We start from the raw sequence: 72089 nt of genomic DNA on the forward strand, positions 1-72089 counted from the left end.
CACGATTTTGAATGTTCTTTTTATAGATCTGTATTTTCTTTCTCTTAGTATAGTTTGTATCTAAAATCTATACTTTATACTAATGTATTTACTATTCTAGTAGAAAATTTTTATCAAACATGCATTGTTAAAAATCATTATTGTTCTGATTAAGATGAATAAGCTGTCGCTATAGTTAGGAATCAGTATTGTCAGTTGTTGACATCATGTCCAAACAATACCGACTGTCATGGGGATAACTGAAAACGTGATGCCACCACATTTACTAAATGCAATTTCAAAATTAGAAAATAAAGTACTGACTTTTCCAGATATAACAAATTGGAAACAGACATGCGGATTTATAGCCTTAACTGAACCTTATATAATAAAGCCAGATTTTGATTGGTTGATAGCCAGTGTATTTTTCGCATATTTTGATGTGTTTTCCGCATTTCAAACGAATTTGCCTGTTTTTCACCACTGCCGGTGAGTTTGCCTCAAATATCATGGCATTTGCCATTTTGGATATTCCTTGTTTACCATCTCGAGCATCTTCCCGCTAAAGATTTCGGATATGACGTTACATGAAAAAGCGAGCCATATTACTACATGTAGAATTCCTGCGGTTCTATGATAATATCCTCTTATCCTCAAAATTATGCATAAACATGTTAATGAATTAAAGTTTCAAGCAGCTTAGCGGGTCGGCAAATTTTACAGGCTCTTGACTGGTATTTTTCGCAAATAACCATCCATAACATAATATATATGTTAAAAAAGCAGTGTATACTCAGTGACCAAAGGTCAATGATATTAATAACTATATGTCCCTGGTATAACCTTGAATAATGAGCTTAGAATTGTTTTTGTTGCTTAAAGCCGCATCTATATAATAATGAAATACTATGTCACCTATGGTTATCATTATTGATGTGAGATGGAATGAATTATTGATTGAAATAATCCAGTTGTGAATGCAGAGCAGATATATTTTCTTTTTACAAAACTGGTCCATCGAGTTATGAAGAAGAAAGACTTAAATCGACATTTGTAATGTCACTTTCACAAATTGGCTGACTGAAAGAATATTTCTGTGTCTCAACTCTACTTGTTTCAGTCTTAGATACTAGTATCTAAAAGCTAGAAAGGTAATACCATCTTTATAATTTAACGTGTAGTCCCATTCAATATATTTTTATAGTTTTTTTTCTTGTGAGACAGGTCTATCTCATTGGAAATCTTACCACACAAGGAGTGAAAAAGAACATTTTGAAATTAATTAAGTTATTAATGACATTTGGATGAAGTAGCATGTGTTTCTATGTCTGTAAATATATGTATTGTTATGTTATCTTTCAGCATAAGTTTTTTGGAGGTCGTTTTCGTTGTTTTTTTCACTCAACGATTGTGATGTAATATGTGACTGTGCGTTTATTTCAAGTCGAGTTTTATACAGTGTTGATAATTTCAAGTAATGAAATTTAAATATTTTCAGATCAAGTGAGCTCTATAACAGATGAAATATCAAGTGCAATAGAATGCTTCCCGTTTACATTTCAACAATGCAGTAATCTGTCGTCGGACGACAAAGACGATGGGATACATGATACATCTTTAAAAGTGTGAATAACTGCTGGGACGAACAGTGGTGAAACTCTAATTCACAATGTTGACCTACGAATGAATAGAAAAATATAGTTTTATCGAGTGAATCTATATATTTTGTATTTTGTTTTATGTAGAAAACTCAAATTATAGTTTTTGAAATATCAGTTGACTGTGCATTTGTTTTTTACCATTGTGATCGAAGTAAAGGATGTTGAAGTATTTAAATTGTAGCGTACGAACTACGTTAGAACTTAAAACATATAGAAATGGTATTTGTATTTTTCTAGAAAATTCAAATTTTGACATTTTTGACCACGAGTACAACAATGTAACAGCTCCAATATCGTAATTAAACATGAATTGTCAGAATTAAGATCAGTCGGGCAGTAAGTAAAAATACCAAGAAGTTTGAATGCTTAAATCACTGTTTGTATTTTATTATTATCACATTATCTATATAGTCACTTTTTGTATCACATTACTGTCACATGAACTACAGATGGGTGCACTCCTAACCTGTACAGCAAGTTAACTTGATAACCAGTCATTTGGACTGGTCAAAGTTAACCTGTGACCGAATATAGGACTGCTCTGACCAGTCCTAGGACCAAAATCTAGTTAACTTGAAAAGCGGACTTGGACCTAGGACTGTTTTTATGTCTGCCAAAAAGTTAACTTAGAAACAGGTCCGCTATTGATATAAGTTAACTTCGAACCAGTCCTGTCATAAGTTAACATAAGTTAACTTCGGAACCAGTCCTGTCATAAAGTTAACATAAGTTAACTTGGAAACCGGTCCTGCCACAAAGTTAACTTCTGCTTGAACAAATCCGATCAAAACCAGACCTGTTCCCAAGTTAACTTTTGACTGGTCTGGTCAACACTAAGTTAACTTGTAACCAGGACCGCTCTTCGTTGATTTAAAAAAAAAAAATTTTAATATCTTTGTTTCGTAGTATAAACATCGAAAATAAAGTAATTTGAAAATTAATACTTCCGTTTTATGAACAGGATTAAACACAAATAATTGAAAATAAGTACGCACAGAACGTAACACAAATTTATCTGTGATCTGACAATCTATCTATTATAAAAACGATCTCGGTTACAATGATAACAGGCACTGAATATATATATATATTCCGAGATCAAATTCAATCATATTATGTATATTTTTGAAAAGAAGTATATTTGATGTTAGGTGTATACGTCCTTGTTAGTTATACATCCTTGAACTATGCAGCCACAATCAGCAATAGTTTAATTCATTTAAATAATGACTACAAATTTTTGTTCGCCTAAATTAAGGGTGCCAGCCTGTCTTCTTTTTACTCAAAATACTGATACGTAACAAAATTTCAGTAGTTTTGATGCCTCCAGTTGACTTGTACAACAAAATTATTTGACCGCATCCACCAAAACTGACCATATATGCACTTTAATTTGTAAATCTATATACCCGCATAGTAAATCAGCAATATTTTTTATGTCAGGATTCAATGTATAATACAATCCTGACAATGGACAGCAAAATTGCAATATAATAACAAAAAAATTTGGTTCGCATAAATTTAGGATACCAGCATGTCCTCATTTTATTCAAAATATTGATACGTAACAAAATTTCAGTAGTTTTGATACCTCCAGCTGACTTGTACAACAAAATCATTTGACCGCATTACCAAAACTGACCATATGTGAACTTTAAATTGTAAATCTATATACCAGCATAGTAAATCAGCCTTATTTTTAATGTCAGGATTCAATGTATAATACAATCATGACAATGTACATGATGTACAGCAATATTGCAATATAATAACAACAAATTTCTGTTCGCCTAAATTAAAGGTGCCAGCATGTCCTCTTTTTACTTAAAATACTGATACGTAACAAAATTTCAGTAGTTTTGATGCCTCCAGTTGACTTGTACAACAAAATTATTTGACCGCATCCACCAAAACTGACCATATATGCACTTTAATTTGTAAATCTATATACCCGCATAGTAAATCAGCCATATTTTTTATGTCAGAATTCAATGTATAATACAATCATGACAATGGACAGCAATATTGCAATATAATAACAACAAATTTTTGTTCGCATAAATTTAGGATACCAGCATGTCCTCAATTTATTCAAAATATTGATACGTAACAAACTTTCAGTAGTTTTGATACCTCCAGTTGACTTGTACAACAAAATTATTTGACCGCATCCACCAAAACTGACCATATGTGCACTTTAATTTGTAAATCTATATACCCGCATAGTTAATCAGCCATATTTTTTATGTCAGGATTCAATGTATAATACAATCATGACAATGGACAGCAAAATTGCAATATAATAACAAAAAATTTTGGTTCGCATAAATTTAGGATACCAGCATGTCCTCATTTTATTCAAAATATTGATACGTAACAAAATTTCAGTAGTTTTGATACCTCCAGCTGACTTGTACGACAAAATTATTTGACCACATTACCAAAACTGACCATATGTGAACTTTAAATTGTAAATCTATATACCAGCATAGAAAATCAGCCTTATTTTTAATGTCAGGATTCAATGTATAATACAATCATGACAATGGACAGCAATATTGCAATATAATAACAACAAATTTTTGTTCGCCTAAATTAAGGGTACCAGCATGTCCTCTTTTTACTTAAAATACTGATACGTAACAAAATTCCAGTAGTTTTGATACCTCCAGTTGACTTGTACAACAAAATTATTTGACCGCATCCACCAAAACTGACCATATGTGCACTTTAATTTGTAAATCTATATACCCGCATAGTAAATCAGCCACATTTTTGATGTCAGGATTCAATGTATAATACAATCATGACAATGGATAGCAAAATTGCAATATAATAACAAAAAATTTTGGTTCGAATAAATTAAGGATACCAGCATGTCCTCATTTTATTCAAAATATTGATACGTAACAAAATTTCAGTAGTTTTGATACCTCCAGCTGACTTGTACAACAAAATTATTTGACCACATTACCAAAACTGACCATATGTGAACTTTAAATTGTAAATCTATATACCAGCATAGTAAATCAGCCTTATTTTTAATGTCAGGATTCAATGTATAATACAATCATGACAATGGACAGCAATATTGCAATATAATAACAACAAATTTTTGTTCACCTAAATTAAGGGTGCCAGCATGTCCTCTTTTTACTTAAAATACTGATACGTAACAAAATTTCAGTAGTTTTAATGCCTCCAGTTGACTTTTACAACAAATTTATTTGACCGCATCCACCAAAACTTACCATATATGCACTTTAATTTGTAAATCTATATACCCGCATAGTAAATCAGCCATATTTTTTATGTCAGGATTCAATGTATAATACAATCATGACAATGGACAGCAATATTGCAATATAATAACAAAAAAATTTTGTTCGCATAAATTTAGGATACCAGCATGTCCTCATTTTATTCAAAATATTGATACGTAACAAAATTTCAGTAGTTTTGATACCTCCAGCTGACTTGTACAACAAAATTATTTGACCGCATTACCAAAACTGACCATATGTGCACTTTAATTTGTAAATCTATATACACCATGATGTACCCGCATAGTATTAATCAGCCATATTTTTTATGTCAGGAATCATTGTATAATATAATCATGACAATGGACAGCAATATTGCAATTTAATAACAACAAATTTTTGTTCGCATAAATTTAGGATACCAGCGTGTCCTCCTTTTATTCAAAATATTGATACGTAACAAAATTTCAGTAGTTTTAATACCTCATGCTGACTTGGAAAACAAAACTATTTGACCAAAACTGATCATATGTGCACTTTTATTTGCAAATCTATATACCCGCATACCTTAATGTCTTCTCCTGGCGCTCCTGTTCACATTTTAGTAGGACCGTAAATGTACACGTAATCAATAATATTGGAAAACCATAAATGCAAAAAATATTCTGAATAAATTGAGAATGTCAGAATTTCATCTCTTTATTTATAATAACAGTCACATCATATATAGGAGTTCATGATGGTGTACTTGTAAAACAAAACTATTATGCCACATCATCAAAGTACCAACACTGACATGTCTGAATTCATTTGTACTGTTTACAATGATTTAATAAAAAAAAGTATCCGAGGTTCTCTTCTTGGAATCTATTATGTCGGTTGATTGATTTTGTTTATAGTTAAACGTCAAGTGGCAACTATTTCATTAAAGTGCGCATTGAGTATAATTTTAGGACGTCCCATATAAATATCGGCAATGACAAATCTCTCGATAAATCTGACGAATTTGACGAGATTGTTGATAGTCTTACCACATCGTATGCTTACGGACACTGTACAATTTCTGTTAGAATATTCTGCGGGAAATAGAATAGTAAATCCAATGCAAACAAGTTGAATATCAATGAAATATCCATGCAAGTATAAATTTATGCATAAAGTAAAATTTAGGAAGGGACAGGTAAACAACGGGGAACGAAGTAACGTAGACAATGTTGCCGATATCCCGTGATATAAGAATATTGTGCCGATGCGTTGGATAACCTTTCTATCCGCCTTCTAATAAAAAAAACTCTGTGTGATCGTATAGCCATTTTTTATCTATATAAAAATACATGTATATCAAATAAAAGAGAGCATTTGTATAATATCTAGTAGAGTCTAGCGAGTAAATAATAAATGATATCTGTGGAAAAACAATGCGAATGTTGTTTACATATTTTAATGAAAGCTCAAGTCTGATATGAAAACTCTTATAACGATAATCTGTCATAAGCAGACCTGTCCTCAGGTCTGGTCAATAGCAGACTTGTCCACAGGTCTGGTCAAAAGCAGACCTGTCCTCAGGTCTGGTCAGGAGCAGACCTGTCCTTAGGACTGGTCAAAAGCAGACTTGTCCACAGGTCTGGTCTGTGGCAGACCTGTCCTCAGGACTGGTCAAAAGCAGACTTGTCCACAGGTCTGGTCTGGAGCAGACTTGTCGATAGGTCTGGTCTGTGGCAGACCTGTCCTCAGGACTGGTCAAAAGCAGACTTGTCCACAGGTCTGGTCTGTGGCAGACCTGTCCTCAGGACTGGTAAAAAGCAGACTTGTCCACAGGTCTGGTCTGGAGCAGACTTGTCGATAGGTCTGCAGCAGTCCTAAAAAAGCAGACCGTAGGTCTGGTCCACCAACGACGAAGTTAACTTGCTTGACTGCTTAAAAATTCTCAAGTTAACTTAGAAAGCAGTCAACAAGTTAACTCTAAGTTAACTTTTGTCAAGGTTAGGACCGCACCCATCTGTATATAGTAAACAGCAGTGTACCTAAGTCAGTTGTTACTCTGTGTGTTTTTAGTTTCTAGATAAGGTAGACATATTAATGAGAACCAACTACTGTGGATTCATTATAATTCGTTGGATACCAATTTTCGTGGCTTTCGTGGGTACAGGTGAACCACGAAATTAAATGTTCAACGAATTACAAAATTTCTATAGGATTATATGCAGACTTCGGCGAAACCACGAAATTAGATATCCACGAACATGCAAGTTTTCCGTAATCCAAAAAAAATTGGTATCCACGAAAATAAATGAATCCACAGTAAATCGTTTATTTCCTCTTCATGTGTAGTGTTGTGTTTGTCATTTTGATATGATCAATAACACCGCTCTAGTTCAATATAATCCAGAAGCTGGCTCCTGCTGGCAAGTAATAAGCCTTTTATACTGAAGTGACCCTTTCCCTTATCATAATACAAAGCAAATGACATGCGAGCTAGCCATCAGCATCTCATTAAATCAGATAATTTAAACACACAACTTATTCATTGTTATTAACTAAACATAAAACTAAATGAAGAACATTGGTCAATTTTTCATCATTCGTCAAAATAAATAGATAGTTACTGTATATGAAGTAGCTTGATGCTGCTTGTATATGAAAAGATATCGTCCTGCACATGTTAAGACAATTATACTATAGCATGTATAGCAGAGTGTATTAAAATCATATCACATCAAAAGGTATATGACCAAACAAAATATGAGATGAAGAAGAAAAACACAACAAAAATAGTTACGTAATAAAAAAGATACACTACTTCAGCATAACAATCTGAAACTAAAAGAACTTGTATTATTTCTAAAGTAGACAAATGGAAAGGTATTTATTAGTAATTGGTAGTTTCCAAAGAACATTTTAAGAAGGTGCTTCCTTTTACAAAAGCCGTGCTCATATATTTTTTGCTCAAACACCGATGACGTATTACAACGTACGAATAGCAGCTGAAAGCGTTCGAATGTCTTGACCTGGAATCTTACATTCAAGATATTTACTGCCATTTGTGTTAGGACCATTCCGAATACAAATTTGTTAAAAGTCTGATCGAGATCTTGTCAATCTTGGCATGAAAATTAAACCTTTGTCAAAATTTGTAAAACTATTGTTAATCACGACAACAATCAGCTATTGTTCACAAAGAATGACCAGACAGCGAGGAAACGCTGATGAAAGATATCATTTAGAAAACTGTCGCTCTATTTTGGGATGATCAGTACTGTCGGAACTCAGACAAAGTTATTTTTGTCGAATTTAGTATCCGGGGCAGTTTCAACAAAGACAAACGCATTTGGGATGCAATCTAGACTCAATCGGCAAAAAGTAGCAATGAAAATACCCAAAGATCATACCTGAACATGCCAAGAAAACACACAACAACGTGACGATTTTGATTAGATACAGCAGAATCTATAACGACATAATCACGATTGTAATGAGACTAAACCAAACAGGATGAATTTCCCCGAATGTTACTTGACGTAACTATCTGTCAGGGGTGCTTGACCGACCCCTCCCATCCGTAGGAATCTTCAAAAAACGCATACTTCTGCGTTCAAGCAATAGAATGACATTCCATATCAATGAATATGGTAATCCGACTTTTAGATTTTTCTTAGCACTTTCGTATCTCAAACAGGAGCTACAATCGGCACTGTTAGAATGCCGCATTATAGGTTGAGGATTGTATAATCCAAACGACGGGGGTTGAAAGGTTGCCGCTACAGTAAAGACATGTACATTTTTAAAATTGAACTTATCTCATTTGTCCTAGAGTCTGTGCGGTCGAATTCGAAGTAACTGTATACAAATGAGGCCCAATCAGAAAAGTTTTAAATATTACAAAAAAGATAATCATCAAAACCCCTATCAAGAAATAAAACACTTCAGGTACTTTGATATTCTTGTTTAACTAGGGTACCAAAATGTAAGGATGAAAATGAAAAAACTTCGGACAGAATCAAATGCAATTTAACTACGTAACTGGCTCCTTCTGTTAGTTTGTAAGTTTTTCAACATTTACATTTGTTGTTAAGCTTTATCCACGATTTACATCAAACAAAGGACTAAACAGTATAGGTCAAAATTTAGAAAAGTTACGTTCATGTTTGTATGATAACATCCTAGTGTTTAAGGGATTAAACGATTATTAACATATTTTAAAATATTTTTTTTAACACAGATAACATCAGGGAAATTTAAAAAATAAATAAAAATAAATCATGAGTAATGCGACATACCATAAGACGTCTACACGGAAAACAATGATTGTAGACAAATAATAATGTAAGTGGAACTGAAATAGAGCATTTCGCTATTAAAAATTAGTAATGTTCAATTTTGTCAAAAATAAAGTCATAAAAATTAATGATTTGATTTTAGCTTTACGACTTTTCAATACAAATCATCGTAATAATCATCTTCGCTAGCCAAGGGTTGCGGCCTATTCCCTCCTCTCAATTCTGGCTGATTGAGATAGAATTTCGGAGACACAATGTAATGATTTTGATTGGTTGCAGTCGAAACTCGCTACATCCAATCAAAAAGCGTCTATAACATGATCACGTGTAAATGTACAAAGTGTATGTAATCAATTGCCACATGCTTATTGTGCAACAACTCTTTACATTCCTACACATACGACTATATTCAGTGACAATTTGAATGCTTTTAATCAACTAATAGAAGTTCATGTGTATGTTTCTTGCACAAATACATGAATGTCAACGTATATTTTCGTTTCCTGCTTTACCAAAGAGGGACGAAAGATACCAAAGGGACAGTCAAACTCATAAATCTAAAACAAACTGACAACGCCATGGCTAAAAATGAAAAAGACAAACAACAGCACACATGACACAACATAGGAAACTAAAGAATAAACAACACAAACCCCACCAAAAAACTAAGGGTGATCTCAGGTGCTCCGGAAGGGTAAGCAGAGTGTGTAGAGTCTAGACATGTTTTTACCTCCAAATTGAAAAGTTCAAGTGCTAGCATTGGTCAAGAATAATGTATTCGGATTGGTCGTGACTTTAATCTACCGATAGATGGCACAACAAACAAATTGTTATTACATGATTGCACATTCTCATCTACCTGTGTATACGTATTTTAACTGATGTTTACATCTGGTCATTTGATTTTCACATGGCTTTGAAATTATCTCGATGGTATAATATATGGCGTATACAAAATGTTAATAGGCTTTTTGTATTTTAGATAAATGTTTGAGTACAAAAGTCTGTGTTAGGAATAAAATCAGAGTTTTTATATCATTAGGTCAAAACATGATGTGGACAGCTAGTGCCAATTTCATGTAACTTTTTTATTCCCTACAAAATATTATCTTTTATTGCTAAATGCTACTCACAACATTGATAAGAAATAGTGTTTACATGATTGCTCACCGAGGAGAGTCAATGTTTCCCTATTTCAAGACGATACAAAAAGAGGGACGAAAGATACCAAAGGGACAGTCAAACTCATAAATCTAAAACAAACTGACAACGCCATGGCTAAAAATGAAAAATACAAACAGAAAAACAATAGTACACATGACACAACATAGAAAACTAAAGAATAAACAACACGAACCCCACCAAAAACTTGGGGTGATCTCAGGTGCTCCGGAAGGGTAAGCAGATCCTGCTCCACATGCGGCACCCGTCGTGTTGCTTATGTGATAACAAATCATGTAAATAGTCTAATTCGGTAGGTCACATTCAGGAAAGGGAAGGGGATTGTAGTTACGACGTAAGGAACATATCCGATATCATTTGTGATACGGGTATTCCATAAAGGTCAACCAACTCGTGATGGCGTCCGTAAAATTTACGAAGGGATGATTTCAACTTCACCATTTGGAACTCTTGGTTTAATAGCTTCCTTGTGAGCAGCAATCCTCTATCAAGAAAATCATGATAGGAAATGCAAGCACGGGAATATCGTATCAATTGGGAGATATATACCCCGTATGCATGTGCTGCTGGAATGTTGCTACTTAGAAATGAAAAGTTCACAATTGGAAAGCTGAAATCATCTCTTTTGTCGTAAAGTTTTGTTTTCAACCGACCCTCATTGTCAATTTCTAGATGTAAGTCAAGATATGAGGCCGACTTAACTGTATCTGTAGTATCCTTTATCTCTAGCTCGATTGGATAGATGCGTTCCACCTTGCACCAAATTTTGAATTATTTAGTGAAAGAACATCATCTATATAGCGAAACGTAGAGTTAAAGGATAGTGCTAACTTCTTATCTTTCTTCCTAAGAAGTTCCTGCATGAAGTCAGCCTCATAATAATAAAGAAACAAGTCGGCAAGTAGAGGGGCACAGTTTGTTCCCATTGCAATGCCGACAGTCTGTTGAAAAACACGTCCTCCGAACGATTAATGACCTGGACGATAGATTTGTTTACACGACCCTTTTATAAACATCAACAATAGATAGAATGTTAAATGCAATAAGTTATACAAAAATAATATGTTATCTTCACCTGTTGAATTACCTTGATACGACTGAGATAAAAACACACAAAGGTAACTTCCTTCAATATCAACAATAATATTTATTGGGAATTCCCAAATACTATTTCCGGGTACAAAGCATTCATTTGAAACTGTAAGTAGAACTGTATTTTCACATATAATTTTTCTAAAATATAAATTTATACATTTGATGATATAATTATTTTGGTTTACTAAAAATGCATGAACAATGCAGTTATTTTCAATCATGTTTAATTAAGTTAATTTAGTGCAGAATTCTATTATCATTGATGTGTTGTATCCCGATCAACAGATTCTTAGCATTTTAAAATAAGTAATGTATAACATGATAATAAGGTAATCATGTTTCATGTTTTGAGAAATATGAGATTTTGTCATGATCGGACAATATTGCAAACAACCTGACAGAAGTCATCGTTGGCCATACCCGATTCAATAATCATTTGTTTACTGAGATTTACTGACAAAATGATAACAATTAAATCTATATTTACGTAGGTTAAGTCGTGGATATAATATTATGAAAGAAAATACATTTATCAACCATATTAAGGTAGCACAATACAAAGATTTCATAACTCCAACTCCCAAGTTTTAAAATGTTGTAACTTTCTTAATAATGTTTGAAAATTTATAAAAGTGGTAGTTTTAGATAGCTGACAGATTACTCTTTCAAATTAATGCAATGTTAGTATTATGCAACAATTATGTAACCAATTATAATGTTAACTTTGTCTAAAATATTTTTCACCAAATTTCCACTTTCAAATGAAATTATCTTCTGCATAGGAATTCCTAGAGGGTTGATTTTATTATATGTTGTTCCTATGGCCATTATCTACAAAAGGATGTCTCAGATTTCAGATAGAATGTATAGAACAAATTTGACACCTAATTAAACATTATCTTCTTTTATGTGGTAAGGATGATTACACTAATTACAGATTTATGAGAGAATGGAATCATTTAAATTTGAGACACCCTTTAGAAAGCCCAAGATGTGTTGATTAAGATTTCGTTTAAATTTTCTGTTTAGTTAAAGAGATGATAGAGCTAAATTCATTCAAGTGAACTGATCGAGATTTTGTCACTAATACCATAATAATTGATTAATTAATGATTGCATAATAAAAGTATTGCATTCATATAAAAGATTTATCCTTTATCTATCTATATATACCTCTTTTATTATTGTTTATGCATTCATAAGAACGTTACAGCATTTTAAAGGTTAGTTATTGGAAGTAAACAAATCTTTGTATTGTGCTACCTTAAATCAATTTTTACTGTTTAAAATCTTATATAGATAATTTTTTAGTATTACAAATGTTTTTTTTTTATGAAATGAAATATCCAGTGTCATGCAGATCAAGAGCTTCATGTCTATACTGTGACTTCGATGAAAACATATGTGTTCGCGTGGAAGCATTTTTATATTATCAATCAACACAATTGATCAATTAAGATCTGCATATAAATGATACAAAACCGCATGACACAAAAAGTAGGAAACATATATATATATATATATGATAAAACGAATACTATTAATTGATGAATAATGAGATTCATTTGTCATTTAGTCGGGTATTTTAGCTCGTTGATCCGGCGATGTTAAACCAAAATATATATTTTTCAGTACGTTCTTTCAATTTGATATAATACCTCTGTCCCAGGTTAGTGAAGGATTGGACACGAATAAATATGTTCACTCTGCCACATAATGTTTGCCTGGAGTGTGTCATGAGTATGTTTATCAGTGCCTGACGTTATTTATCATATGCAATATTTGTATTTCGTTCATTATTTTATAAATCATTGCGTTCATTATTATGTTTTAACTCTTGTTTGTCACATTCTCCGATTCTTTCCTTAGCAGTTAAGGCTATGGTCATTGTTGAAAGTCGCACAATGACCTAAAGGTACTCAATTTTAATTTCAGCATTATCGCATTGCCAATCATAATATATTTCCTTATTAAAGTAGATTACCTGTATCTCCAATCTTAGGTTGTAAAATTGCAGTGCATAATATGTGTTTTTTCTAAGCTTCCAATATTTAGAAATATTGACAATTAATGTGTCAGACTGTTCGACTAAATAAAGTAAAATAAGTGATTTATTGCATATTATGACTGTATTAACAGTTAACAAATAGCTATTTTGTTTTAACTTAAACATATAAGAGGAGCCTACTATTATAGGATTTTTTTTTTATACTGGATATAAAATAAAATTTTAATCTTGATGATAATAAGATCGGTGACATCTTTTTTTGTTTGGGTTAAAAAAAACATATTACAAAACCTATCTTCTCATATTTCATTTCACAAAATTCTATTTCACCGATTTCTGCTAATTTACATAAAATATATTTTTACGAATTACTTGATAACTATTAACACCACTGGGTCGATGCCACTGCTGGTGGACGTTTCGTTCACGAGGGTGTCATCAGCCTAGTAGTCAACATTTCGATGTTGACTTGGATATCAATACTGTGGTCATTTTTATAAATTTCCTGTTTACAAAACTAAGGATTTCCTTATCCCAGGCACAGATTACCTTAACCGTATTTGGCACAACCTTTTGGAATTTTGGATCCTCAATTATTATAAGTTTTTGAATAAAAAAGTTTATCGATGATATGAGCGTCACTGATGAGTCTTGTGTAGACGAAACGCGCATAATTATAATCCTGGTACCTTTGATAACTATTTTGCATAAATGGGTATTTTTGGAGTACTTATAGCTTTAAACATAGCACTGTAACCCATTTTTTTCTGAGATTATAATGGATAAAAAAACATGGCAAAAAAGGAGACAATATTTAATAATGATTAACCTTTAACACAAACAAACAATAAAGTTGACAGAGACGAGAATGTGTTAACTTATTAAATTATTACAAATTAATGAATAAAAAAAGTTTATCGACGGTTAAAATCTGGTGTAGCATATCATCTTAATTGAATAAATTGTATTGATTAAATTTATCTGATAAAACTTGATATTCTTTAATTATAGAAAATGATATAAAGATGACCATTTTGGTTAAAGAGACCATGCGTGCAACGATTGTCCTTTTCATAATACCTATGGTACGTATTATCTGTTTGATCAAGTAAGGAAGTCATTGACATTGGATTACTGGTAATTCACCAAACGTGTCTTTTATTTAGGTTAATTTAAGTAGGCGTCTAATCCTATAGAAAGTTGAAGTGCAATACGCTAGTTCTACGATGGGTTTCTACGTAAACTTATTTCCTTATTCCTACATTTGTTTGTTATGTGTTTAATACATTTAACTTATGTTGAGTTGATAGTGTTTACTATTTATGTCATCCATCCCTTAACTTTGTTATTAAAGTTTCCGTCATAAGAAAGTTAACTTAAGAAAGACATTTATCTAATAATCCATCAATTTTGATTTAGGGGAAAATAAGTAAGCATAACACATGTCTTTCGGAAAACATAAATTGGCATAGTACATATAAAACTAACAACACAATTCATAGTTTTATAACCACATATTAGAACAATACCATTATATTTTGTCATATCCTTTATTTTAAGTATATATGTACTCGTACTTGCTTGTGAAATTTGTCTGTAAAAATCACATCTTATTTTCGAATATAAATTTATTTTTTAAGGTTCACAAAACCCTGTTTTTTTTTTTTTTTTTGTTTTTTTTTTTATCTGAAATGACTTTGTGGTATACATATTATGTTGGTTTGAAAAATATGTTATGAATTGTTATGGATTCTGAAATGTTATATCTAACGCTCAAGTGATACCTATTATAATATTTAACCAGACTTTTATCAACAGGAATAACACATTTTTATTTTGCGTAATACTTGATGAAAAACATAGGAGATATTTTATTTTTTTTCCTTTTAAACAAAGGTTTATCTATAAAATGACATCTTTTCAAAGTCATTCATGTCTGTTTGTTTGATAAAACGTCTTTAAATATCTTGTGAAGTTAAGTCGACGTATAAATCAATTCAATCGGTACAATCTAGTATTTGAGTATAAATGATTTTAGATAGTTTTGAAAAGGAAGAATTAATAACGACAAAACCGTACAGCTCAAATGATAAACTCATACTTTAAAATACACAATCAGACAATAATGCTATTCACCTTATCAAATTCTTTAAGGTATATATTGTAAAGTCAACGGAAAAATATCTTGCTGATATTTATAGCGCACACAAGAATCAAGTAACTTTGCAAGTAACAATGAAAGAATAAGATATGTCATAAATAAACGAAACATATAATAAAGGAACACAATTGTTTGACCAGATTTATTTGATGGGGTATTTAATGAAGACTTAAATTATTCTCTCGACGGTTGCAACTCAAGTTTCATGATATGATCATGAATGTGTTAAAATAAGATGATATCGCTCACATATTCCTTTGCTATCCCTTTCTTTATATTTATATATCAATAATGCAGATTAAATGAGAAATAGTACATTTATCGAAAAGCTTTGTATTTTATATTAACAATTCATTATTCTTGCAAGGTTAAAACATCAATTATTCCCTGGCATAATATTTCAAACATCTTAGAAATGTTCGCTTAATATACGTTTCATGGTTATATATAAGATACCCATATTTTTTTTCAATTCGGGAGTCCTCACTTTTTTATGCTTAAAACATTTGCTCATGATTTGCAAACGAGATTTTTTCTCAAACAATATTTATACACATGTAAATTGGAAGGTTATCATTGAAAAAAAACTTTGATGAACCCAAAATATAAAGAAATTAAGTTTTATAACTCTTTTTTTCTGTTTTGTCTTCAATACAAAGTAGAAATGCTAGTTAATAAACAGAAAACCAACTTGAATTTTACATCAAGCAATACGGTCTTTACCGAATGATCCACAAGAAATACGTGGACGGGTGTTTATTCCTTGTATATGCATGCATACGAGGGTCTGTAGAAACTGTTTAACTGTTCTTCAATTCAGTTAAAAAATTAGTAAGAAACATGAAAATGAAACAAAAACTTTTAGAATTCGTAATGAAGTGCAAACGGTGTGGTGGAATAGTGTCACAGCTTTAAAGTTTTCAAACTTGGTTATAATCCCGGTTTAATAATGTAGACACTTATTATTTAACACGACAAGAGCTACATTTGAATAGGTAACATAGCAGGAGGTAAGCATACCAGGACTGATAAATCTATTTTAAGTGCTACTTGTACGTTTTTATCTAATAAATTAGAATCAGGTACGATAAACTGACATAAATGAACTGCTTATTATCGCCTTAGTACTTGAAAATACTCTCTAAAAACAGCAAGGTATGAGGAGTCGCGCGATCCATCTTCTGTTGGATAGCATAATACAAAAGCTATTTACGGAAAAATGCAAAAAAAACTTTCACAAAGTTCTCCAAAGTATGTGTATGACTATCTATGTATGTGAGTAGTATTTTCATGAACAGTAAATCTACCGAAAAAAGACCATATCATGCAATGATAAGTGTCAGCATTGAATATTCTATTGGCGTTTTTTTTTTATTTATTTACAGTTCAATGTTTCTGTTTTTCACAAAAATATAAAACCGAGCCACCTTATATGTGTGCCTGTTACGATTCTATAGTTGAAATTAAGAGGTTTTCATATGCTTTGGTATGTCTTTTAGTTTTTTTTTGTATATGTCCACGTAAATCTTGCCATTCGTTTTAATTTTGTTCTGTATTATTTCATTATGTCATGCTGAATCTTTTATAACTTTACTTAACATTGTTGCTGTCCGTCATTGTTTTTTTTGTTTTTTTTAACGATAACAAATATTTTTATTCAATAATTTCCTGCTATATAAATACCTAAGTAGCCCAGGTCGCATACTTAGGGACCCCTGTTTTTTAACAGCCTCACTTGACCAGGGAAAATATCAAATGAGTTTAAACTTCCCATAGTTTACATAAGTATACATTTAAAAATAACCAATACAATTGAGTTTACCTGCTACGCATCACTGGCGCTGTAATTCATAATAATTAACGTATATCCGGTTCACTGACTTACATTATACATGTGTTGATTTAAACGTGAAAACTATATATTTGAAAAAATAATAATAGTTATAGTTAGAATTGGAAATTATTGAATTAATGTGAATGAACAAAATTTGAAATGATTCTGTGACTGATGTATGGATTATAAAAGTATAAAGCACATGTGGTGAGTACTGATGTATAAGAAACGTGATGTGTGTAATTTACTAATAAACATATTAATATGCACAGACATAGATTCAAATATCAATTACAGTACAAATCTTTCTTTCTGTAAAATAAAACAATACCAAACAAATATAGTGTTTCCTACGTTCTTCCTAAGATATAGTATTATTATTACATATGGAATCAAACACACCTTTAGTTTAGAGCAGTTGAACTAAAATTATTTACCTACATATTTCCGATAAAGAGTTCAATTTTTAATCTACATATATATTTTATATCTGACCGTAGTAATAGTAGTTTTAATTCGTTTTTCATATGCAATTTCAACAAAGCCTGTATAGACTGCATACTCAGTTTATTTTTTTCGAATTTGCATTTATTACGTATTTTCCAAATAGCCCATTTAAAATAAAGTATTATTGCGTTAATAATTATATTATTCGAATTATCTAAACAGATTCCTAATAGAATATCTTTTCAACGAGTGCATCGTTATTTATTCTGTCCGTCATTGTTAAAGACAATACAATATTAATGATCTCTAGCTACTTAAATTCACGTCATAGAAGTTTTCCCGTTCGTTTTAATGGTTTATAAAAGAGGGACGAAAGATACCAAAGGGACAGTCAAACTCATAAATCTAAAACAAACTGACAACGCCATGGCTAAAAATAAAAAAGACAAACAGAAAAACAATAGTACACACGACACAACATATAAAATATTATCTTAATAAAATAGAGGCATAAATAGGATAGCCTTAGTCGTATTTGGCACAACGTTTTCAATTTTAGGTCCTCAATGCTCTACAACTTTGTACTTGTTTGGCTTTACAACTATTCTAATTTTGTTGTGAGCGTCACTGATGAGTTTTATGTAGCCCTAAAAATCCAATTTTCCATTTGGTAATACATGCATGTTCCAAGTCAGGAATATGACAGTGGTTATCCATTCCATTGGTGTGTTTGGGCTGGTGATTTTTTGTTTGATAAGGAATTTGAGTTAAATACTTAGCCTTGATTAACAAATGCACCCACTCTGCTTGCATTTTAAGTCGACCCTATGTCCATGAATTGATATGAGTTCGTATGGACTAGTGATGAGTTAAACAGTCTTTTTAAACGCAATCACAACAGAAACAGAATACCTATTGTGGTGTTATGCAATATATATGCAAATAAAATAATAATTTCACCTAGTAATATACCTAAACACAACCTTGATTGAGATAGACCATCGGTTACTTCCTTTACAGTCAAAAATATAAATACCATTTCCGGGTACCCGCGCGCTGTACACTTTAAACTGTAAGTACAACTTTTTCTTTTAAAATTTTAATGGACATATATTAAAAATATAATTGATTTAATTTAGACACATTTATCCTATCGAACTTGAGATGAAGGCTACAAGAGATACAGTTATATAAGAAATATTGTTTATCATAAAAACATCAGTGACAATAAAGATATTATACAGTTAATTAGATTTCATTGGGTTTTAATAAATGACGGCTTATACTTTAAGTGAATAGTTATACCACGCTTAATTCGTAATAATTGTAAAAACAGAATACATTATAAAATTTAAAATAATCATGTTTTAATCTATTTATGATATTATACTGGTCCAATGGTCGGACAACTTTGTATATTTACCTGACAGAAGTCCTTATGGGTCAAATCATAGTTTATCAGCTACTTCTATTTGTTGACATATAGTGATATCAAGTATAACATTAAACATTGTATGATAGTCTTGTGAAAATGATTTAATGAAAGAAAATAACTTTATTAAATTGTTACTTTATTAACTACTTAGTGTTTAAGTATCGATAATGATAATTAAATATTTGTATAGTTGAAATGTCCTTAAACGTATATTGATCGAAAATGTAATATGTGTAAACATGTTAAGATAATTAAGGGTAAAGTTGTAAAATAAAATGTCATATAGCATGCTGATGAAGAGCTATTATTATATCACTAACAAACCATCAGCGCAAACAAATTCATTGGATCTATTTGAATTAGATTGAAGAGAGCTTGCGTATATTTTCAGATGTGACTTCAACAGGACAGGATGCCCATTTCATTGTTAGTTTCTCCTGTGTAGACTTTCCCAGTTGCTAATCACAATTAAGAAATATTATAATGATACAATATACACATGCCATAACAAAATGCAAACACGCATATATAGGAAATGCGAATATTCTAAGAGCGATATTCCGAATTATTTGTGTGTGTGTGTTTGTTTTTGTTATTCATTTATTGTGCTACGTACAGCCAAACAAAAACCTACTTGCTTATGCTATAGTATAATTACTCGGTAATTCACATTTGTCCATTCTTATCGGAGGTTTGAGTGCGAATAAACATATTTACCCCTGGGTTAGTTTTCTTGTTTCAGTTCTTTTGTTATGTATGAGCTTTACAAATTTTCAACACGGTTAGGATTTAAATCATTGTTGAAAGTTATACGATGACATAAATTGCATATATCTATTAGGTCTTTGGACGATAATTTCCGCATGGCCAATCATAAAAAGAAAGTGTTTTCATTTTTCATTTTTTATTCACACAAGAAAAAAACAGCAAACAATAAGATTTAACGTAGACGTGAATGTGTTAAGGTTATATGACCTTTGTGACTTTTTCGCGTCAAGAAAAGTTTTCGATTGTTATGATCTGATTCAAGGTAATATTTTAAAATAAATAAATTGTATTCAATTATCTAATCAAACCATACATTCTCTGATTACAGAAAATGATTTAAAGATGACAAGCCAGGTTAAAAGGACCTTGCGTGCTACATTTGTTCTTTGCATAATAGCCAAGGTACGTATTACCTGTTTTCTGTTAACAAGTAAAGATGTCATTTTTGAAAATATGATTATTGGTAATCTGTCAAACATGTCTAAAAAATAAATCAGCTTAACAAAGCTATATTGCATTAAATGTTAATACAAAGGCTGGTCTCTGCATTTATCAACATCCTTGTTCCTACACACATATTAATTTAGTTGTATCTTGTTGGTTGCATTTTTGTTTGTAATCCCCCAGATTTATGTACATTTTTTCAAAACGTTGAATGTGTCATATATCAACTTCTTTAAGGCATACACTAGTAAATATGATATACCATGTATTTCGGACAACAACAATTGTCACTATACGTTAATATAATAAAGGTGAGGCGAACGAAACCAAATGTACCCAATAGTACACTCCAACTATTTTAACACCGCCTATTTCTTTATATGCCGATTCCAAGCAAGGAACCTATAATTCTATGGTTGTCGTGTGTTGCTTTAAACCATACGTGTTTTTTTCTTCTTCATTATTTTGAACACAAATGAGGCCGTTTGTTTTCTCGTTTGAATAATTTTACATTTGTCATGTTGTGGTATTTTATAGTTTTGCAAATTATGCCATAATTCGTAAATAAACTGACAACGTTATTACAAAAATAAACACAAAGAAACAGTACACAAACACAACGTCAAAGACCCAGCAAAACGAACCAAAAATCAACAAAAAATGGGTTGATCACAAATGATCTGGAAGTGCATGCAGGTTTTACTTCACATGTGGCACCCATCGGGGATAAGTCTAATTCGGTAGATCAAATTTGGAAAAAAGATGGACTGGATTTTGTTACGACTATAGGAACATACGTCATCTGTGAAACAGTCATTCAATACTGTCGACCAACTCTTGACCAGCTACCTTCTATCAAGGAAATCATGAAAAGAAATTCAGGCCCCGGAATATTGTTTCAACTAGGAAACATGTACTCCATATAAAATCGCTGCTTATATGCTGCTACATATAAATAGAAAGATCACAACTGTGAAACTGAGCTCATCTCTTAAATAGCAACTACTATTAGTGAGAAAGTTAGGCATTTCTGCATACGAAAACATGTCTCGTCACAAAGCAGGTGATAATGTCGTTTCGTAAATGTAGACAAATATCATTTATCACGACCAACAATATATTCGTAAACAGCTTATATCACATAACGAGGGCTGACGAGTCGTTTTCAAGTGCTACCAGTAAGTCTCAAACTAATAAACTGTTATCAGGAAGGATAAGATGACATATAATCGTTATAACACTTAAATTATTCATCGAAGACAGCATGGCTATAATCAAGTATGCTTGTTACGTGCTCCATCAACTGTTGGGTAGCGTGACCACATATTTATGTACATTGCAATGACATAAACAAAGTAGCAGGCCTAGTAAGACCCCCTTTTGGTCTCAAAATATAGTGTTTTTACAAAGTTATTAAATTCTTAACTTTTTTCTTATTCATTGGAATGTAACATGCTTTTGTTTTATAAATATGCGCTGTTTTTGATAATAGGCATGCACCAGGGACTAGCTTCATTATTTCATGCAAAAATAATGATATTTTAACGATTTTAACATTTGTGCTGCTTTTAAGACAATTTGTGTCTAAAATAAAAGTGGCTGCACTTGTGTTCATATTTAATATTTAAATATATGTTGTATTTAAAGATCATAAATAATATACATAAATATTGAGAGTAAACACGAAAGTGGCTACTACCATTTTAAACTAAAATCATCTGAAAGGTGACGTTAAATGGTATATTTCATATAATTTTCGTATTAAAGCTTAAAATTGAGCGTTGTTTGTGACCAAGTCAATCAAAATGTTTTACCATAACCAAATGAATCGAATGAAATAGATACTTTAGTGCTTAAAAAAATGTACAAAATCTTTTATCAGATTTACTACGAATTTTAGGCCGAAATAAGCCCTTACCGGACTATCTCCTTTCACGTAGTTTCGTATTAATGTTCTATAGATACACGCGTACAGATAAGTACATGCATTGAATTTCCCACATCTGTTTATGACAAACTCAAAAAAGATCCGTCTACTATCTATGTATTTGATACATTAAACAACGTTTACCGACTGATGATATTTATGCTCAGAATTATCAATTGTTTTGTAATTGAACTGGTAAAAATTGCAGAAAATAAAATAATTCCAATCAATGTAATTTAAACTGCCCTGTCCATTTTGATATTTCGATATAAACTATCCACAATTATTGCGTTCGTTTGTGTTTATTTTGCATATCATCGAACGGTGTTCCTTTGTTCACTTATCTTGTTCATGTTCATAAACTTTGTGGGTGCTTGTGGATGTAATCAAGTTGTCAACTCCGATAAAGTTGATACGTTTGTAGCTGGTTAACTTTAAATTGGTCGTACCCCTAAACCAATTTTAAATTTTACATAATACTATTATCGACACAATGATTTGTAATATTGGCTTATCTCTTAGAAAATTCATTTAAAAACACCCTGTCAAATGGAATCTTCAATATTGATGTGTAAAGAACACGTATCTTCATTTGAAATGAAACATGTTAACTTATTAAATTTTTAGCATCAGATTATTCTTGACAGGTATCATTTGAACACTGTAAAATATCACTGACTTCGTCAGTTTATTTTTGATTCATTAGTTTGAATTTCCGTTTGCTATTATTTGCGTCCTTTTCAAATACTTTAATGAGTCAGTCATTAAGATGGTTTTTTTAAACGACATATAATCTATCATTACCTATATGCATGATATTTTGTCTCTTCCAGAAAGTTGTTTCAATGGCAATAATATAATCTCTACTTTTTGTATTTAATTATCACAACCAACATCTCTATTTATTCTATCAGATTTTTACTACTGAAGAACACTATGTCTATTATACAATTGATGGTGATAGAAGATCATGTCGAGCGTATTTGAATTGTGAACCAGGTAAGCTCTTTAGTTATATTATGAAAAACATGACAAACCTTCTGATCTTCAAGGAATATTAAAATAGAATGACAAAATCAAACGCTCTTAACGGAATGAACAACAAACTGCCATATTCCTGACTTGGTATAGGCATTTTCCAAAGACTGATTTTAACCTTTTTTAATAGTAAGCACGATATCCAACGTGTATATCCGTGGTTCATCCAAAAGTCGAACTGTGTTAACAAACATCACACTTGCCACATGTAAAGACGGATCTGCTTATCTATCCATAGCACTTGATATCAATCCCTGTTTTATTGAGGGGTTTGTGTTACTCAGAATTCATAATTCTTTACTGTTTTTATAAATACTGATAATTGTCTTTTGCCATATCATTGTCATTTTATTTTCAACTTGTTAATGTGTATGTCCCTTGGTATCTTGACCTTTCTTTCAAAGACACACAACACAAATAAATAAACATTCAAACAATCATAAAAATCGATATAAAATAGACACCAACAAAGCAAGTGTAGTATATAGCATATTTGACAATGACTTTAAGAAGTGAAAATAAATTAACATGAATACGAAGGTAAACAAAATAGCAACCTAATAGCCATGTAAAACCCTTCGTATCAGAATTGCACTTCAGGACCGACCTACATCCCATATTAAGAAGGCAAAAACAAAAATAATTGCGGGATGTATTAAAACCGAGTCACGTCAATAACGCTAAAGATTCACAACTTCTAAACGTGAAATTTATAACTCAAATCCATGTTCTAATATTGGTAAAGTTGCAACCAAAACTTTTTTTTACACGCTGGCTCTATTTTTTTCCTCAGACGCCTTTTAAACAAATTTTGAAAAGCATATACAAGCTCTTGAATCATAAATGGAAAGAATAAAATGAAATAACTGTCTTTGAAATAAAGACCTAGCTGCTTTAGTATTCTTTTTTTTTTTACAAATGTCTAAAAAAGAGGGGCGAACGATACCAAACGATCATTCAAAATCATCAGTCGAAAAAAAATCTGTCAACGCCTTTCCTAAAAAGGAAAAAGACAAACAGAAAACCAATGGTACAAAAACACAATAAAGAAAACTAAAGACTGAACAACTGGAACCCAACTGAAAAATGGGTTGATCGCAGGTGCTCCGGAAGGGTAATCAGATCCAGCTCTACTTGTGACATGTGAGAAAGAACTACGACTCCAAATAAATGGAGAACACCAGCCAGAAGAGGTATACATTTGATTCCGTATGGGAATGTCAACATCCTGGCGAGAAGAGAACGTGGCTTAAATATACTTTGCAACATAATATTGCAACAATAGTGTTTTCACATTCGAACATAATAAACAAACTTTTATCGTAAAAGTATATTGCATCGTATCTGTTATGCTGATGTTGTGAAAACTAGAAAGGACGTACGCTTTTGACCGCTAATAATTCATAAACAATGAAAAAAAAAATTAAAGTACTTCTTATGATTTAAATATCGACTACAGACATTTATTGAATGTCATTTAATCATTTAAGCGCATTAAAATGTAAAAAATGTGCAATACATTTCGGACTGTGAAAGGAATATGACATAATCCAGGTGGTTTATTCACTGTGCATGGATTTGGATATTGTCATTCCAAATTTAGAATAAGGAGATAATATATGACGGCTAATAAGACAACTGTCTATCAAAGTTCAAATAAAGTGTTTATGAACAATTATAGACAATATGTGGCCTTCAATAATGAGAAATACCAATACCGTATAGTCGGCTATAGAAGGCCCGATATGACTCGTGTGACACAATTGAGAAAATAACGACCGAATATATTACAAAACAATTTACAAATTAGAAATCTAAACTGTTTATTTATTTTATCTGGCAATAAAACGTGAAGAATTGCAATACTATAACCATCTTCGACTTTAATTCATATTTATTATTTACTATTTTTGAGGCCATGAAATACTACCCTGTGCTATACAATTTACAAAAGATGTATGTACTTCATGTACAGATGGTAAGGTTCAACCTGATTTGATATCTTCATCACCAACAGGAAACGACAATGATACAAAATGCTTTACAGCAGTTAATAAATGTGATGCAAATGGCAAGTATAGTGTGTTATAGTTAGAATAAATACTAGTTGTACCAATAAAACCACTTGATTTGAGAATCTACAGTTGTTCAAAAAAATTAAATGCAAACGACAATTCAATACAATTAAATGAATGTACTCTACTTGGGAATCTGCAGTTGATCCATATTTCTTTTGCTGAAATATCACATATGGTGTTTTATAATTTTACTATCGATCCAAGTACGAATCAGTACTTGCATTTTATTCAAACTTCAGAATCAATGAATTGATGCGATAGTACTTTGATGGCTTTTTTCAAATCTCACTGTTTCATTATCGGAAGAAGTAAATCAAGATAATGCTAGATATTTAAAAGAATACTGTGATGTAAACTCTAAAGGAAACATCTTAAATCTGAACTTAAAAAAACTGTCCATTATTGAAGTATTCATTTATTTTTTATTATTCAAAGGAGTATGATTTATGCAAATCAGTGGAAATTTTCCAGTCATAAAATTGGAGGATGAAGCTTTGTTTCATGTATTGAAAAGTACTGTGTCCACTGTATGTCAGAAATAAACAGACAACGCCATGGCTTAAATAAATACATACAAACAGACAGAAAGACAAACAATAGTAAACAGAAAACTAAAGACAGAGCAACACGAAATCCAACAAAAACTAGTATTAATCTCAGGTTCTCCGGATAGTTAAAACGTAAAATCACAAAAATACTGATCGCCGAGAAAAATTCAAAACGGAAAGTTACTAATCAAATGGACACATTAAAAACTGAAACACATCAAACGAAAGAGTAACAACGGTCATATTGGTGACTTGGCACAGGCATTTTTTAATGTAGGAAATGGTAGTTTAAACCTGGATGTATAGCTAGTTAAATATCAAACCTATATGACAGTCGCATAAATTTCCTTTAGACAACGATCTGTGAACAAAACAAACAGACATAATAGAAAAATGTCAAAATAGGGATATAGCAGTCAACAGTGTTAAAGTATGTATCACTATAAAAACAAAGAAGTATGTAACAAAGAAATACAAAACATATAGACAAAGCTCATTAGTAAAAAGGAAAGACAAAAATACAAGAATTTACCATCATCATAGCACATAACATAATGACAGAATTTATAAGTACAGAGCCACGACGTCATATGTAACAAAAAACTCAAAAAAGGCATATACCTAAAGCTCATTATCAAAATGAAATACAAGAATACAAAATTTTTGAAATATCGCAATATTACATTTGATATGAATAAATACAGAGCTATGTCAACTGGAGCAGAACCACCTCCAAATGTGGTGTCCGTTGTGTAGCTTTGTTTTTGTTCAAACCCGATAAATAAATTTGGTACATGTATGTCACATTCGGGAAAGGGGACTTTACGGTCAACCAACTCGTAATGTCATCAGTCAAATTAACGAAGGGATGATTTCAACTTCACCACTTGGAACTCATGGTTTAAATGCTTCCTTATGAACATCAACCCTATATCTGGGAATCGTGATTGAAAATACAAGCCATTGAATATCGTTTCAACTTTGGAATATATACTGCTGGAATGTTGTTACACAAAAGTGGAAAGTTCACAATTGGGAAGCTAAAAATACTTTACACAATCTACTTACAGAGATAAAGTATAGTAAAAGCAAAAAGATTCCATTTTGCGATCAGCTGATAGGCTGTGAATGTGATACAACTAAGTGTTACTATGGTGATCCCTGTCTCTGTGAAGACAAACAAACAGAGTGTGAAGAAGGAAAATACTTGAACAAAACTGGAGGTAACATTGTCACCTGCAAACATTCAAGTAAAGTTTATAAATATAAAAACTCAAACTGGCAAAAACGAACAGAGGATTCGATAAAGTATATAAAGACATCATGCATAAAAAGGATAGTGAAGATACAAATACACTGGTGTTGATATTCAAAAATTCTTTGCAAAACACGAACTCTGAGAGGAAAATAAAAATACCACCGGATTGAAAGTGATGAGACATAGCAAAAATATACCGTACTTAACAAGCAGTCTTAGAGAACAAATAAAAAATTACAGGTATAGCACCAGTAATTAAGACCCGGTCGGAAAGAACATTCAAGAAAGTAGTGCATAATAGTTCCTATCCATAGCTGTATCTGTGTTAATAGTGGGAATATTTGGGTAGTTTTAGTATCAATTGAAAGCTTAGGGACTTGGAAAAACGGTAGAACCATTGTTTGAATATTAAAGAAATACATAAATTTTAATAGGAGGGCACATTTGGCCTGTTGTTCAAATTAGAAGTTCCTGTTTTTGTACTATCAAACTTCGTTGAACCAGTATGCTTTAATATGCAACTAAAGGTATGTTGATTTTTCAACACAAGTCAGCATAAGGTTTAGTTTTAACACGACATAACTGCAACTTTATTCGAACAAAGTAGCCATTAACATGATTAATGCTTGAAATTGCAATATTTAACATAGAATGCAATGGGGCTATGAATTAGTGGTTTTATAACTACACGAAAAAATATCAAACGTATAAATTAAAAGGCAACACGAAACAAAAACTTTACGATTTAAGTAAAACATGAAATACAATGACAACAAATTACCCGATACCAGATAAAGGCATCAAAACTACAAAAACAGGGCAGGCTTCATACCAACATCAATATAAGGACGTTGTCTAGTAGAAAATCTTGAGTCCGATAATATGTTTAAACAAAACCATTGATATTACATCTTCTGTAATTGCACATCAGTTAACTGCTTTAATATGTTGTACTTTTTGAATGTAGGATGTGAGGATTGTCCAGAGGGAACGGAAAAGGCCGGAAAAGGTTGTGGACCATGCCGAAGAACCAAGTATATAAATGAACGAATTCATTCGAGGTACATATAACTCTATTTTATTTTAGTTTCTAAAGTAGACGTAATAGGATTTATTGTGTTACCTAAAAATGTTTTTATGCTTTGTAAGTAAGCAAATAATCTTCTTGGTACAAGGTGTTAGGTTAGATTTTCCGTTTTCCAATTGCCACAGCAACTGTTTCGATTAAACACATTTTCATTTCCATTTGATTCAAAAAGCTAAAATATGTATATCTATAACTTCGTGTTGAAGGCCGTACATTGACCTATAATGGTTTACCTTTTCAAATTGTTATTTGGATGGAGAGTTGTCTCATTGGCACAAACACCACATCTTCCTATATCTACAAATACTAAGCTTGTTTTTTGTAAAGTATAATTGGTTTGAGTGTATCACTAAATCTCTTTTCAAACTACTGATGACAACCGTATCTGATGACAGTACACAAAGCAGATTTTAATATTAAAATTACATAAGTTAATCAATACTCGTTAAATTCTTGTCTGCAAAGACTATTTCGGGTGACAAAGAGGTGCGAAAGATATAAGAGGGAGCACTTACGGCACGCTTGACCAATGGTTACAAGATAGTTAGGACTTAAAAGTTAGTTTTGTTCACCTTTTCCCTTGCACCCATCACTAATAGTCTTCTATTTTACCATTATCGTAGTTCGCATGGACTTGTGTATTTAGAATGTGTATGTATGTATGTATGTATGTTTGCTTGTATATATGTTACACATTTTATATCAAATGCGACATATTATCAAGTGCACAGCCCTATGCCGTATTCCTTTTTTTTTTTTTAACAATATATGGTTTAGAAAACAAATTTTTTTGGAGGAGAGAAACGATTGAGAAGATAACAGTAATAATCAGTGCATTTGATGCGTCTATTTGCTATTGCAGCTTCATTAATATCAATTAGGAAGTTTGCCAATATCAATTAGGAAGTTTGACGGAAATCGTCAATCTACATTTTTTTAATAGTTTACATGCATACATGTATGTATTTGTATTTAAGTCATTGCACGTCAATGAGATTGCATAAAAACACATAAGCATTATATGGTTATTCATTGTTAGTACTAAATGTATAGATTAAGAATTATAAAAGCATTGCATAAATATAGAAATTAAAAAAAATATCTTTTTTCCGGTGAACTACAAATAACTTAAGAACTCAATGCTGATTATTAGGTCATGCTATGATAATTAATAACCAATATTAGAATAAGAAGATCTTGAATAAATGTCTATTCACCAATGTTTTGCCTATGAGAGGTATATGATTATTACTTTATATAAAAAATAAACTCACAAAAATACTTAACGTCGAGGAAAATTTAAAAAGGAAAGTCTCAAATCAAATGGCCAAATCAAAAGCTCAAACATATCAAATGAATGGACAACAAATTTTGTATTCCTGACGTGCATTTTACCTACTTGTTAGCAGTATAAATCATTCATATGGTATAACATATGTGCATTTGTAAGATAACTCAATGTTGTCGTATCAAATATGCAAGTTGAAATTCTAATAAAAATTAAAATCACAAAAAAACGGAAATCCGAGGACAATTCGAAACGGAAAGACTTTAATCAAATGGCAACCTCAAAAGCTCAAACCATCCAACGAATGGAAAACAACTGTCATTTTCCTAACTTGGTTCAGGCATTTTTTCATGTAGAAAGCTTCTATCTCACAACTTACTATAACAAACTGCTAGACATAATTTTGTTTTTTGCTGCAGAGATTCCAATAGTGTACCGGAAGTAAAGATGTCGTCAAAAAGAACTGAAACACAGTCGACAAAACTTAGTGTAGTTTTGTCTACCTCATCACAATTACCCATAGGTATGATTTTCTCAAATTGAATATGTTGTGTCGTCGATCAACTTCATACGTCATAAGAACCGTATGATTAGTGATGCATGCACCTTATAATAATCAAGTCAATGCACCTATTGCTCTCCAGTCTGTTATTGTAATATATGATAGCACTATGATTTTTATTGAATTTAAGTCTACTTTGTATCCACATATACATCCCCGCATGTTACACCACATAGATATTGAAATTAAATGTATTACCTTTTAATATCTATCTTTTTCCTTGAACTGCCTCAGAAAAAAATTGCATCGAGGATGCCTCGAATGCAGTTGTTCTTGCGAATAATTTAAGAACATTTCACACGAACAAATTGATTCATAATAAGGTTGCAGTGTAGGGTACATGTCTTCATTCGAGTAGTATTTTAAAATATTGCAAAATATATGTATTTCTAAGCCGCAACTGATTGTTGTGCAGTTCAGTTATTTTATTTGGTCTTTTTATCAATACTCTGGCATAATTGCAAATATATATTTAATTTTCAATTTGCATATTTATATTTGTTATAGCCTAGTAGCCGTTTGCCTATGCCTATTTTGCAAAACATTACGTTCTTTTCTAGTACAAAAGTGAGTTCATCTTTGCCACTAGACGAAAAATACTATTTCATCTGTTCATCGTTGTTATTATCATTATTGTCTTCTTTCAGTCACCATCAGGGTTACTAGTTTTAAAATGTGTTCTATGACCCCACCGGCAAACCAATATGACCGACATGGCTAGATATAGAACAAAGGGGTAAAATGCAGTTTTTCATCTCTGAAACTTGAGCTAATTTTACAAAATAGAAATGTTTACCAGGTTAAGATGTATCTGTTCAGCAATTTTCAGAAATATCAGACAACCTTTTGTTGGGATGCTGCCCCTAATATGTCAATTGACCCCTATAGGAGTTATTACCCTTTATAGGATTTGTTTTTACAATTTTTCACAAAAGACTTCTCTACTTAATCTACTGGTCTTAATAGGCTTAACATTAGCCACGAAAATGAATAGGGTACCTTGATTTAAAAACAGAGCAAAAGGATTTGCTATAGAAATCTATTGGGAAAATGTAAAAACAATTTCAATTGGCAACAATTTGAAAATTTATTTGAATAATGATTAAGGATCTTCATTAATTATTGTCAGACTTCAATCGGATAACGTTCTTTAATAACACTACAAATTAAACCAATCTTAGCCTCAATCATTTGTAGGTTATCTAATACTTTTCCTTATGATGTTTACCTTACTTAACATGATTTCCAAATCCACAGTAAATACAGGTGAGCGACACAGGCTATTGTGAGCCACTAGTTTTGTTAAATTAATAAATATTATCTTAATTTCAGTTAAACATCAACAAGAAAATATTGAAGACTCGGACAATACAACAATGATAATAATGTAAGTAAACTTTACTGGACAACAGCAGAAACTGTATACCACCTAACAACTACTTTCACATTTTACAAAAAGGCTGAGAACAAAGTTGTCGCGTTATGAGTGTAGAAACAATATTAAATAGATTCAACAAAAGAAAAACATTATGTTATTGATACTACGTATTGCTACATTTGTAATATTGTTCATTCCTCATAGTTATAATAGATTTAACCCAAAAAATACTGAAAATGAGAATATTTTTTCCAATATGATGTTATAATAAGTATGTAGAAATTATAATCTTATTTTTAAAACAAATTTACATTGAAAACATCAATATAAATTATGACAGCCCTTAACTAAATCTGACATAAGAATAACATTGCAATGTATTAACTTTCAAAATATAAAAAGAAAATAAACAATTATGATAAAATGACAGATTATATTGGATCGCTATTTGGGAACATTAAACTTTGAATTTTGACATTAAATGACTAAAATGAGTCAGATTATCACTTTTAAAAAATAATATGTTTAGCTCTAAGATTGAACAGGTATGTAAAACAAACGTGCATCTCTATTTTACTAGAATAAAAGCAGGTAAGAACGTGCATGTTACTGTGTATTGTTATCTCTGGTTAAGGTTAGATGGATGTTTATCTAAGTATGGATACGTTCGGAGGCTTTTATTCACTTGCATGTCATGTCATATTAAACAGTGTGCTCGTCTCTTCATGTGCTAACATAAGTAGTTTTCATCCGAACTAAAATGTATATCTTTTTTAATACTTCATCAACGACAAGTAAGAGGGAAACTCTGATTGAGGAATATTCAACTGAAATGATAATTTTATCATACCTTTCACTTTGAAAACAAATCAAGATGTTTTAAAGTTCAAAATGTGTTAGAATACAGTTGTTACCGTTTGTTTCTGTATATCATATTGTGTCTTTCGTTATCGTTTTGTACGTTCATCATGCTTTTATTTTGATTTTGATATATTTTGTCAGGTCTTATTAAGCTTGATATATATGTTATGATTTTGATAATTGGTGAAAGTCATTCGGTGAAATATAATTTCTTAAACTACGTCATTTTGGACTCGAGTGAATAGTTGTGTCTCAAATAATCTTACCACATCTTACTGTAGAAATCTGATCGTTCACCGCTTTCTGCAAACACTAGAAACTAATGCGATAAATTTCCTGTGGTAAATTTTTTGTAATTCTTTTTCACTCATTCGACTGACTTTTTTTTTAATTCTATTTTGTGTGTTTTTTTTTTTTTTATATATATCATCATATTGTTTACGACAACGCCTTTCATCAATATCATGCTAGTCTCGTTCAGTTACAGTGATCTCCACTTCTAACTTCTCATCAAATCTGTCAGAAGGACTGTTCCAGGACAGAATGTAGAACTGTCATCCTAACACATTTAAGACATTTTTAGCTAGAACAGTTCTAACCTAGAAATTATCCTGACAGTTTTAGACAGTTCTACGATTAGAACAGTTCTACGATAAGAGCTGATTTCGTCAGTTCTACAACTAGAATTAATTTAATCAGTTCTATCAATAGAACAGTTATAAGAACTCTTTGTCTAAAACATAAATAAGTCACAAGATTATGGTATATATATTTAAAAAAAAAAACTCTCTTCATCAACGATAATAATAACACTGAATGGTCAGTGAGATGCCCTAACTGCAGTGACGTCATTTAGAACTGTTTAACAGTCAGTTATACGGCTCGAACAGCATTTTTCAATTCTGCTCACATTTATACGTTTGGAACTGATTTGTTCAGTTCTACCTAGAACAGTTATAGACAGTTCTACCCTAAAACTGATCCTGACAGTTCTACTTAGAAAAATTTCTAGAGTAGAATTGAGAATGGAAATGGGGAATGTGCCAAAGAGACAACAACCCGACCATAGAAAAAAAACACAACAGCAGAAGGTCACCAACAGTTCTTCAATGTAGCGAGAAATTCCCGCACCTGGAGTCGTCCTTCAACTGGCTCCTAAACAAATATATACTAGTTCAGTGATAATGAAGAACTGTTCTATGTAAAATTGTTCTGTGACAGTTTAGAACAGTTCTATGACAGTTTATTCTGACAGTTCTAATGAGAGGTTAAAAGTTATATTCACTGTAGCCGTATAAAGGTTACTATAATATTATGCCTGAATTGTTTCCTGTCATGAGTTTTCTTGTCCGCATCGTATTAGTTATGTAACTACCATTATTTTTGCCAGCATAAAAAGACACGTTGTGAGCATGCACAATAACCAACTACGAGTACTTGTATGTGTTTCAAATTACCAATTATTACTGAAAGTCGTAAATTGTAGCAGTAGTCATAATACGTCTTGTGCTCGGCTTTTTCCACGAATTTATAGGATAACTATTTTTTATTGTGTCAAATGATCTTCTGAATCGGTATCTTACATGTCTTATTATCTGCTAAAAGCTATTTCTTTATTGTATAACTTGCATTGTACGTTGCTGCTTTCCATACACATTTCTGGATTGTCTTTCAATATAGCAAATCATTGAGAAATTTTATGTCAAAGACGCGTTTATACACGGTCAATTAGATATCCTGATAGGCAATAAAACATGTAAATGCTGCAACGGCAATGTTAATTGAGATAAAAAATGTGCATAATTGTATATTTTAATTATAACTGTGAGTTAAACTTTTCGTATTCTTATGATATTAATTTAAGATATGCAATACAAGTCTTGTTGGTAAAATGATCAAAATATGTTCAATTATTTCATGACAGAGTGGTTGTTCTCGGTGTAGCTGTGGTGGTTCTATTCATAGTTGTTGTGTATATATGGAGAACACACGAACAGTGCATATGCAGGTTTAATATGTGTTTCAATCATGGCAAGTATTTTCCTTTTTGTTCTCTCTCTCTCTTATGAATGTACGTCAATTACTTACTACTAGAGGTCATTCTAAGAAAGCGGTTTCTTGTCAAACATTCTGACCATTTAAAAGCGGATATAAAAAAAGTAATTTAACAAAAATACCGATCTGCTAACAAAATTCAAAATTCGAAAAGTATTTTATTGTTACAAAATGAACAAGTGAAAATAAGTGTCATAGAAGTTTACAACTATATGTCACTGTACGTTTGTATGTTCTCAATTTTGTTTGGAAGAAAAGTATGTTCCTAATAACTGCTTTGTACAAAAGATATTCGGTTATAACAGAACACGGCTATCACCTTAACAAATATAGAGATTTTGTATAGCGTATTCATTATATTATATATTAGAATGAGGAATGATTGTCTGAACAGTTATTGAATTAAACTCATACAAGCAACAAATGCAGATATATAATAAAACTGTGTCTTAGAGTTTTATCATTATTTCTTAAATGTGAAGCGGATGAATCTCCGGCAACACATCCATTGTGTGAACGTTTTTAAGAAAAATTTGAAAACTCATTTATTCAGACATGCTTTTAATAGTTCTTAAAATATTTTTACATCATTGTAATTTTAGAATTTTTAAGCTTCTACTTTTTTTTCCGAATTTTTAACTTAGTATACTTTTATTGGTTATTTTAGATTTTTTTTAGCAAATAATTTGAAGTTTTAACTTACTTTTGTTGGTACCGATTCAATATCTCCTTAATTTATCATGCCCATTTTATATAAATTTTATTGTTTTATCAATGCTAGTTTTTCAAATGTTTTTGTTTTAAAAGTTTTAAACATGGGCTTTTATATTTTATTGTTAATACTTATATATGTATATGGAAATATATTGTAAAGCGCTTAGGGTAATTTTAATATTATATAATGCGCTGTTATAAATACTGTATAATAATAATATTAATAATAACCTATAGTTCGTTTTATGATTAGTTTTTAAGAGTAACAATTATTTCTTCAGGTCCTCGTGACCCTATAATCCCACCACCGGATCGAATTCCTTTAAATCAAGTCGTAAATGGAGATATTCAAGAAGTTGCAGATAATAGAACAACAGAGGGTGGTAGGCCAACAGCAACTCCAACTGACAATAGAAATTCAGAAATATATCGGGATCAGGCAACATCCAACCAGTGCGAATTTCAAAATGACAATTGTAATACAAGTTCACGTGAACAATGTCAAAACAATAATTCGGTATCTAGATCATCAAATTCACCACATGTGGAAATTGTGACTCGTAAATGTAAATGTGAGTATAATGCAATGATCTATAATAATTCTGAAGAGAAAATATTGGAGAATTGTGTTCTTATTTGAAAAGAATTAACTTTATATGTTTAAATCTATTCTGTTTAGTGCTTATCTAAGTTATTTGGAAATTAAACAAAAAACTAATTTATTTGTTGAACCAATTCTGTGGAAATCGTGACTCGTAAATGTAAGTATAATGCAATGATCTATTATAATTCTAAAGAGAAAATATTGGAGAATTGTGTTCTTATTTGAAAAGAATTAACTTTATATGTTTAAATCTATTTTGTTTAGTGCTTATCTAAAATATTTGGAATTTAAACAAAAAACTAATTTATTTGTTTAACCAATTCTTCTTTACAGAAACGTACATTCCACCGGTTAAGATATTCAAAACATGTTTTATAACGTTACATTAAATAAAAGCAGCAATAGTCGACCGCTGTTCGAAACTCATAAATCGATAGAAAAATACAAATCCGGGTTACAAACTAAAACTGAGGGAAATGCATTAAAGAAAAGGTACTACCAATTTATATTTTTTTTTTACTACGGTCAACAACTTTCGGTAGTTAGTTTCATATTTGAAAATGCTTGATTACTTTCATACTTTATCGTATATAAAAAAAAATCATACTAGGAGGTGATTGTGGTATAATTTCCGTTCAAATTTGATTATTTCAATGTTCCCTGATACAAGGTACTATATTTGATAATTCTCAATATAATAGTGGATACTTCTTATTTTTTATTGTTTCGCACATACTTTAACCATTTTCAATTTATGAGTTTGCCTGCCCTCTGGTATCTTTCGTCCCTCTCTTAAACAACACGGCCACCGAGTCCCAAATATTTGCATTTGCAGATTAAAGTACTTATTTGGCTTCCAAATGAAGTAGCGTATATTTGATAAAGTCAAGTTTTAAATGATACGATTTTTTAAAGGTTTTAGCTCTTATGGTTCTTTTTATAATTTTTCGTGGTTGTGTATACCGTATAATTATCTATAAATAAAGGCACAGAAGGCAGAATTGCACAAAAGGATAAGTAAATATCAGATGCCAAAAGACAACTCAACATAGACGCAAAACCAAACGAAAAACGGCTGTCTCCAAAACACTACTTAAAAACAAAAGACTGAACAATGAGAACCATATAAAAACCGGGTTTGATTGCTTCACGTAGAATATCAAATCCTAATAAAGATGAATATCATATCACTACAGTAGCATATGACATGTGCATTGAATCGTTAGACGAAACAATCAAACATGCATATTAACTACATAATTCTTCATTTGTTTTCAGATACGACTGATCAAAGTTTTGCCTCAGGCAGATACATGACTATGAATGCCTAGTTTAGGTAAATGTCTGACATAATTTGTTTTTATCGAAACTAAGAAGCCATTTGTTATTTATTTGCTAAACCTTTTTAACATTAAAATACGTTCGAAATTGGATGATATTTATCATTTTGAGGCTACGTTTTCTTTTAAATAATTTTATACACTTAAAGAGCACACAGAACATAAATATGTTATTGACCGTTTAGTTTATAGTGTTACATTTCCTTGCAGTGAAGTTGTGGTCAAGTGTTTACACTATTTGTTAAAATCAAATTCTAACTCTTGTTTTTAAAACAAGTTATGCAATACTTTTCAAAAAGCAGAAAGTGACAGAAACCTTTAATATAGAAATGTATACCTGTTCAATACTCTTGCTATCGACAATTGTACTAAACACATACGATACCATTATAGTTCTTTGAAAAATTGATTCAACCAACCATCTATATTGTTCGATTATGTCTCAAGTATTGAGGTAGTTTTGTATGTTTGTGGATATTCCATGGTACATTTTTTTGATTAAATATGTTACTGTTGGTAGTACATATAGTAGATATTGTCTCCTCATATTAAAGGGTTGATATATCTAATATATAGAAATAATGAATAAATAATAAATTAACTGTCTCGTGTTCTAAAAAGAGCAATAAGTTTTAACAGAACTGGTATAGTGTCATTATCGTAAATTTTCCAGATTCAGTAACACTTTCAGCAAGTGTTTTGTAATTATGGATTTTGAATAAAATTCTATATGCGACCATTGTTGTAACACCAAATTGATACCTTACTAACGATTTGTATAACAATATGAATCGCTGTGCTATCTTGTCTTTCTCAGGTTTAAAATTACAAAATCCGTTAAATTTACAAATAATAACTCTTCTACGTAAATATCTTTGATTTATTTTGAATACCTGAATAAGCATTTTGACAGGTGTTTTATGATTATATTTCAGTTCAAGTGAGTTTTATGACACTGGATTTACCAAGCGCAATATAAACTAACACCTTTGAAATTTAACAATATAGTCCAGGTTAGACGACTGATATGATGGGATACTTGATACTCATTTATGTGTCGACAATTGAGTTTCGAAGACAAATGTACAAATTAACTGCCATACTACACGTTGATCACCGAAAAAAAGATGAACATTTGACTGACGCTACGCATTTACAAAAATAACTGCTTGAAACTTAAGCTTTGCTAGTGAATGTATTGTATATATATTTAACTACCAAAAGTATTACAATTGAGTAATAAATACTTTCCTCGTGGGTTCCGTTCTCAATTCTATAATGTAAAGTTATCGAATCTAACCATGAATAACTTGTCGCATCCTACAACTTCAAGCAAGACTTTTAATAAACAATTGAACTGAATATATATTATGTCGTCGTTCATTTTTTTATTGTTTAGTAGTAGACTTCATGCGATTTTAATTGGATAGATACGATATGGTTTTTTTTCAATTACTGCCTTGGTAGAATTGAGTTCGAATGTCTGTTAATTAAACAAAAGATCTGTCGCTTGATACGACTTGTGTTCACAAATATTGTGTTTTAAAAAGAGAGGCCTAGGGAATATAAGAATCATCAGGCGAATAAAAACTGCCAATTATATGGCAAAATAAATATTGAACTAACAGCAGTACACAATACACTAAATAGAGAACTATTGACTAAAACGAACAGGGCGATATATATATATATATATATATATGCGCCAAAAATTAATACATTTGTGCCAATACTACTTCTGCACCACTTCATTGGAAAAACTATTTGTATCCTTACGCCAATTAAAAATCATCCAATTGTGCCAATTTTATGAACTGTGATTAACATTTACCCTACATATCAACTAAATGATTGCCTTCATCCAGTCTTGAACATGGCTGTTTTTGCTATATATACAGTTTAAACTATGAACACAAAAATAGAGAGTGACGTATTTGATATCTTTTCAAAACTGTAGTTGGTGCAATTTAATTCTGCCCTACGAACAACACTAATAACAGTGGTTGATCTCAGGTTCTACGGAGAGGTAAATATATCTTGCTCCATATGTAACACCCCTCGTGTTATGTCTATAAAGTACGTCGATAAAAGAGGGACGAAAGATACCAAAGGGACAGTCAAACTAATAAATCTAAAACAAACTGACAACGCCATGGCTAAAAATGAAAAAGACAAACAGAAACACAATAGTACATGACACAACATAGAAAACTAAAGAATAAACAACACGAACCCCACCAAAAACTAGGGGTGATCTCAGGTGCTCCGGAAGGGTAAGCAGATCCTGCTCCACATATGGCACCCGTCGTGTTGCTTATGTGATTACAAATCCGGTAAATAGTCTAATTGGGTAGGTCACATTCATGAAAGGGAAGGGGATTGTAGTTACGACGTAAGGAACATATCCGATATCATTTGTGAAACGGTTATTCCATAACGGTCAACCAACTCGTGATGGCGTCCGTAAAATTTACGAAGGGATGATTTCAACTTCACCATTTGGAACTCTTGGTTTAATAGCTTCCTTGTGAGCAGTAACCCTCTATCAAGAAAATCATGATAGGAAATGCAAGCACGGGAATATCGTATCAATTGGGAAATATATACCCCGTATATATGCAGGTGCTGCTGGAATGTTGCTACTTAGAAATGGAAAGTTCACAATTGGAAAGCTGAAATCATCTCTTTTGTCGGAAAGATTTGTTTTCAACCGACCCTCAATATCAATTTCTAGATGTAAGTCAAGATATGAAGCCGACTTAACTGTATCTGTAGTATCCTTTATCTCCAATTCGATGGGATAGATGCGTTCCACATAGTCACCAAATTTTGAATTGTTTAGTGAAAGAACGTCATCTATATAGCGGAAAGGAGAGTTAAAGGATATTGCTTACTTCTTATCTTTCTTCCTAAGAAGTTCCTGCATGACGTCAGCCTCATAATAATAAAGAAACAAGTCGGCAAGTAGAGGGACACAGTTTGTTCCCATTGGGATGCCGACAGTCTGTTGAAAAACACGTCCTCCGAACGTTACAAATATGTTGTCAATCAAGAAATCAAGCATCTTGATAATATCGGTTTCAGAGAATTATGAAGCAAAGTAATACCAACTCTTTCAATTTGTCTTTTAGTTTGGAATGTGGAATACTTGTGAAAAGAGTAGAAAAGTCAAATGTTTTATTACTGTTACAAGATGAAAGAGAGTTAGATTGTATGTACTCTAAAAATCTTTGGAATTTTTTTATGTATCCACATCTGATTCACGCCACCTCTAGAATAGGCAGTTTCACAATAACTTTGAAGCCCGTCTTTGATTGCTGATAAAATAGATGTTAATAATTTAGAAAGAGGTTTCGTGGAGCACTTGGAAGACCCAGCAATATACCGTTGTTTGTAAGGACACTTATGTAGTTTAGGTATCCAATACAGTGATGGAAGATTCAGTTCTTCATCTTTGGTTGAAATACCAAAGGAACAAAGAACAGACCTATGACTATCCAGGATTTCCTCTTTGGTAAGTGTCGTGAGGGTATATGTTGAGTTTCCAAGTGAATTGTCTATACAGAACCTAATTCGTTTATCAAGCAATTAATGTAGTGACTTTTACAGACAAAAACGATGTTATTTGGGGCTTTGTCTGCGGGGACAACAACATATTTATCATGGAGGTCGGATAAGTGTTTAGTAACATTTGGGTCTTTAAAGATTGACGTAGCATGGGCATTGATGGACCCATTCAGTGTCTTAATTCTGATTTGTATTAACGACCTCACTGCCTTAATCCATTCGGATAGAGTGTCTACGTCTTCCTTTTCACGTTTAGTCCATTGCTTGGCATAATCCTCGACTGAATCCATCAAAATTTTAAAGTTGTATTTCCAATTGATGGATTTAGGCTCGCGATATTTCGGACCTTTTGTTAACACATTTCGTAGAGAAGTGTTATTAACAATGTTAAGGTCACCGGTAATAACGTGGCCAGCAGGATTATATGTGAATTGGGAACTAGCACAAGTGCAGTCAGGAGGTTTAGACTTGAAGTCGTCAATATCGAGATTCTGCAAAACGCGTTTGTAATTGAAGATTTTATTTGCAATAGGTTTGGTATAGGTATAAGAAATTATTGGTACAGACTGGTCTTTGAAATAAGGAGGTATTTTCGATTGAACTAATTTATGATGAAGGATATTGCCTAGGTTGACGCCATCGAGACCTTTGTTGGCAAAGGAAAGATTTAGAAAAGCTATACGAAAGTATGCTGCTTTTTCATTGATTTCCAAGCCTTTTGAAAATAGATTTGTTTGATTTAGGCATTCATCATTACCCCAAAACAAGCTATAGACAGTTAGAGTAAGAAAAATACATCAAAATATATTGTGTTGTATCATTTGAAACTCAATCGTCAAGCGTTTAACGAAAAAAATTAAGTGAGCATAAAATCAAATATTTTATACAAAAATGATTAGGCTAATATGATATACGTTTTTAGATATACGAAGATGTGGTATGAGTGCCAATGAGACAAATCGCCATCCAAGTCATAACTTGTAAAGGTAAACCATTATAGATCAAAGTACGGTCTGCAGCACGGAGCTGTGGCTCTAACTGAACCGCAAGCTATAAAGGGTCTTACAAATGTCTAGTGTAACGCCTCCAACAGTCTAATTTATATATATAATCGAGAAACAAGAAAAACTTATGAACCTCATCAACAAACATCAACCGCTGAACATCAGGTTTCTGACTTATAAGGACAGATGCTAACAAATGCAGCGAGTTTAAACGTTATAATATGTACCAACCTTCACCATCACCTGAAACATTAGTGTTACATCATAGAAAAACACATTGTAAAAAATATCAATTGGAACGGTTTTACTGAATCAAAAGACATATTAATACATACAATTGAGACTACACTGAAGGTATACATTTGATCAATGATAGAATTTAATCTAAAATCCATAAAATGAGGAGTTATATGTTGAAGTATGAATTATTCGGAATACTGAGGATTGTCTTATCCAACACATAGAATACATTAGCCGTGTTTGACATATTTTTTGTAATTTTGGGTCCTCAATGTTCTTCGATTTTGTACTTGTTTTGGCTTTCGAACTATATTGATCTTAGCGTCACTGACGACTTTTATGTAGACGAAACGCGCGTCCGGCGTATCAAATTTTAAACCTGGAACCTTTGATAACTATAAACAATATCAGAAAGACAACCATAACTTTTAACAAACTTTGTTTAATCTATGTGACGTATAAAATTTTCTGACGTCAGACACACAAATCAATGAATGTTTTTGTAGATAGATGTTTTTGTGTTCTGTTAAATTGTTCCTTTTAAAATTGTTATACGAAGATGACTGATGTACCCATATTCTGACTATTTTATTTATTATGTCTGTTTAGTTAACGCATCAATGTAAATATAACGGAAATTGATGAGACTGTCATCGAAGTGAAAGGGTAAGCGCTATAAAACCCGGTTAAATCCACCATTTTCTACATTTGAAAATGCCTGTACCAGGTCAGGAATATGACAGTTCTTGTCCATTCGTTTTTTATGCGTTTTTATTTGATTTTGCCATGTGATTATGGACTTTCCGAATTGATTTTCCTCTAAGTTCAGTAATTTTGTGATTTTACTTTTTATGAAGTAAATTTATCCTTCTAATTTGTTTATGTCACATATAAATGTGTGTCACTTTGAAAGAGAGGCGAATGATGACTAAAAGAGAATCAGACAAACAATAGTACATAAAACACTACATAGAAAACTAGGATCCTGTGCCATAAGTGGTATCTAACACATTTAATGTATCATCCTATAAGACATTTTGTAAAGATCTTATTTTGCAAAACCAGATGTAATTTGCAATACATTCATAGTTTCTACTAATGCAATCAAATCTATAGATAATGGGAATTTGTAATGTTTTGTAGAACATAATTTCAAGACGAAGTCTGTTTTGTTTAGGACACACAGTTATATACATTGACAGACTTCAGAAAGTTAATATGAAAAATCTAATTATGACATTAATTAATTAAATTATTTTATTTATTTGGAGATAAGGTAATTATAAAGTGTACTTAATTACGTTTGTTTATAATGTTCAGTGATTTAGCAATTATATTATAAATTCAAGATACATTCATCCCATGAATATTAAGATATATAATACTGATGAGTGACAATAATATACCGATTTAATGATTTGAAAAGTGCGAAGCGAATTTTCAATATGGCGGATTTAATTACCCTTATCAATATGTTAAAGGTCATTACGTACAATAATTGACAAGTTTAAACACGCTTTCAATATTTATTTAGTAATCATGTCATCACACCACTTAATCGTCTTTAGTCGTCGTAGGTGAATAAATAGTTTGTAATATCAGAGATATAAGACAATAATGATCTGTTAATACACACTAATTTAATGTGGGGTTTTCCTGTATATCTATTAATAAACTGGCGATTTTCATCAAATTCAAAGAAATAAAAAATGTATATACTGATCCGTAATTATAAACAAACGTAATTAAGTACACTTTATAATTACCTTATCTCCAAATAAATTAATTAATTTAATTAATTAATGTCATAATTCCTAAAAATGACGTCATAGAAATTAGCCTGACGTCGGGAGGCTACCTCTCAGGAGGCCACCTTTTCCCCATAGGGTTAACATTAGACAAAATGGTCCAGAACCCCCACTTCCCCCACTACTAACACCAACAACAGCCCGTGTTTTCTTTTGATATATTTATCATTTTACATTTATAAGAACATCAAACCGCTGACTGGATTCAATCTGCTCGGAATTGAAACAACAAACTAACAGTAAAATGGACACATGGGATGATAGCGAAAAGAGAGAGGTCGACTCTACCACCTAAAAGAATTCATCAAAGTCCCGTTCTGAAAGGATTAACCGTAGACGGAGGGCATGTGTGGCCAAATAGTCCGACTTAACTGCAAAGATTGAAACCCAAGCTCAAAACTTAGACAACGACTCTTCAAAACCTGATGAGCTAGGCATAACTGCTCAATCCATAGAACCAGATTCGGCAACGGACGCACCAGCTGGGCAAGTTTCTATAATAGATGAAGCACCTCCACCATAAACAGAAATTGCTTCGCCAAAAGGTCAGACTTTCTCTGTAGGTGCCTAGGCTCAATCGACAACTGGTAGAGAAGGAAAGGAACGCCGCAAACGCATAAAGGGGGAGGGGGGAATACGAAAATTCACACCATACTTTCCACAAAATACTTACTTCCTTGAAGTGGAAGGACAAAAAGCGATACTACTAGCCAATTGTGACAACTTACAACAAAAAGGGCTGATAATGAAACAAGAGAACTCTTGCAATGCATGGTCCTCTGTGTCCGCTTTGGTGAAAAATTACGTATACAATTATAATGAAGTCCAGTTATAAAAAAAGATCAGCTTCAATTTTAACACAATCTAACTAGATTAACGTACCTCTTGTAAAGTATCATTTGACAATTTAATCTTTAGCTTATTCAAGAATAGGGCGAATAAATGCTCAATAAATTGTGATAAGTGCATTTCTACCAAAATTATATTAAACTTTTTATATATACAAATGTATTCTAAAGCAGTTAGTTGTTGTTTTATAAATTGTAGTTATATTATATGTAATTTCCACATTAGCATTTCTTATATCTGGTATACATTCATTTACTTTTCTTCCGTGAGTATTTTTAATTAATATTGACTGCGTCATCCTTAAAATCTGTTTAATTTGCTCATTCATACTGTCCAATTGAACGTCGTTAATTTGTTCTTATTACATCGAGATGACCGTGAGGGTATTCTGATGTATAAATATATATAGCTATCGCCTAGATTTGCATACGTAACTTTCGTTTTGGGTTTGTAACCGATCTATAAACATAAAAAATAGGCAGATATTAACTAGTGCAAACTACAATTCCTTATCATTTGTTATAAATACATCTCTTCAATGAATACTGATGAAAATAGTTTTGTTTAAAGAGGCATTAGCTGTCAAATTCATGACCACCGATTTTAATCAAATTCTCATATTTGATTTATAACAATGTAAAACATTTATCCAAACTATTTAAAGTCTAAAATAATCAATTAACAGGTCGCCGGCATGAACACACGTAGCTTCGTTGCGTGTGTATTCTAATTTAGACGCTATCTAATTAACTATCGAGTTGACCTCTAAAGTCATCCAATGACCATATTTAAAGCGATGTAAATATAAATAAAGATATAAATAGATTACGCCAGCTCCTGCTGTTGGGTTTTTTCTATGTCTATTTAATTTCATATTATAGATGACAAATAAATGTTTATCATCGTTTTTACCTGTATAAGAATGATGAGTTGTGAATCAAGTCAGTTAATAAAATGATTTACCTTTGTTTTACTTTCAATGTTGACATTCTTTTCCTTTGAATGACTTTATACATACAATTCACGAGTTATCAATCACGGGCTAGGGGGTTCAATTGAAGTTCATATGAATACGGATTCAATGAGGTCGAATTTTTCACTTGCAAGTGAATAATTCATAATCTTTGTTTTTTAGCTGATTTTGACAAAATTGAACCATACTGGCTGCTAAAATCAAATTACTGTTTCTTTATTTGCATTTTATTAATGATTAAGCCAAAATAATAAAAATTAGATTTTTTATATATATCTCGTAGCTAGTGCACCTTTAAACCATAAATTAATATTATGAACATGTTTCGTCGTAAAGTAAAAGCATCATTGATAAAAATCTATGCAAACATACCGAAAAATTATGTTAAAATATGCGGAGGAATATCTTAAGAACATTTTGCGACAATCCCAGCAAGGACCGGTACCTCTGTAATTGTTTTTCCGGGGAAATATGAATGCTTCCCTATATCCAATCTTTTAGAAAATTACGAATTTTTACAGAAAAGTGTTAACCATGCACTTGATAGTAAAATAGAATGATATACACATGGATGAAAATTATATATACATGTAACTGTTGAATTAATATAATATATAACAACAAACCAGTGTATACTGATTTGTATCACTACAATATAATAGTTATTACGCTGATGTTGAATTTCCTGACAGCTATTAATCATCCACGCACGAACTTGTCTCAGAATTTAAATTTTATCTCTGTACATTTATTAAACCTAAGTTTTAGTATAGAGATGTGATTGTTTTCTGTGACAAGTGCTTTTGACTATCGACAAGAACTTGCGGTCATCAGATGTTCAGTACTTCAGTACTTTGATTCACTTTGATTGATAGTTGGTTGGTTGCTTAACGTCCAGTGGCAAATATTTCATGCATATTCAGGACGAGAACAAGTTCACAATAAATACAATAGGTAGGTTGATACAATAGAGGCCATCTGGGATGATGGTCGGGGAAATTTGGACTGCCACTGGAAAATGAGGGTATATTGGATAGGGACAGAAATTTTGCCTTGCAACAGGCCACCTACCGACCCCTCAAAGAGTTGTTGCAAGGGTTCTTAACGTGCAAAGAGCGTGGCACTCTCTTTACACGAGACATCGGTTTTAACGTCCCCCTTCTGACCGGACGTGACTGCGAACTTGATACATCCCGCACAGCCAAACGGACGCCCCACTTCGGCAAGCGTTTTACTGCCGGTCGGGAGAAGACCAAGTGACCATATTTCTATACCCCAGTCACCTTTGGGAGATTCACTTTGAAGTTAACATCCTAGTACAAGGGTCCATGGGTACATTAAAATGCAACTCTATATTTACGGAAGTTTTTGTTGTTTGTTCAAAATTAATCAATACTTATACACGTGTAGGTGTTGTGATAAAGTTACTGGATTATAAATATTGAGGCGTCGTAAAATATTCATGAGATTGTTATTGTTCACAGTTAAATTGTTTATAATGTTTGTAAGCATATCTTCATTTAAAACTGTATTTATTGTGCAATACGTTATGCCAAAACAAAGAAATTCGTAGAACGTTTGTTGACTTGTATACGGCCATTCAATTTTACATGTTATTTTATTTCAATACGACCAAGGTGTAAGTTAACATTCTAAGAATATCTTTGTTTTGAATGAATAGATACAAATATAAATATGCTTATACAGTTAGGACGTGAAGTTTAGTCAAAAGGCATTTATTATTTATCAGTAAATGGGTTTTTTTTGTAGGGGGATGGAAGAGATTATCATACAACTGACGAAAGAATAAACAAGATAATTCGCTAGACTAAGTCTTTATTTAACTGTCTTATTTGTTATGTTAGATTTTATTTCTTTTTAATCAAAAACATAGTTCAGTAATAACATTAACGGTACCAATTTTCATGCACCAGATGCGCATTTCGACAATACATGTCTTTTCAGTGATGCTCGTGGCCAAAATATGTAAAATCCAAAGCTTATATAAAAGATGAAGAGCTATAATGCAAAAGATCCAAAAAATATAGCCAAAATCCGTGAAAGGAATCAGAGTTTTGCATGAGGGAAATATATTCCTTAATTTATAATAATTTGTAATATTTTGTAACAGCAAATTCAATAACACAAAAAAGCCGTAAATTGCTGTGACCTAATAATTGACCCCTATATTTTGTGTGCTTCTTTTTTAAATATACAAACAAACTGAAATGTCACGGTTTTAAAACAGATTATAGTGATTATATCAACATAACCTAAAAATACAAATTTAAATATTACAAGGAAACAGGTAAGCAGGGGAAAATGTATGGTCTACCCCAAAATGTTTCCGCATACGTAGGGACGCTACCGAAAAACATTTTATATCAATAATCAGGGTAATGTGTGTTTAAAGAACATACAGGTTTACAGGTAAGCACAACATGTTAAAACTTGATTTAGCTTTAAATTTTATTTGTTTTTATCTATATATTTATCATCATAGCATTTGCTTTGTGCATCTATTAAATGCGTATTTTTTTTAATCAAGTAATGAAACCGAGCTAACAGTGTTTTATGTGTGAGAATTGCGACCCTCTTGCATCTTCAACTCAAGAAGCATAGAAGTTTCTGGCTTTGTTTTCAAACAACTATTCAAATGGAGACATAAATTTCAAGTTTATGTCAATCCCCTAATCCCTACCACTAACTTTGTTTTAGTTCCTATCTTTTGACTATTCTTAGGTCTCTTTTAAATGTCTTCTAATATAATAAGACTTTTAACCTTTCATTGTTTACTAATTTAAACATCGTGACTTGGAGGGAGAGCTGTCTCATTAGCACTTAAACCCCAGCTTCCTATTTGTATGTATCATGTCAATGAGTGATAGGCAATAATACATTTGTTTCAGTTTATCTCCGACCAGAGAAAAACAATGGAATAAAATTGTATATTTGCTGGTTAAGATACGCACCATTTAGGATAAAGAGGGTAGTCTGATCGGCTTGGAGTCGTAATAATATATCTGGATAGGATGACAAGTATTCCTGGGTATAGATACATTGTTAACTTGCATGTTCATAATACTTCCTTTTCCTCCTCCTCCTTCCGTTCATCACTGAGCACCAGCCGTCGCGGCAGCTTTTATTTTCGGATTATAAAAGTATTGAGTTTAAAACAAAATAGGTCAGTTTTAAAAAGCGTAGAAAATTTATTTTAAATGTCACAGGGTAATATGGCCACTTGATCTTTGTAAATAGGGCGTTGAATATGTGACGAAATATAATGTTGCAAACCATTTATTTCACACTGAAAGTACATAATTATAATAAACATTTATTTCAAATGTTAACTTGATGTTTCCTTATAAATTGAACTATGAATTAGATAGTACATGCATGATAAGGCCTAAAAGAAAATGTGCTTACCTGAAAGAAGGGGAAAAGTTAGGTGTCCCTTATGTAACGTGAGTGCTAAAGTGTGTGAAACTGGCATTAGTACGAGTTCACCGTATATATATTGCTAGAAAAAGTGGCGGGGTTGTATGCATAATAACTACGTGCAGAGTAGTATATAGAATAAAGTCTTTTTCTAACTGTCCGTCAATGAATGAATGAATGTATGAATGAACGTAGTAAATATATAGTACACACAACATATAGTGTAGTACTAGTATATAACTGTACTCTAATAAATAGCTACGGTGACATAAATCTATAATAAAATTAGGAATTATCTCAGGTGCTTTGAAAGGTTAAGCAGACCCTGTTCCACATGTGACACCCGTCGTGTTGCTCGTAGAACAGCGTTGTAAGTAAAAACAAATCAGTGTAAATTTCAAATGTAAATTTATAGTGCTTAATACACCTATATGCTCCTGCAAGCATTGATAAGCCCAGAATTTGAAATTAAAATACATGCAGCTACATAATTCAGTCTATACAGCATGATTCGGTGTATAATTTTAGTTGCCAGTATTTACCATGTGAGTATTTACAAACACGTTAGCAAAAACTATCTAGTTCCAAATGAATGACACCAACGTCGTGAAATCGAAGAAAGACAGACAGTTGTATGGTCCTAGCAAATACAAATTCATGAATAACTGATACGATATTGTGCCATTAACGAACAAAGCCGACCTTGTATATTGGTCACCTGAATGACTAGGACCTGTGTAAATGATATGAATCAGGCCTTTATGTAATCTTAGTATTCTTAATGATTAAGTTCAATTAGTAGGATTTGGTTCGCTTATAGTCAATGAATAATCCGTATAACAAAACATAAACCACATTTGATACTTGTAGAGTTGTTAACTTGTCGATGATAAAGTGCAGGCAAAAGATTCTTTTTTAAATGTAAAGGTTATTTTTTTATGTGCGTTTTTCTTATTTCTCTTATCTATAATCATGATAATGTCCATGCATATTATATAAACACTAAGATAACTCAAACTTAACCTGCACTACATACCTGAATTGCCGTGACTACAAATAATCTAATTTTCGGTTTCAATTTTCTTATTTTGACACTTTGGGATCAACAGTAGTGTTTTGTATTCACTCAATGATATCTAAATGAAATATTTACATATTGTAATGCAAAGTAGTAAATCAAATATAATTTCATTAGTTATTACGTTAAAAAACATAGTTTATAACCACATTTGATACATGTAGATTTGTTACTTTTTATCGATGAGTAGGTGCAGGCAAACAGCAGTATTTTCTGTGCGTTTCTCTTATCAAGTTTCAAGTTTCAAGTTTTTATTAAATCAGGAAAATCAATACAAGTATAATGATGTCTTCCCCCACATTAACATGATATTACATCACATAAATAGATATATATTATGTATGACAAAATATCAAATCAAGGTTAAATGAATAAAATTACAAAGATTCAAAGCATAATTGTATGTAATGGCATATATTTTTTGTGTCATCAATATTTTGTGGGTTAAGTAAACTAATAATGGTTTCCATAACTTTTTCAGGGCACAGATCTTTTGAATTAAATTTAGTTTATTAAATAGTTGTTTTCTATAATTTTCAAATTTTTTGCAATAAATAAGTAAATGTTTTTTATCTTCTATTTGATTGCAGTTAGAGCATATTCTGTTTTCTCTCTTAATTTTTGGTCTGAAATATCTACCCTTTTCAATCAAAAGAAGGTGGGAACTAATTCTTAATTTTGTAAGATTTCTTGTTATATTAGGAGAACATTTATAAGATAGATAATTTTGCAATTTAAATTCTTCTGAATAAATATTGGCATAGAAATGTAATTTATTGTCTTGTTCAATTGAACGTAATTTTTCTAGATTATGCAAAGTGTTATTAGAATGTTGGTTATTAATATTTTCCTTTAAGTTCTTTAAATTGAGATTATTGTCTGTTAAATTATATTTTTCAATAGAGTTAGAGATAAATTTATGCCAAGATCTGTGTCCATCAGTATATAATGAATGATCTAATTTATATGTTTCACTAAGCAATCTGTCAGATGGAAGCTGTTTAAGTCGATCATAATATTTAAGGGCTAGGGTTAGTATATGATTCAAAGTAGGTTGTCTTCCTAATTCACACTTTACTGCCATATTTGAACTTCTCTTGTGAACTCCTAAAATATTTTTACAAAATTTATTATGAATTTTTTCAAAAGGTAATTTATCAATATTTGAGTCTTTTATATTGTAGTCACTAATCCATATTTCAGATCCATAAGTACTTATGGGTTTTATAAGAGTATCAAAAAGTTTTAATTTTAGTTTATGATCTATAGTATTGAATCCAAATGCCTTAGAATGCAGAGAAAAAAGTGCCTTTAGGCTTTGTTTGTATAAGTGTTCTGCAGCATGTTTAAAATTGCCATTAAAGTAAATGATAATACCCAGATATTTATATTTCTCAACAATTTCAATTTCTTTGTTATCATAAAAAAATTTAAATTTTTTAAAATCTTTTTTACCTTTACTGAAGATCATAATTTTTGTTTTATTTAAATTGACATTTAGCTTCCATCTATCACAGTATGTTTTTAGAGAATTTAAACAGGATTGAAGACCTTCTTTGCTTTCAGATAGTAACAGTAAATCGTCAGCATATAATAAGCAATTCATTCTAGTGTCTATAAGCTGCACCGGAAAACATGATTCTTGGGGAAAAATTGAATCAATGTCATTGACATATATATTAAATAAGAGGGGGCTTAAGCCATCACCTTGTCGCACACCTTTTCCTAATTTAGATGGCTCAGTAATAGTGTTATCTTTTTTTACAACAAATTTTGCATTACTATACATATGGTGAAGTAATTGGAAAAAATGTCCTTTTACTCCCAGTTTTAAAAGTTTTTCAAATAATCCATCATACCAAATTGAATCAAATGCCTTGGAAAAATCTACAAAACAGGCATATATCTGTTTTTTATTTTTAAAGATATATTTGTTTAGTATTGTCTTTATTGTAAATATATGATCAGTTGTACAGTAATCTGGTCTGAAACCAGCTTGAAATTTGTTATATAAATTATGATCATCTAGGTATCCATTAAGTCTAGTTTGTAATAAGGAAGTGAAAAGTTTTCCGAAGCTTGTTAGACCTAGGCATCTGTAATTATCACAACAATTAATATCCCCATTTTTATGTATAAATGTGGTACATGAGATATTCCAGCAATCTGGAAATACACCCGATGACAAAATCCTATTAAATAAATTGACAAAGGAAGGTAATAACTTATTTTTACCATATTTTATAAATTCGTTAGGAATCAGATCAATGCCTGGTTGTTTATTGTTTTTTAACTTATGAATACCTTTACGGACCTCTCCACAAGTAAAGGGAAAATCTAGAGGGCCTGTATCTGAAAAATCTTGAGCTGTAGGTATAAAATTGGGGTTTTCATGTTTATCTGCTGCATATAAATCTTTCATATATTTGTGCCAATCAGAGATACTAATTGGATTAGTTTTAACAGTATTATTTTTTTATTTATCAATAGTTTCCCAAAACAATTTTGGATTATTTTCATGTAGAGTATCAAGTTTTGCAACTAAATCGTTGACAAACTTTTGTCTAGCTAGTTTCAAAGATTTGTTATATTCTTTGCGAAGTCTATGAAAATTACTTCGTATATATGCATTATTTGGATACTGTTGCATTTTCTTGCCTAAATTGCGAAGTTCTTTTTTCATAATAAAACAATTACCATTATACCAGTTATGCTTCTTTTTTTCTTTTTTTTTCTTTTTGAATAATTTGAATTTAAAAGATTTCTTTGCAGCTTTAATCATGATATTAGTTAAATGTTCAGTTAAAGTATTAATATCTTTTTCTGGATCATTGACTTGGAGGAGAAAAGATTGAATATCTTTCTCTTCATCATTTTCTAGCAGAGATATGTATTCATTTTTTCCATCTTCAACACAAAATTTTCCTGGGATTGGAAAAGTAAAATTGTAATCTTGTTTAGAGTTATTGTTTAGATAATTAAAAGTTTTCAGACTAAACCATACAATGCAATGATCTGATAGTTCATTAGGGGGAAGTACATGTAGAAAAGGAAAAATATTTACAATGTCTTCACTGACAATAACATAATCTATATTACTTCTACCATTTGGACAAAAATAGGTAAAGTTACCTAGGGAGTCACCCATCGCTCTGCCATTAAGAATTCTCATTTTTGACTCAATACAAAGATCAATAATATTTTTGCCTTGTTCATTTACAATTGTATCCATGTTTTGTCTTATGGTTAATGGGTCGTCTACAGAGTAGTTTGTTGGAAGATAATTATTATCTATATGTGAAATGTGGTCTAGTTCAATATAATCAAACAAATCTCCAGTCCGGGCATTAAAATCTCCCATTAAAACAACTTTCCCTTTTTGGGAGAAGTTGTCTATAGAGTTTTTCAAATTTTCAAATAAAGAATCATGATCAGGGGAAACTGAAGCCATTCCTGGTTTAATATAAACAGTGCAAATATAAATGTCATGGGGTAAACCCAGTTGAGTTTTATTTAATTTTATCCATATATAGTTTTTAGTAGATATAACTTTATCTATGATTTTTAAAGTCGAAAGTTCTTTTTTATAATATACTATAATTCCGCCTGATCGTCTACCTCTTTTACCCTTAGCTTTAGTTGCATGAACTGTAATATGTGAGTAGCCAGGCAGAGAAATGTTTGACTCTCCAGATGTCCAAGATTCTACAATACTAAAGATATCATATTTTATTTTAAATATCTATTGTTGTGACCATTTATATTAGATATACACTATGATAACACAGACTTAACCTTATATCAAATACCTGAATTGACGAACATTCAATTATATAATTGTCGATTTCGATTTCCTGAATTAGACACGTTACACTGTAAATAAAGTAGTGTAACGTTACGCCAAAAATGGTGGCAACCCAGCTGCCACCATTTATGGTGTTAAGTTTCATGGAGTTAATTTACACGAAATCGGTGGCATCTAGGTTGCCACCATTTATTGTGTAAGTTAAAGAGTAAAGTAACACCAAAAGTGCAAGTAATTATAGTCGATGTAGCACGATTTTGAGCGTTAGAGTGGTCTCTTAAAGATAAAGTTGCACCAATTTTAAACTAGGTTTATACCACAAAATGAACATACCTACACTTTAAGACAGGTAACTAAATACAATTTTTAAGTGTGCTTTAACATCACAACATGTCTCATGTAAATTCAATTGACACCATAAGTCGTGTATAAAAACACTTAAAATATTGAAAGTAACCACTGTTTAAGGGAAGACATTAAACCTTAGTAGGTGTTCATATAAACTCGGTGACAAAAAATGTAGAATAAAAGAACCCCTTAGGTCGTGAACGGAAACCCTGTTTCCAGTGAAACAGAACACTGTATTGAGTTTACATATAAACTCAGTGACGCCATATATCGTGCATAAGAAACCTTTGTTTAGTGTGCGGAAGCCACCAATCCAGAGAAATGAAAAACACCACATGGTGTGTTCATGTTAACAAAATGACGCCATACATCGTGAATAAGATCCTCTCAGGTGGTGAACGAAAACCCATATTCCAGAGAAACATTATAAGTTATATGGTTTGCTACTGGCTCCCTACGGATCCATAAAGGGTTTGTCAAATTCATAGGGGATGAGGCCGTAGACCGAGTCCCCTATGGATTTTACTCACCCTCTATGGAATTGTAGGGTGTCAGTTGTTAACCGTATAACGAATTTATCGCACGCTGGACTTTTTCTGCTGCGTTGTGTTGAAAAATAAACGATGAAACAAAACAACGTTAATAGATAGCGTCACCATTAGTGCGTCATGAACCCCCTATGCAATGTACTAACCCCCTACGGTATCATTGAGGATTACTACGTGACGTGATATTAGAACCGTTCAGGTGATGACCAAAAGCCGTGATTCCAGATAAATATAACCCCATATTTAGTGTTCATGTAAACTTAGTAAGACCACATTTGGTGTACAAGAACCCCTTAGATGGCAAACAGTAAACTGTTCCTGTTGCTTTCACTCGGAATATACTCTTTACTGCTTATGCTCAGAAAATTCCAATCCAGGTATCATACCCATCCATGAAAATCTGAAGAAATAATTGGTAGAATTTTTGTAGGCAACAATTATATATGTCAAATGAATTTATGATTGGCGTAAATATGATCTATATGAATAATTCAAAAATTAGTATAACCAATACAAGAAAAATCAAACTTCTGTTACTTTTAATTGATGCATGTTCGTTTTGTGCATAATATGATTTTGCTCATGTTAACAATATCATACTCATCTTAATTCACTATTACGGTACTACATTTTGTACATATAAACAATAGGATATACTTATTTCTAAGTTTTTATTCAAGCATGTTTATTTTGTAATATAACTTCTAAATATTCTAAAAAAAACAGTATTCAAGCAGGTTTTATGTTGTAATATAACTTCTGCTACAAATTATAAAAAGGCATACTAACATGATGTACACCAAATGTTTAAACCTTACCTTTCATACTATTTTAAGAAATTGGAAACAATAAGCTTTTCTGACAATCATATGATTTTTAATTGCTGTGGACATTTTCACTTAGCAAATAATAAGAACTTCTTAAATTTGTCAAATATTTATACAATCATGTATATCAATATGCATCTTTTATCCCATTGTGTCCATTTTCAACTTATATTTGTCTGAAATCTACCAACAACACTTTTGAAGAGCCTATTAAGTGTGTTGTCTTGTACAGCTGAACAGACACAATAAAGTAATGAAGTGTGGACAGTTTCAAATAACATGTTTAAGTAAACGAAGAACTGGGGTACGGGCCTGGACAAATTTAACCCTTCGTTTTTCGTAATAAAGTAAGGTCTTTCCTCAAAGTGAACGGAAAAACCTCAATTAGAACCTATTTATCGGTATTGTTACACAATCTTTCAGACTCAGATATATAATATATATATATATACATAAGTACGTCTGAGTCAGTGACAACCCTACAACAGATGTATCCATCGGATCGCCATCAATGATGGTGATACATGGCTGTGTACATAATGTATATACAACTCGTCTAAACATCAACCCAACAATGTTAGATCTGTAAATTTGCTTTCGCAAATTTTTGGTTCTTCCCTCGCCGGAATTCGAACCCATGCTACTGTGATATCGTGACACAAAATCGCCTGCACTGCAGTCGTCCCGCTAGACCACACGACCACCTGGGCTCTACAATAATAAAGCTGTCAGTGGCCGTGTGTTACCTTTCCTCGTCAGTTTTAATCTAGCAGCGTACTAAAGTACATGATATATAAGGCATAGAAATGTTATTGTTACAGATCAGCTCAATTATCTATAGTAAAAGATCCTACAAATTAATGTAAGATACAGTCACAGAAAATAATTATATTTATAAGTACGTCTGAGTCGGTGACAACTCTACAACAGATTAATCCATCGGATCGCCATCAATGATGGTGGTACATGGCTGTGTACATTATGTATATACAACTCGTCTAAACATCAACCCAACAATGTTAGATCTGTAAATTTGCTTTCGCATAGAATCCAATTTATCAACACAGCATGCCATTTGTCTTAAAAGATCATCTGCCGTAAGTTTTGAATATCGAGAATATAGATACTTTAATGATTACGTAATGTTATTTCATATTTCAGATTTAAGATATGAAACATTTCATATCACTTGTAGTTATGATGTTCTTTCATTATGTTAATGATAAAACAGGTAAACTATGGACAAACAAACCTTATATTATATCATGTATATAGTAGCCATGGTAGCTATTAGTTGTGTGTTACTAGAACAATTCTAACTATCATTGAAAATTGCAAGAATTTTTAATTTTGCTCCATTTTTGTGCCAACAATAAAAATATCAAAATAATCAGAACAAATTTGAAAAATTATAAACAATAGAACGCTTGATTTTTTATTTTTATTTTCATTTTTTTATTTTCATTTTTTTAAAATTTTAAACAAATTGTATTTATCACCTGTAGTAACAACCTAAGTTGCCAAGCGAAGCAACGACGGGGTAATATTACAGTCTCATTTGTGGCGGGAAATGCAAATGAAAGAAAAAACTCCCATTATTAACAATTGAAATCTATCTATATATTTAGCATCTATCTCTATATTTATACATCACACCATATTCATTTGTACAATTTATTCATTCTATCTATTAATGTGTTTCTCACCAGTTCCTACTAATATAAAAGAGTTTCAATTTTACAGCTATTCATTTCTTTTGTTAGACTAGTTTCTATTTCATTCCAGTCGAATGATCGTTTGCCACGTACTACTCGTTAAGCATTATTTAAAAGAAAATGTCTAAATTGTTCATAAAAAGTAGGAATTATCATTTTGTTTTCCAAAGACGAGTTGTTTCAGAGATATGATGAATAAATATTTGTTGATAATATGTATCTTTTAGTACGCACTACCTTTGTTACAAGTATAAAATAGACATAGTTTAACACAATAGAACATGCACAAAGTATATATGGATTGCTGATTATAATGTATATGATAGTTTACATCATACTAACCTGACACTGCAAAAATATAAAATAATCTTCAAAAAGTCTCACACATAGTAGAGAAAGCTCCATTGTTCGTTTAAAAGATTTGAAAAAAATCAAGTTTTATTATATTTAAAGTCCTCAATTTTGGTATATCTTACTTTTGATTTTTAGCAAGTTTCTAGTTTTCAAAATAGTCTATTCCGGGATAAGAAGCACCGTATCTAGAATTTGAAAATAAGATATCTCTGTAAATATTGTATACACTTATGTGTTTCTGAGTTAACAACACTGTACATCCTTTTTACCTGTTTTGATTTTGAGTCCGTTAAGTTTGTCATTCCTAATCCCCCCATTTTTAATCACACTGACCTTACGATTTGGTCTGTTTCCCCGTTCTATAAAAATGACTTTATGATATTGTTTATTTGTTAAGCTGTATATATGTTGAATACCTTTCATTCAATTTGTTCTCCAATCATATGCAGTACAAATGATTTTGATAACTAAAACTTACAATTTTACAATGGAATACGTCACACTTTGCTTACAGATGTGAAAAGTCATAGCAATACAGCTGCTGCCAAATACGACGGAGAGGTTAAATCTAACTGTTATACTCTTACCATCAGAAACCTTACAAAACAAGATGTAAATGTATCCTATGCATGTATCTATGGGACCACTAATGGTGACCAACTCATTTTATTGGGAAAAGATGTTTTTGAAGGTACGTGTAGGTTTGGATAATTTTTTATATGACTTTAAACATTCCTTTGATAGGCAAGCCAATTCTGGAATGAAGTGACCCATTAAAAACTCACATATAGTTCGAAAACAGATTAAATATTAGAAAACCTTTTAGAAATAAATCAAAATACAAATGGGAGATACATACGAGAGATTCAAGTTTAGATCATATCTTGTTTCACAAGGTAAACTAAAATTGATCCACCTGCGTCGTTTGTTGTATTACATCTTAAGGCCACATTTCTTTCTAACCAAAATTTTGTAAACGTTGTGTTTCGTTTGTTGTGGTTTTCCAAACGCTACAAATATAGAAACAAATACATCGTTTAATACGTCTTTACTGACCCTGTATGAACTTTCAACAAAGCATTCAGATGTTGTTGCTAAACAGACTTTTTACAAACGTTGAAACAACTACTTCGTTTAATCAGATTGAAGTAAGAAACAAATGTAGCGTTTTTACTAAGAAACGACAAACGACAAACTTCTGACGCATTTTTATCGTTTGAATAGTTTGACAAAGTTTATGTAAACTTTGCAAACTTATGTTTGAAAGAAATGATCAAAACATTTGCACGTTTAGCCGTTTGCATCGTTTTTGTTAGAAAGAAATGCACTCTAAATATGTTGCGACTTTATACGAGACGGATAGGGCCTCAGGTATAAACCGGTTAGTAATAGTCTCTTATCAAACCCTGAGACATTCATAGTTTGCTTTAACCGATAGTGTATACATTCAAACATTATAATATATATGTAAATCAGTTTGTCATAAGAAGTAAGAAACACAAAACGTTTATCAAATAGTTAGTTGGTAAATGTATTTTTTGAATTTTTGATCAACTGATTTTGATTGAGTCTTTTGTAGACGAAACGTGCGTCTGGCGTATATTCAAAATTTAGTCCTGGTATTTATAATGAGTTTATTTATGTACATACAAATATGAAATCTGCACATTTAAAACTATATTAATCATTGTATTTTGCATGGTAAATAAACTTTAAAGTAATAAGAAACCTCAAATTAAAAAAAAAATAATGCATATATGTTTTATAACTTTCTTTATAAAACTTATGTACATATACTTTTTTCTGAAGAACATTCTTTAATTTGTTCATATTTAAGTTTACTCTATTTTAATTGCTTCCTTTCAGGAAGCATTTCCCCGTCATATTTTTCGTATGTGACCTCCGTGTTACTAATCTCGTAAAAATCCGGTGATCGCAATACGCATGAATGTCCTTAAAATAAACTATTATCTGATTGTACATGTTAAACACGTGCTCAATATCCATGTTTTTGTTGATTGTTGACAAACAGGTGACAATCGTTAAACGTCGGCTTCAAAACACGAAATTTAATTGCCTGCTATATTTTCACAACAACACTGACCGATTGAAAAAATAATTGACGATTATACGAAATTTATGCGAAAAAAATAATAAAATCGTGCACAGAAGTTTATGATGTTTGTATACATTGGTTCAAGAATTTAAACAACATTATTTTTCACCGGTCACTCGTTCATTATGACTTTAACTTTGATAAATATGTTAACCTTAGTTTACTTGAACGGCAATTACCGGTACCAACTGTAAAACATTCACTGCGTGATTTGAATGTTGCTCTTAATCCTACATTTGAAACCGATAAAACAAAATGTAAATGTTGATGAATGAAAAACAAGAAACATCATAAATAAAGTTATACTCAGAAAAAAATCAGATCTATGCACGCCGGAAATGCATACACTTTAGAATGGAACTGGGGAAATGTGTCAAATAGATAACTACCCGACCTAAGAGGAGAAAATTAGTCAAAGGCCACCAATTCATTTCCATAACAGTGGGAAAACCCCGCATCTGGAGACGAACTTCAATTGGCTCCTTAATAATATACAATAATACTAGTTCAGCGAAAATGGACGTCACACTAAATGAACTAAAATTAAGAGAAAAAAACCTTACAAGTTTACCAAATGCTAGAGGTTTCTGACTTGGGATAGGCGCGAACATGTCGCAGAGTCAAACCTGTTTTGTGAGATCTTTTAAACCCTCCACTGATACGTTCAGTCAATGTGCAATAACGCGACACACAGCAATTCGCAAGGTAAAGATTTAATTAAAAGAAGACTTAAATAAAAAATAAAAAAATTATAATATCAATTATAAAATACATTCACCACAGAATTTATCATTTTTTTATTATTGACTGCATGTAAATATGTAAATATGTTGTTGTGGTTTGTTTTTCAATACAGCTTTGCATGAGAATGTGCATCAGTCGAAAGACACAAAACGTATGATAGATAATACGTGCACCATTTTGCAGGGAAAAATTGATATATTGATTTGTATAGATTTGTAAGTATACTACTTTAATAATGAATATAAACAGAAAGAGAAAAGATCCGACAAAGATGAAAACAAGATGATGTGATATAATTGCCAAGAAGCAACTCTCCCAATGCAAATGACATAGAAAAAAAACCAGTTTTATGTCAACGTGCGAAAACAAACAGCCTGATATATGGAAAACAATTAATGAACAAATACATATGTATATAACAACAAACGACACCCTGTGCATTACAGGCCAATGACTTTAGACAGCCAGAAACATAAAGTGAGGGAGTAAAACTAGTAAGCATTTTTAAATAACCCTTTTTTTCAAACTGTCTATTAGATAAAATTTTAACGAAATAGTTTACTCACACGGCGTAAAATGAAGAACACAATTTATTTCGCCATCCATGTCAGAGCTAGTTACATGTATGCGTAGATATCACAGCATAAGTCAACGGAGATAAATATCAAACAATTGTCAACAAAAGGGATTAAACACTATCTGGCGTATCGGACAGAATAAAGAAAAACATAGTTATAGAGGAAGCAAATAATATGACATATGCTTTTTCTCGAAGACATGAGTATTACAATATTTATAATATTAATAACGTTTAAATGGAGAGAAAAGTTAATATTTGTAATAAAATAAAATTCGGATTTAAAAATATTCATTTCTGATGTGGGATCTTACACAACTTTTCAAACTCAGCAACTATATATATTTCACAGGATCGTTGTCACTCTAGCATTGTTCATACTGTTATCACAATGTATCAGAAGTCGCTGTAGCTGTTTTTATTAAAAGAATGGGATACGTTCAAGCTGGTTTATGAATGACAAATGGGATGTATTACAGACTGCATACAAACAAAATCATCTGTTAACATAGTAATTTGGTAAAAGTCTGAAACGGGCGTTTCACTCAAAATGTGATTTTATTATATGCATGCTAAGTCGTGCATGTTTTGATTCTCGAATGTCTTTAAATTCTGTTTTGATGGCGAACTCGTACTATATGACTTCTGTTGTGAATAATCTTAGTCATTATTCTAGCATTATATAAATTTTTTTTAAGCACGTGTTTATGACAGTTAATGAACCAACATTGAATAGTGTGTTAGAACCTTTATTGACAACATATCATTTGCCAAAACATAAAACTAAATTTAAATAACTACTAATTAGAGATACCACAATTGATTCCCAACTATTATTGAATGTTAAAGGAGAAGGTCCGGTAAGGCCCCTTTTTGGCCCAAAAATATAACAGTTTTACAAAATTGTTAAAATGTAAACTTTTAGTTATTTATTAGACAGTTGAATGCTTCTGCTACATAAATATGGGCTGTTTTTGACAATACAATGCATTATATATCGGGTTGTAGCACCATTTAGTCGTGCTAAATTACTGAAATCTTCAAAATTCTATCATTTTAGTTAAATTTTAGACGGTTTCCGTGTAAAACGAAAGTGGCCGCATTCGTGTTCATCCTTAATATTGCAATGTAAGTTGTATTTTATGATAATACATAACATATATCAAGGTTGTGGATGAACACGGATGCGGCCACTTTCATTTTTAACAAAAACAATCTGAAAAGTTACGTTTTTTGGCATATTTGAGAGATTTTTCATACTTGAGCTTCAATCGGATCGTTTTTAATGACTTAATCAGTTAAAATCTTTCACATAAACTAATTGAATCAAGTGAAATAGACACTTAAGTGTTAAAAAAGTGGTCAAAATCTTTCGTCAGATGAAACTGAAATTTGAGGCCAAAATGAGTCCTTACCGGACCTACTCCTTTGCACTTTTTAAAAATTGTGCAGAATTGATTATTTTTTTCAAATTAAGAAATACCTGGCATGAGTAAAGCTTTATCCTGTCCAATACTTCTGCACTGCATGTAAAATAATACCCATCACTGGCATTTAACCAATCAAATTTTCAAAAATATCTATAAATTTTAAAATATTATTATCATACTAAACTCTGTGAAACAAAATGTGTTTTACAATGAGTGGTTTATGAGTAATCAATTTTGCAAATTATATTACTAATCAAGCCAAACTTTTAAGAAAATGGCTGAGGAATGCAAGAAAGTTATTTAACCAGAAACATGTTCTTCCCATTGCACTATTCTCTTTTCATATTTCTTAGATGCACGTTTTTCAATAAAAGTGTAAATTTCAGACCTAAAACAAATGGAAAATCAACTTGTCTTAAATAAAATTTTATTTCAAGAGTTATTTTGAACACATCTATTATAGACCTGCTTCTTAACACAAAGTGTAATCTTTGATACTCTTTAAATTGATAATATTTTCATAATTTATGTACTGTTTCGTAAGGGACATTTGTCCACTACAAAACTGCTCCTAAACACACATCTTATTGCAATTTAAATGTCTTCTATAGACATTCCCGTTTGTTTTACTTTGTATACCAGAAAAATCTATTTTTACTGAATTGGAGAACCATTTTTTTACCATAAAGATTAAATAGCTCTTCACATATGAAGGTACAACTTATGTTACGTAGTGGACAGTATGATGCGTTTCGTAGTGGACAAAAATGTTCGTAGTTGACATCAACCCTATGCTATGCTAATTAAAACATACTGAAAATGACATGAAACTAATCCTTGTTATTTGTTTTGCACGAATAGAATCGAAAAAAAAACAGTAAAAAAAAGACTGAATGGTAGTTGTAGAAAACACTTTCCTCCCATACTCGTGCCGTAGTGGACATATTAACATGTTTTATTTTTTTCCAACAATCCCTATATTGAAAAAGTAACAAGACTGGTTGGAATCCCGCTAACATGTTTAACCCCGCCACATTATTTAAGTATGTGCCTGTCCCAAGTCAGGAGCCTGTAATTCAGTGGTTGTCGTTTGTTTATGTGTTACATATTTGTTTTTCGTTCATTTTTGTTACATAAAAAAGGCCACTAGTTTTCTCGTTTGAATTGTTTTACATTGTCTTATCGGGGCCTTTTATAGCTGACTATGCGGTATGGGCTTTGCTCATTGTTGAAGGCCGTACGGTGACCTATAGTTGTTAATGTCTGTGTCATTTCGGTCTTTTTTGGATAGATGTCTCATTGGCAATCATACCACATCTTCTTTTTTATATGATTGTATTCACCAAAGCACGTATTCAGCTGTACACTGATATTTTTTTCATGATTTTAAAACCAGATACTGAAGGAGATTTGACCCGTTTCGTAGTGGACATTAAAAAAACTACGGTATCAATCTGGTCCATTTGATGTGCTCAATTGTTTTACAAACAATTTAACTGCCGTTATAAAAGCATCACTTCTTTTGTAAGACCCTAATGTTTATATATCTTGCAAACAAAATTACATTTATTTTACAAAACTGTTTATTAGCAAAATTTAATGACTTCGTTTCCAAGTGGACATTTTGTCAGGGACACACCTTCTAAAATTAAAAATCTGTTGTCAAAAGCTGTTTTTTAAAATTTGTTGGCTCTGAACATACTTTTGAATTATTTAAGAACTAGTATTAAGTAAAAATAACATTTATTTCTACGATATTTTAGAGTATGCATGTTGAACAAGTCGTCTAGGGACATGCCATTTTGGTTATTTTGGACCATTCAGGAATCAATATTTTATCAATAACTCTAGAATAAGACTGTTTCTTTGATTAAAAATGTTATTCAATGTACTGTCTGCACCAAAACAAATACCTACAAATATCGAACACATTTGTTTTTAAAGTGGCTGGGACAAGATTTCACATTTTTATTGAAAAACGCCCAGATATGATATATATTTTATCAATCCATTCAGAAAGTTAATCATTTAATTTTGATTTAAGATATACAGATCAACTTCACAATATTTTCTATATTAACGTGTTCACGTTAGCTTGAGCATTAAGGACGCGTTGTGCTAACGTTAAGGTAAGGTAGTCTATTCCTTGGATACGAAATCCTTAGTTTTAAAAAAAAATTAAAGTTTTCTAAACATCAATTTTATAAAAATGACCATATAATTGATATTCATGTTATCACCAAAAGTGCTGACAACTAGGGTAGTGATATCGAAAGATGGGGGAACATATTTCAGTGAAAATTGAAAGATATAGGTTACTGCAGAAATTTGAATACATGTTATCTGTTGCGTATTATTTGGTTTGATATACGATTTAAGGTTTAATGATTTTTATATGAAATTTCCCTATTATCTTCGGAGATATCTAGAGGCATGTGATGTTATTGGTGAACAAAGAAGAAGAAGAGAAGAATATGTTTTTGTATTATACTCACTAGTTTAATTTGTGATAATAACCTTTATTCTGTGATGACAATTTACATCTTTATATTTAGTATTTCTTTTCATAAACTTTAAACTTGTAGACGTGTTGTCTGTTACTTATTATCAAAATTAATAAACGTTTAAAGTCTTGGTTATTTTGACAGACAATTACCTGTTTGCTTCGATAAATAAGTATGGTTTGGGGTGTTTGCTCCAATGTTAAACTCCAAACTTAGTGTAGCTTGATATATATTTCGAATCACGCTACATTATAGCTAAAGTGAAGCGAAGGAAACCAGGGGACGTTCAAACTCAGAAGTCAAAAATAAACTGACAACAAAATGGCAAGGATTAGTCCTATATACAAACAAAAGTACACGGAACGAAACATAAAAAAGCAACGACAGAGGAACATATTCATATATATATACACTGTAATAGATTTTGATATTTCTAATGCAGAATTATATACTTAGATACAGCAAAGTATGTGAATGCCCACAATTTTAAAACTTTGAAATCTACATGTATTAATAACAAAAATACGTCCAGCCATGCATACATCGCTGTCCTTTCCGCACACCTGTGGCCTTATCTTTATTGCGTGAAATACGCCTCAAAGCTATGTCTTCAAATATGTGTCCTTTTTCAACAGGCTATGTGCTCTCTTATGCTAATTATATGTTGACGTCAGAAATTATCGAGGTAATGTCGCTTTTTTACTTCAACTTATATTTTCCTGCTTTTCGCTCCTCTCTTCAAGGTTGATATATCCCTGACTGACCACTCTATGTACAAAGATTCATAAATACAACATTTGAATGACCGTTCTAAAGTTTTATATTGAATCATATATTTGATGATTCATTAACCACCTTGATGTCCCAATTTTTATTTTAAAATGTTGTCCTGCAGATTATTTTTCCTTTAACACGGGTTGGTTGGGTCATTAAGTGCCAAAAAAAAATTTCTTTTAAAATAAAGTTGTTGTATTTCAAATGATAGGTCTTAACCAGAACATTTCAAATACCAAATTCGTGTCCTCCAAAAAGATTCATATGGGGTTATTTAGTGCATATCAAATGCAAGATCATCAAGTCTACATAGTATGAGGCTGACTTCATGCAGGAACTTCTTAGGATGAAAGATAAGAAGCAATATCCTTTAACTCTACTTTCCGCTATATAGATGATGTTCTTTCACTAAATAGTTCAAAATTTGGTAACTATGTGAAACGCATCTATCCCATTGAACTGGAGATAAAGGATACTACAGATACAGTTAAGTCGGCTTCATATCTTGACTTACATCTAGAAATTGACCATGAGGGTCGGTTGAAAAGAAAACTTTACGACAAAAGAGATGATTTCAGCTTTCCAATTATGAACTTTCCATTTTTAAGTAGCAACATTCCAGCAGCACCTGCATACGGGGTATACATGTATATCTCCCAATTGATTCGATATTCCCGTGCTTGCATTTCCAATCATAATTTTCTAGGTAGAGGGTTGCTGCTCACAAAGAAGCTATTAAACCAAGAGTTTCAAATGGTGAAGTTGAAATCATCCCTTCGTAAATTTTACGGACGCCATCACGAGTTGGTTGACCGTTATGGAATAACCGTTTCACAAATGATATCGGATATGTTCCTTACATCGTAACTACAATCCCCTTCCCTTTCATGAATGTGACCAACCGAATTAGACTATTTACCGGATTTGATATCACATAAGCACATGTGAAATAGGATCTGCTTACCCTTCCTGAGCACCTGAGATCACCCCTAGTTTTTGGTGGGGTTCGTGTTGTTCATTTTTTTGTTTTCTATGTTGTGTCATGTGTACTGTTGTTTGTCTGTTTGTCTTTTTCAATTTTAGCCATGGCGTTGTCATTTGGTTTTAGATTTATGAGTTTGACTGTCCCTTTGGTATCTTTCGTCCCTCTTGTATCAATACTTTAACATTACATTCAGTTTGTTCATTAATTCTAGTTTTTGGAAAAGTATATTTATGCAATCGGCTGTTCTATTTCGAAATGGTCTTGTTTAGTTGGATTTAATCAAAGAATGATAAATACCTTCATTACTGATGTTTATGTTTTTTTAAACAATTCGTCTACAGGTATACTCTTAGATATATAAAACAATATTACACAGATATATTGTCATTTTATTTTGATTTTTTTAGATATTTATCAAATGTCCTGCTCATAGTTTCAATATAGTGATATGCAGATATAACCATGTAGATAGAGAAAATAGTTATGTACTATATCTAATATCAATATTATTGTAGATCAAAACCTTAAGTTTTTTATTTTATTATGTGATAGGTATAGTGATATAATACAACAAAATATTATACATATTATTTGCATAACCTATTCACATTTATTAGTTAAATTGCACTTCTAAATAGGGCTACCACATCTTCATACTTATACTTAGTATAACTTTATGCAATGATTATTTAGAATTTTACTGTCGAGAGTGGATAAATATAGTATAACACGAGTTTTGGTGGTGAAACATGTTTCTCTAATGATTTTTAAACAATATGTTATTTTATTTATATTATTCCTTTTTTTAAATTATGTGCAAACAGATGCGTTCTTTCTATGTGACGTCTTCAGGCATGGTCGCCATTTGTAATGCCGTCACAATAGGAAATTCAGAGAAAAGTAAAAGCATTTAACGTCATAATCGAATTTTGACCAATGAAGAACTGAGATCAAACGAACCACATGTTGATTAAATAAAATTGATCAACTAGTCGGCAAAAGGATAAATCGTGTAAGAATTTGAGATATATATGTGTACACTGTATGCGTGAGTGTGAGTTCAATTATACAATTTTGAATTATCTATTTTAACATAGTTTTCTTCTATTTTTCATTTTCTTTGTGCCAATTATATTATCCAATCTGGTTCCTAGTGCGAAATCCTATTATAAGTACACTACGGAGATCTTTTAGTGTAAATTAACAAAGCCCAACACGTATGCATATGTGTATTTTATATCTATTTGTGTTTTTATGTACAAACAATACAAAATATTTCAAATGTTCCGTATTAAAACCAATATCAGAGGATTGATTTAAGGCTTTTGAAATAGATGGATTTAATAAAAAAATATATATATATATTTTTCAGTATGCAATTTATATGCAAGGTCACATTTTGTCGTAAGTGAAGAACAATCACCCCTATTGCAAATTGCAAGAATATGTTACGTATTTCATATAAACAAAAATAATTTATTTATTGTAATGACCCTTTTTCGGTTATGTCGATTCAATATCTTTTTTATAAATGGTGCAATTGGATGCAACCCTAAATATTTCAACAAATGGTATACGTCGATCAGATAGTTATATAACATGAGCAACACGACGGGTGCCACATGTGGAGCAGGATCTGCTTATCCTTCCGGGGTACCTCCGATCACCCCTAGTTTTTTGGTGGGATTCGTGTTGCTTATTATTTTGTTTTCTATGTTGTGTCATTTGTACTATTGTTTGTCTGTTTGTCTTTTTCATTTTTAGCCGTGGTGTCAATTTGTTTTTGATTTTGGAAGTTTGACTGCCCCTCTGGTATCTTTCGTCCCACTTTTATATAAAAAAGGAGATGTGATATGATTTGCAATGGGACAACTATCTACCAAAGTTAAAATGAGCTGAATGTAAGCAATTAAAGGCAACCACACGAACTTCAAAAATGACAAAAGACTCTATCTTAAAGTCGGCTTTAAAAGGCGTCAACATGAAAATTAGGAAACTATTCAATTGAAAAAAAAACTAACTGCATAGATTATAACTTAACAGTTAACGAAAAATCAAATATGACAGACATGAACCAACGCCCACTAAAATACAGGCTCGATCCTGATATAAAACAGTCACCTACAAATTGTGGCGGGTTTAAAAGGTTTGTAAGTGGTCATAAATGATGTATTTACATGTTGAAAACTTTGGTATTCGAGACATGTGATTAATGGTTTACGCGCACACTCATTTTCAATCATTTTGGCATTTTTACCGCAGTGTCAATCTACAATTGTTTCATGATATTTTTTTTATTAAAATCTTATAAGAAACTTGAGATGAGAAGATTTTCATAGTTGAATTTTTAGAGGTCTTCTTAAAATAGTTTTGATGACATTGGAACGCAGGCGTGTCTGAGAGCATCCTTTTCGATATTAACAAGCGGTGCAAAACGTTCTACACAAGAGAAAATACGTACAGGCAGTAATACAAAGTGAAAAATATGCCTTCTTGCCTCAGTACGGATTTCAAAAACAAATGAAACCCGTATGTTATTCAATAATGTAATCGGAGTTGAAGTTTCATCTGAACGCTATCTGTTTGGACCTCATAACATTTTGTTAAGTACTGTCATACATCTTTTCTTTACTTGAAATATCTTCATTTCCAAGAGTTGATGAGGGAATAAGAATGAGGACTACTGAAACTTATTTCACTCAATTGATTAGTTTTACGCACAGAAAAACCCCCAGATATTTTGGCTTTAATATTCATTCACTTTTAGGGTCTTTGCATCGGAATTAAACACATTTATTCTAAAACCAGTTGTTGGCATGACACAGGTTATATTCCTCTCATATATTTCATGATGGTATAATACTAAACCCCTAACAGGAGGGGTTGTGCATGATATTCATATGATGAAAACATAATCCTTCAATCAGTTTAATTGAGGTCTGGAGCTGGCATGTCAGTAACTGCTAGTAGTCTTTTATTATTTATGGATTTTTGTACTTTTGTTTATTTTCTATTGTTTCTTATTCTGACATCGGACTCGGACTTTTCTTAAACTGAGTTTTACTGTTCGCATGCTTGTGCGTTTGTTTTTCTACATTGGCTATAGTTATAGGGGGAGGGTTGAGATATCAAAAAACACGTTAAAACCCCGCGGCTGTCCCAAGTTTTGCAACTGGTTTAGTCCTCTGGCCTTTGTTATTGTGGTATGATTATTAATTTAAGTTTCTTGTGTATAATTCGGAGTTTAGTGTAACGTCCATTATCACTGAACTTGTAAGCCTATTTTTTAAGGGCCAGCTGAAGGACCTCTCCGTGTGCGGGAGTATCTCGCTACATTGAAGACTCATTGGTTGCCTTCGGCTGGGGGTTGCTCTATGATCGGGTTGTTGTCGCTTTGACACATTTCCCATTTCCTGTTTGATGTAAAAACAATACACTTTACGGACAAAGGATGTTTGAAAAAGTAAAAAAAATCTTCATGTTTTCAAAACATTCAATCATGTAACAACTTCAACTATACTCGGTGGTAAAACATATTGTTAGATATGCAGGAATTAATATAAACAAATTTAAAGCACACTCATGTCGTAGTGTTTCAAAGTCAGCTGCTTAATAAGCTGGATTTCACTGAATGATATATTAACAAGAATGTGGCCATAGTACACGGATGCCCCACTCGCACTATCATTTTCTATGTTCAGTGGACCTTTTGCATTACAATTATTAAGATTAATGTTGCAAACTTCATTGAAGATTTATGAGAGAATGAAATACAATAGGAAAAATCTGAGACACAGTTTAGGAGGTCAAACTGTGTTGTGCAAGAATCTATAAAATATTTTGGGAGGCTATGAATAACAATGAAGCTAAATTCATTCAAGTATGGACATCACAATATAGCAACTAATTACATATCAATTAATTAGATAATAATTATGTCATAATGAAATTATCACAATTTGAAAGATTAATCATTCTTCTTTCTTTTGGTACCTCATTTATTAAATTTAAAGAAGGATGAGTGGAATTACATCAGTTTAAAGATGTATGATTGGGGATGAAAAATCTTCGTATTGTGCTACCTTAAATCTAGATACATAGTCTAAAAGATTCAAGTCAGTATGTTCAGTAAGTCACTTTTCCTAAATCAATTTTAACGTTCCCCTTACAGTATGGCCAAATACCAACTCAAAGGGACTAAATCCAAGGGATTCTTGAACAGCCTCTCGGACTGCAAAAAGTAGAAAGTGAACTCTATCATCCCAGTCTCTGTCAAATTGAAGACAAAAAGTTCTAATCATGTTCTTCAATGTTTGATGAAAACGTTCCTTGAGATTCTGGATGGTACGCACTTGATCTATACTGAGCAATCCCTAACTGGTATACGACTTGCTGAAATAAACCTGACATTAAATTTGATCCCTGGTCGGACTGTATAGACTTAGGAAGTCCTACTAATGTGAAAAATTTGATAAGTGCGTTGACAATAGTAGGTATCTTGATATTTCTTAGCGGAATAGCCTTAGGAAAGCGAGTGTATGTACACATCATTGTCAATAAATACGCATTTCCAGTTTTGGTCTTTGGTAAAGGTCTAACGCAGTCAATTAGAACTCTTCTGAAAGGTTCGTCAAAGGCTGGAATAGGCAGAAGTGGTGCTGGTGGTATTTTCTGGTTAGGCTTACCAACAACCTGGCATATATGACATGATTTGCAGTATTCTGCAACATCATTTCTAAGTCTTGGCCAGTAAAAATGCTGCAAGATCTTAAGGGAAATCTTCCTTATACCTAAGTGTCCAGCCAAGGGGGTGTCATGGGCAAGACCAATAATTTCTTGCCTATACATTTTAGGCACCACCACTTGGTATACCACTCTCCATTCCTCCTCTAGGGTAGCATCAGGAGGCCTCCACTTCCTCATTAAAATGCCGTCCTGATGGAAATAGCATTCAGCCACTTTGTCTGCTTCCTCCTGTGGTTGAGCCCTCTTGCGGAGCTGAAGAACCTCAGGGTCTTTATTTTGTTCTTTGAAAAGGTTCTTTCTGTTTAATGAATGGCTATGTACGTCTGGCCATGGCATAATTACATTCTTCTTAACATTAGGTGGTCTT

The 72089-nt window shown here is 31.7% G+C and overlaps 1 protein-coding gene and 1 long non-coding RNA gene across 2 annotated transcripts; both read left to right on the top strand.

Moving 5' to 3' along the window:
• The first annotated feature begins 25915 nt into the window (after nucleotides 1-25915).
• LOC143056841 (uncharacterized) lies at nucleotides 25916-38806 on the top strand. Its single transcript, XM_076230009.1, has 8 exons — nucleotides 25916-27368; nucleotides 28371-28464; nucleotides 30198-30301; nucleotides 31673-31727; nucleotides 34504-34610; nucleotides 35630-35920; nucleotides 37231-37288; nucleotides 38228-38806. The coding sequence occupies exons 3-7, from the start codon at nucleotides 30226-30228 to the stop codon at nucleotides 37281-37283; spliced, it is 582 nt and encodes a 193-aa protein (XP_076086124.1). The 5' UTR covers nucleotides 25916-27368; nucleotides 28371-28464; nucleotides 30198-30225; the 3' UTR covers nucleotides 37284-37288; nucleotides 38228-38806.
• Nucleotides 38807-58339: 19533 nt separating this feature from the next.
• On the top strand, nucleotides 58340-62230 carry LOC143057460 (uncharacterized). Its single transcript, XR_012972721.1, has 3 exons — nucleotides 58340-58537; nucleotides 60819-60921; nucleotides 61636-62230. It is a non-coding gene; the product is annotated as an uncharacterized LOC143057460 (long non-coding RNA).
• The last annotated feature ends 9859 nt before the right edge of the window (nucleotides 62231-72089 follow it).

This window comes from Mytilus galloprovincialis, chromosome 13 (assembly GCF_965363235.1).
Source record: "Mytilus galloprovincialis chromosome 13, xbMytGall1.hap1.1, whole genome shotgun sequence".
Lineage (NCBI taxonomy): Eukaryota > Metazoa > Mollusca > Bivalvia > Mytilida > Mytilidae > Mytilus > Mytilus galloprovincialis.

Excerpts from the sequence above, each read along its gene's own strand:
- LOC143056841 (XM_076230009.1), top strand. The coding sequence starts at position 30,226 with ATGTCGTCAAAAAGAACTGAAACACAGTCGACAAAACTTAGTGTAGTT. Across the intron at positions 30,302-31,672 it reads CTCATCACAATTACCCATAG|TTAAACATCAACAAGAAAAT; the intron begins GTATGATTTTCT and ends TCTTAATTTCAG. Across the intron at positions 35,921-37,230 it reads TGTGACTCGTAAATGTAAAT|ATACGACTGATCAAAGTTTT; the intron begins GTGAGTATAATG and ends ATTTGTTTTCAG.